Here is a 69684-nt window from a genome sequence, read left to right as displayed (position 1 = left end):
TTTTCCTCCATTATGAGTGACATCGTCTAAGGAACATTGGGAAAGGTGTGTCTATGGGCCGGAAGATTGGCTGACTCGTTATAAATCCAACCAAAATGGACGATAAGAGTCCCGAATTGCCCCCCCCCCCGAATTGGTTCTTTCCTCAAATGCTAAGGATGTGGGTGTAATCCTGGCTCCAAAACTAAATTGAAAATTGAACATATGATATAATTGTGGGTTAGCCTGTATAGCAAGAGGATCTTTGCCATTAAATGGAAGCCGGGGATGTAAGGGCGAACACCTTGGAAAACCTGGGTATTTCCCACTGACCGCGCCACACGCAAGCTGAACTTCTCGAGAAACTTTGAGGTGGACTTTCCAAACAAAGCAGAGTGGAAGACCGGCGGGGTGTTGCAAGGCTATAGTGCAGTATTCTCCACTGACAGATCAAAGATGGTCTGTATATTCGGTCTGAAAGTTTTCTCGAATATACACGGTGCATCCGAGTCGTATGGTCGTCCAGGTTTCGCCAGTGTTATTCCAAGCAGAATTACTGGCGATACTAAAAGCTTGTTAATGGCTGGGGCACTATTCGAGCCCCAAATTTAACACAGCCATTCTGAGCGATATCCTTCATGCTGGTGGGGTAGTGCAGATGCGTTATGCAGCTTGGGCAGCACGCTGAAAGTCACTCTCTTACCGGTCATAGGAAGATAGAGGGGAATGAAAGGCCTCACGGACTAGTAGTCCCTCGGTGCCGGGTTCGCGACTGTCAGGGGTGGTGTGCCAAATCAAGGAGGAATTTCTTGTGAGCCCCGCGGAGTTGAAAAACAACCAGGAGAATTTAACATTCTTCAGTAATCATGAACTCGACATGAGGCCGAGCTTTAGCTTTAGCATGGCCCACCAGCCTCGACATAGGGGGTATGCCGAATAGGGTTTTCTTAGCTTTCTTCAACGTATTAGACCAGACTGGAGCCGTCGGCTACGAGGTTTCTATAGAGTCTTTAAAAAAATTACATTTTGTTGCGAAATTGTCTTCTACCAATTGAGACATTAATAGACGAAAATTGCTGATGCGTTTAGCTTAATTCACAGACATTACCTGACCTGGGCACTGCGTTATCAGTAAAAAAGTTGATAAGCCCGAAGAGGAGTTCTTTTATAAAAGCCATCGAAGATGATAATATTTTCACAGTCACTACAAAAGTTTCAACAAGTTCACTCGCGTTTATTTGTAACAAATCCCGCATCAAAGGCAAGGTCAAGTAAAGAGTGATAACGAAGCGTAAACCTTTTCTGGTTAATCAAGCCAGGTTGCGAAGCATTCTCAAGATAGTAAAACGGGTCACATTTTGATAGTGTCAAGAAACGCTGCCAAGAAGTTGTCAGTCCTTATCAGCCTCAACGTGCAATATTTTCGTGTTACTTGAATTTTGTCATTGCAAACTAAAAAGTAATTTAGTGCTGGTGTCAGGTTGGGGCTTAAAATTGACGTGGTGATGGCTTTTTTGGTGTTACTCGTGGGACTGTTAACGGCGGCTCTAATGCTAGTTCTTTGGATGCAGAAAAAACTTGTGTACTGGAAAAACTTGGGCGTCCCATATGCTGAGCCCGACTTTCTCTACGGGAACCTCAAAGGTGTCAGTGAATTTCACCACGAAGGCCTATTGACCCAGAAGTTCTATAAAGAATATAAAGGGAAAGGCCCCTTCGTCGGGGTTTATTTTTTCCTAAAGCCAGTCGCAATCCCCACCGACATTGAACTTGTCAAGAACATTCTGATCAAGGACTTCAACTTTTTCCACGATCGCGGTTTGTTCTATAATGAGAGGGATGACCCTTTGTCAGCGAGTTTGTTCAATTTACCCGGTTTTGAGTGGAAACAAATGCGAAATAAACTGTCACCAACAATGGCAAGTGGAAAATTGAAAATGATGCTCCCAGCTATGCTCGAGATTGCAACCAAATTTGAAAGGAAAATTGACGAAATTTGTGGAGGCGGAGTAGAACTGGACATAAAAAATCTGATGGCTCGGTTTACGCTGGATATTATTGGGACTTGCGCTTTTGGACTGGAAACAAATAGCCTAGACGATGACACTAATGATTTTTTTCGGATTGGAATAAGCGTCTTTAACAACCCAAAATACGGAGCTAAATTCATGTTCCTTTTGCATGGTTTCCGGAAATATGGGCGAATACTCCGTCTTAAAACTTTCCGGGACGAAGTTATAAAATTCTACACAGACATTGTTCGAAAAATCGTCGACTATCGCTTGACTAATCGTATTGAAAGGAACGATTTCATGCAGCTCCTGATAAAGCTCCATACAAGTGATGGTGAGGACAATTTATCCTTCAACGATCTTTTGGCGCAAGCTTTTTCATTCCACGCCGCTGGATTTGAGACTTCCTCAACGACCCTGCAGTTCTGTTTCTACGAACTTGCTTGTAACCCCGAAATTCAAGATAAGACCAGAAATCATATCAACGAAGTCCTGGAGAAACATAACGGAGAGTTATCCTATGAAGCTTTTCTGGATATGAAGTATCTTGATCAGGTCATCAATGGTAGGCTGCTGACCAGAAATTGAATTACCAACACTAAATCCACCTCCAATCTATTTCAGAAACTTTGCGAAAGCATCCACCGGTCGGGGCATTACTTCGAGAAACTAGCAAGGACTACAAAATTCCTGATACCCAGTTCACTATTGAGAAAGATACAACCGTCTTTATTCCAATCTACGCCATCCACCACGATCCCGAGTTCTATCCGAACCCCTCAAAATTTAATCCAGATAACTTTATCGAGGAAAGCATCCGGAGTCGACCATCAGTAGCGTTCCTACCATTTGGAGAAGGACCACGGATTTGTATAGGCGCTCGGTTTGGGATGATGCAAGTGAAAATCGGCCTGATAGCGGGACTACGGAAATTTAGATATACTCTTTCGCCGAGGACTAAGCAACCTTTGAAACTCTTAACTAAATTCTTTATTACCCACGCTGAAGGTGGCATTTGGTTGAATGTTGATCCTCTGAGTTAAGTTATGGTTGGTAAATGTTTCGTAGTAAAATACTTTTATAATTATGTAAACTTGGATCTTATTTACAGCCAGACTGCAACGTTTGACTTCAGTAGAATATCAGGAACTGCTATTAGGTCCTAACGTTTGAAGTCACTGAAATTGTAGGGTATTTTCAGCTCAACTTGAAATTTCCCTTATCTACAAGTGGGAGTTTCTTCAAAACTAATGCTGATCCAGATCCGCAGGAGCGTGAGATTTGTTGTGCCGCTGTCGGTTCCCTGAAGGTGTTTCAGCTCTCTTCAGACCTTCTTTCCTTCCTTCCTTCCTTTCTGAATTCCTCCTCTACTCTTCTAAGTCGTATCTATCTAAAATAACCCATTGGTCAGAAACTTTACGGTAACTCCACTTTTCGCTTCGCCATGTCCTTTTTAAAAGTGAGACCTAACCACCCCTACATAATCAAAGCTTCTACCGACACCTGGTCCACAGCTCGACGTAGTTCTTCGCTCGACGTTCTCTCGGACCAAAGTATCCCCAGTACAGGTTACTGTCCTTGTGTTGCACCATTTCTCTCCAAATCCAGAACTATTTGACCGGCGCGAGCGCGAGCAGATATCGTCGGTGAAGTTGAGGTGTTTGCGGTCCATTGAACCTTCACGTCTGGAAATGGCAGCATCGATTACGCCACCGGTAACAGGACAGAATAGTATCGGCCGCAGAAGGCAACTTTGCTTGACTCCGCCTTGAACTTCAAATTATTCCAGGGTTTTTCCTCGATGCAGAACTCATATCATCATCATCATCATCAACGGCGGAACAACCGGTATCCGGTTTAGGCCTGCCTTAATAAGGCACTCCAGACATCCCGGTTTTGCGCCAAGGTCCACCAATTCGATATCCCTAAAAGCTGTCTGGCGTCCTGACCTACGCCATCGCTCCATCTTAGGCAGGGTCTGTCTCGTCTTCTTTTCATACCATAGATATTGCCCTTATAGACTTTCCGGGCTGGATCATCCTCATCCATACGGATCAAGTGACCCACCCACCGTAACCTATTGAGCCGGATTTTATCCACAACCTGATAGTCGTAGTATCGCTTATAGATTTCGTCGTTATGTAGGCTACGGAATCGTCCAGCCTCATGTAGGGGACCACAAATTCTTGGGAGGATTCTTCTCTCGAATTAGGGCCAAGAGTTCGCAATTTTCTTGCTAAGAACCCAAGTTTCCGAGGAATACATGAGGACTGGTAAGATCATAGTCTTGTACAGTAAGAGCTTTGACCATATGGTGGGACGTTTCGAGCGGAACAGTCTTTGTAAGCTGAAATAGGCTCTGTTGGCTGACAACAACCGTGCGCGGCTTTTCGACCCTAGACAGGAGAAATTGTCAACGGTCTCAAAATTGTATTCTCCTCTCTTTATTCTTCCCGTTTGACCAGTGCGGTTTGATGTTGTTGGTTGATTGGTTTTAGGTGCTGACGTTGCCACCATGTATTTCGTTTTGCCTTCATTGATGTGCAGCCCAAGATCTCGCGCCGCCTGCTAGATCTAGATGAAGCCAGTTTGTACGTCTCGGGTGGTTCTTCCCATGATGTCGATATCGTCAGCATAGGCCAGTAGTTGGGTGGACTTAAAGAGGATCGTACCTCTTGCATTTACCTCAGCATCACGGATCACTTTCTCGAGGGCCAGGTTAAAGAGGACGCATGATAGGGCATCCCCTTATCGTAGACCATTGTTGATGTCGAATGGTATTGAGAGTGATCTTGCTGCTTTTATCTGGCCTCGCACAATGGTAAGGATCAGCCTGGTTAGTCTTATTAATTTCGTCGGGATACCGAATTCTCTCATGGCCGTGTACAGTTTTACCCTGGCTATGCTATCATTGGCGCTTTAAAGTCGATGAATAGATGGTGCAACTTGTCCATATTCCAACAGTTTTTCTATCGCTTGCCGCAGAGAGAAAATCTGATCCGCCTGGAATGAAGTTTCTTTGGTATGGGCCAATGATGTTCTGGGCGTATGGGGCTATCCGGCCAAGCAAGATAGCAGAACTCATATCCGGTAATTAAAGCAACGATGAGTCATAAGTTCTAGTTGGTTAGGCATTCGACAAGGGATTCTACCAGCGGAGGCTGAGATTGTATCTAAGTATCTTGCTCAATTTGAAAGTTAAACGGGATAGTTTCTTGAAAATATCATATTAACAAAGGATTTTCAAATCTCGACGAAGGTACTGAACAATCTGAAAACCGATCTTGTCGAGTCTCGCGCGTCCGGCGACAATACTTCAAAGTTCTGCGTGAACTTCTTTCAAAAGTTTATAATAATATCGACGGCCTAGAAAACAGCTACGACAATATCATCATAAAAGCGGGTAATACCCTCACAAAAATGAACAGACCTCCAGCAGTTATGGCTGAAAAAGTTTCCCCACATCAAGCTCCCACAGTTTCAGTTCTTATCTAACGTCTGGTAGACCATTTGAAAGGGCACTTCTTGGCCGATCTCCAACTATTCCTGGAAATAACCTGTTCTCTACCTCCTGCGAACCTATCTCGTGGTATTTCATTTCGACCCTGCCGTCGACTACCGCAAAACCAAATTCGGCGCCCTTTTGACTTAAGATGAATGGAATACTCGAATTAGTAGGATTTTATGGGCAAGTGAGGCATCAAGAAACCCAAAATCTAATAAGAAAGAAAGAAAGAAAGAAAGTCTTCGGACTGCTATCTGAAAGACGCTTCTATTTTTGCAATCAACACCTGGTTCCGTGGAACTCTGAAAAAGGACCTATATATAGCCGACTGTATGTGCGAAGCTGTTCCCTCTAGTTCTCGAACGAGGAACAGGAGGTAGGGAGGCATCAGTGGCCTCTCCAAGGAGCGCAATTAGCGCTGTGGTGCGCCGTTTTGATGTCACAAACTCTAAGCTTCAAGACCATGACTGCTGAAATAGAAGCAAGGAGGCAGAGTCCAGCCGACTCAGATCTTCAGAGGCCGCCCGTAGTATTCACGAAAAAAATCAACTCTCCCACGCTGTAGCTACAGATCTCTCTGAGTTCCTCAAAGAATGGTTTAGCTAGTGTCCATAGTCTGAATCTAACTAGAACTGGCAATCGCAAAGGAAGTGTCTGAGCATTTGTCTTCTTCTACGCAGCTTTGACAATTCAAATTGTAGAGTATGTCAAGTCTGGTGGTATGGTCCCTTATAGGCCAGTGCTCTGTACAGACTGCCGTAAGCGTTCCTACATTTGCATGCATCTGGCACAAGAGTTCTTGGGATGGGGCTTTGATATAAGCCGACTTTGACTTAGTACAGGTGGTCACCCTCCGCCATGTGTAATCACATTCCGCCCTTGACAGTCGCTAGCGGTACACAGACTGTACCCGTCGAAGAACCGCCAAAAGTAGAGCCCCGCTTGGTCATTCCACTACCCCAATCATTCAACTTTATGTTCCTATGATCGGGAACCCAAGGAAGTGTGACCTTGCGAGTGCTGCCCAGATTGTTCAGCGCCTTTCTGTTCCGCCCCGTCAGTCTGGATGGTGTCACCACTGAGTATAAGGCCTTAATGATCGCTTTACTGTCAGTCAGAATAACTATGTTATGCTCGGCACTCGGATCATACCCGAGCCATTGACAGGCGTCCTGTATCGCCAGTACTTCTGCTTGGAATACACTAGCGAAACTTTGGAGACCATACCACTTGGAAACACTGAGTATTTTCAAGAAAACTCCCACGCCGACTGTAAAGAACATTTTTGATCTGTCAGTGTTGTAGCCTTGCTTCATCTAGGATGTTACTATGGCCATTGGGCTTCGCTGTCAAAAAAAAGAAGGCGAAGAAGAATGAAAGAAAACAACTGACCATGCCGCTAGAGACTCGTCTGTCCAAAGACAAGGACGCTACAAACCAAAAGTCAGTAGTAGAAAAAACGAGGAAACGAGGAAGGACTAGACTAGACATTTTCGGAAATCCTTAGTGAAATCTACTACAGGATGAAACCCGAAGACAACGTAGCAAAGGTGTCTTCCATGCGGAAAGTGAAGAGTGACGGAGTCCTCATCGAACTGGGCCCAAAGACGACTAACAAAAGTACGTTCTGCGAAGCGGTCAAGGGGTTATTGGGGGAGAAGGCTCTGGTTTCTAGCCTAGAACCTATGTACTCTCTAGAAATCAGGAATCTTGACCGCCTTACAGGAAAGGTCGAAGTGGAGGAGGCGATAAAACGTGAATGCTCAGAGGTAATCAATGCACGGACAGGTATCACGTTTGTAAATACTCGAGGCCAAAAACTCGCCGTGGTGGAAGTCCTCGAGCAATATCCGAGGAAACTACTTAGTAGCGGTAAAATGAAAATTGAATGGTAGTATACAGGTGTTTGTACTATGGACACACGTCAGCAACTTGAAAGGGATCGGATAGGAGGACAGCAAACTGGAGATGCCAGTAGGTCGGTCACGAAGCGAAAACCTGCATTGAAAGCGAAAGTTGTGTCATCTGCAAGGATCATGACGTGTATACTGAGAGCGTCGTATACACTGCGGGCTCGGGATGGTGTCCAACATTTGGAGCGGATTTGAAAAGGGCTAAGTTGCGAATGGCATGAGCCGCATTTTGCAAATTAACATGCACCGGAGTGCAATCGCTCACCAGTTGCTAGCGCAATTCCGTGCGGAGGTAAATGCTGATCTGGTGCTAATCAGCAAGCAATACCGAAACAAGGACCCGGCTCCGCATCTCGCCTATCGTGCATCGTCGCCATCTGCGTTCGAGACGACGTTCGATTTCGTGTTCTTTCCGAAGGCCGAGGGAATGGGTTTGTCTGGATTCGGTGTTTAGGGATTAAATTTTTTAGCGTTTATCTGACGCCGAATGAGACGATGCCGGACTTTCGGCGGCGGCTTGATGCTCCGGAAAACGCCGTTTCAGACATGGGGGGACGAATCCTGGTAGGCGGTGATTTTAATGCTAGGACCCTTGAATGGGGCACGCCTCAGCCGAACTCCAGATGAAAACAGATTCTGGAAATGGCGGCGAGAACCGGGGTCGTAGTTTTAAACACCGGTTCCACGCCAACGTTTCGACACCCCATCCCCTCCTCCTCCCCCCCCCCGCTGTGAAGGAAGATTTCCTGACATAACTTTTGCGTTGGAATTTCTGGCATCATCAGTGGACAGGAGGTGAGTCCAAGAAGACGCCTAGGCAAGTGACCGCCAATACATCGCGTTCGAATTGTTTGACGGTACTTGCCCGCGAGCACCAACGCGATACTTCCCCTGCCTATTGAATGTCGCGAGGGTGAACACCGGGAAGTTCATTGAAGCTCTTGGAGCAAGCAGGGCCGCGCTGGAGGACGCTCCGGAGGGTGATTGCGTCGCAGCTGACACCGTCGTAAATTCAGTGATGAACTTGATAACGACAGCGGGGGAGTTTTTCATGCCCCGGAGGAGCCCAACGGTGACAAGCCTTCCATGCACTGGTGGACGACATAAATTGCCGACCTACGAAGGCAATGTCATAAGCTCCGCAATTTGATACAACGTTTACACGCCAACGAGGAGGTATGCGCCATAAAGGCACAGTATAGATCAGCAAAAAAGAGGCTTCGTAGCGCGAATAAACGCGGCTGGCAGAACCTGGTCAACGAGGTGAATGAGGACCCGTGTGGACTTGGCTATAAATTTGTCTCCCGGGGCTCCGCGGAAGCCCTGCATACTAAATACCGCCCTGCATACTAAATACCGTCCGCGTCCGAGACATCCTGTACGGGTTGATGTCAATAGCGCGGAAAGGGTCGAGGATTGCCCCCTTTTCACAATGAGAGAGCTCGAAGAAGCGGTTATCACTATGGAAAATACGAAAGCACCAGGTTTTGATGGTATTCCGGCGGAAGTTTACAAGCTGCTGTTCCGCCAATAGTCAAACTTGTTGCTTGGGGCATTCAATGATTGCTTAAAGGAGGGCATTTTTCCCTGTCGCTGGAAGGTGGGCAGACTCACGCTGATCAGCAAGAGTAAAGGAACCTGACACGGCTGGAAAAGTGCTCGAGAAACTCATCAGGAGTAGACTCACTGGAGCGATCCGCACTGCCGGGACTTATCCCCAAAGCAGTTCGGGTTCAGAACAGGAAGATCCACAGTCGATGCTATTATGGAGGTCGTAAATGCGGTTCTTCGAGTCAAGGCATACAGTCGCCGGTCGCGACGGAAAGTGCTCTTCATTTCACGTTCCAAGTTCCCTCTTGCGGATATGGTGGGATTATCTGAAAGACCGCTCCCTGTTCTATGAGACACTAGTGGGCTAGAAGAGGATGGAAATCACGTCGGAAGTAGCGCAGGGATCCATCTTAGGGCCGAACTTCGGGAACGCTTGATGCGATAGTTTGCTGAACTCGATTTGCCCGAAAAGCTGCGCCTGGTCTGTTATGCAGACAAAGTTGCGACACTTACTGCAGGACGCACGATTAAACAAGCGCAAAGCAGGCTTGGCATATTGATGCGACAGGTAAGCGGATGGGTGACTGCTCATGGTTTGAGCCTTGCGTTGGAAAAAGCCGAAGTACTCGTAGTCATCTTGACCAGAAGGAGAATCCCGACCCTGCCTCCCATATTGATCCACATCGGCTAGTCGATAATCGACTCAAAACCAATGGTTAAGTACTTTGGACAGAGGCTCGACTCAAAGATGAGGGTTTTCGAGGAAATTGAAGGAGTAGTAGATAGTGGGATGGTGAAGATTAAGGAAATGATTTCCGTTGCTTTTCCTGCTAAGGAGCGGAAAGTCATATATAAGCGCAATGGACAGGAGCCAAGGAAGGATGGCTGGCAACTCTTTTGGAAAAATGAGACTTGAGGCAGATGGACTGCGCAGTTCATTGGCAATTGAGGTGCGTGTCTGAATCGGAAGTCTGGTGAGACTGACTCCTCGACTATTAAGTGCCCGAAGATTTTCAGTTTTACCTGTACAAGATAGGCAAGGCAAGATTTCCTGTGTATATGTTTAGCAATGGGGTTGTGGATGATGCAAATCACACCTTGTTTCTTGTGGAAAACGGTAGAGGATTCGTCAAAACACTGTTTAAACACAGGCGAGTTATCTCCAGACAACATTGCAGGGGAGATGCCGAGGAGCGCTGATAGGGGAAGCCGTGTTGCCCATTACATTGGGGTCCTTCTCGTTGCAAAGAAAGATAGAGTTCCACCGGTGAAGGAGTCGGATGGGGATTCCTTGAAACTCTCAGCATAGATGGATATCTCGGAAGCTTAATCAAGAGCAAAAAGTATGGCTTTTTCTCTGCATCGTCCATTATCGACCCCATTAACACCTTTTTCATACTAGTGGAACGGTGTTCGGGGTCAAGATCCCCGTTTCACCTACTTCTCATCGACTTCTAGGAACCTTTCAACGACGTCAGTAGGGGAAGTATTTGAAGTGTTCTATTTAGGAGAGGTCCTTCGGGGAAACTAATAGCTATTATCCGAGCAGGATATGGCGGTGCTATGCTCTGTACCGCAACCAAATTTAAGAGAGAGATTTGGGGTCATAAAGCGAGTTCGACAAGGGAATATTCTAGAAGCGACACTTTTTCTAACGACCATCTGTAATCCCTTATTTTCGAGACAGGTTTAAGCAGTTTCTAACCTAACTTATTGCTTGCCATACGTAGTCATAAAATACTGCATAGATTAACTACTTGTAAACAATGGACGAAGATAGCACCATAAAAGATAAATCAGTCGCAATTGACTTGAGAGCTTATCTGAAAGATTGAAATGAGGTCGTATATGAATTACGATAATTATCCACTTTTGAATGGGAATGCAACGCCTTTTTGTTGTATCAACAGTTTCAGTGCTGCAAACGAGTAATACCTAGAGAGTTCTCAACCCCGACTCAATGTAGAATTCAGATTGAGTTTAATTTTGTCAAAGAATGGATTTTCTCGTGGTCCTTGTAAGTATCTTAACAGTCGCTCTTGTATTTGTCCTTTGGATTCGAAAGAAGCATGCATTTTGGAGAGAATTAGGTGTACCGTATGTGGAACCCCACTTTTTTTACGGGAACTTTAAGGATGTCGACCAGTATCAGCACGATGGTCAATTTATCCAACGCTTTTACCAGAAATACAAAGGAAGATCCCCTCTCATTGGAATGTACACCTTCCTCAAACCAGTCGCTGTTGCCATTGACATTGAACTCGTGAAAAACATCTTAATTAAGGACTTCAACTCTTTCCACGATCACGGTACATACTACAACGAAAAGGACGATCCACTATCAGCGAATTTATTTAATTTGCCTGGAACAAAGTGGAGGCAGCTACGCCACAAACTTAAGACAGCCTTCACAACTGGAAAGGTGGAGATGATGTTCGGAACAATGTGGGGGGTTGCCAAAAAGTTTGAATCAAAAATTGGTGAAGCCTGTGAAACAGGAGGAGAGTTCCATAACAGGAAACTCATGACTCGGTTTACTATCGACGTTATTGGGTCATGCGTGTTTGGCGTGGAAACGAACAGCCTGGAAGATGAAAATAATGGTTTTTTCCAAGTGGGGATGAGTATATTCCACAATCCTAGACACGGAATGAGGTTCATATTCCTCCTAAATGTTTTCCGGGACTATGCGCGGAAACTGCGCTTCAAACTTTTCCGTGACGAAGTTATTGAGTTTTACACCCGCATCGTCCGGGAGACAGTTGACTATCGTCTGGCAAACCATGTAGAGAGGAACGATTTTATGCAACTCTTGATCAAGCTATATACGAGCAAGGGCGAAGATAAGTTATCCTTCAATGAGCTCTTAGCACAGGCTTTTGTATTCCATATGGCAGGGTTTGAGACCGCCTCCACAACTCTTCAGTTTTGCTTTTACGAACTCGCTTGTAACCCTGAGATCCAGGATAGGGTCAGAAACCATATCAAGGAAGTATTGGAAAACCACAACGGGCAACTGACGTATGAAGCTTTAATGGATATGAAATATCTCGAGCAAGTCCTACATGGTAAGTATTTTTCCTGGAAATACATTTTATAGCACTTTACCTCCAAACAATTATTCTGATTTCAGAAACTCTCCGGAAGTATCCTCCAATTGGATTGCTGCCCCGAGAAGCTAGTCAGGACTACAAAATCCCCAATACTAAATTCGTCCTTAAAAAAGGCATCAACGTGATCATACCCGCCTATGCGATACATCATGATCCTGAATTCTATCCAAACCCATCAATATTCAATCCAGATAATTTCTCTGAGGAAGCGGTAAAAAATAGACCATTAGTTGCTTTTCTACCATTTGGCGAGGGACCACGAATTTGCATTGGAGCTCGGGTCGGCATGATGCAGACGAAAATGGGAGTGATAGCGGGTTTACGCAAATTTAGATACACACTATCACCAAGGACTAAGCAACCTTTAAAACTTTTATCAAAATTTAATGTTATATATCCTGAGGAAGATGTTTGGTTAAATGTTGAACGGATAGGTTGAATTGCTGAGTTGACAGTTTTAACCGTATTTTGACAGTGGTTTGCCAAATTTAGTTCAATGTATTCTTCCAAGCATTCCCATACAGATGTATCTGTAATTTACACTGTAACACTGTTTGAATTATTAAAGAAAAAGGAGACCAGGGAGTCAGTTGTTTCTCCCATCATTCTCTGGTGTCACTATTTTTGTGATCCTGGCCAAGCAAAATTTTAAAAGCGATGTGACCAGTATTTCAATCGCCTTAAGATTCCTAATCTCATTTTATTCAGCTACTCATTCACACACATTTTCCGACTTCCGGCCTACGCCAAAAATCCCTCTGGGGGTTTTGAAACTTCGACTTCCATTGAGACTACTTCACGCGCTATTGCCTCATTATTCCAAAAAATGTCCTTTTCTAGGATAAACTTACCTGAGGAAGGTAAAATTTTACATTCGCCGAGGAATAGTTGCCCTAGAACGGTCTACTTAGATAATATCCGATGATTGGTTCTAACTGGAGCTCGGCAAACCCTGCAATTTCGGCCATAAGAATTATAAAGTTTGCCTTCGTCAGCATTGCACCCTGGTAACTGGGTCATAATCTTTCGTGTCCAGGTTTTGCCGCAGAAACGTCAAAGTTTCACCGGCTTAATATTGCCAGCAAGTGTCAACAAATGCCAAACAGTGCGGCAAGTTTCGGCATTTCGGGCGTATACGGTATCCGCAGAGAGGCAATCAAAAGTGAGACCTCTTCTCACCAATTCAGGGGGAAACCTAGCGATTAGACTATTTAGTTTGTCCATCCACTGAGTCACCTGCATGGAAATGTATCAACTGCTTCTAAAGCTTTTATTGCGGCTTGAATGCTAGCTTTCCAATTCAATGGAAAGCTAACCAGAAAGGAAAATACGGCAATTCTTAGCTTGGGAGAAACAGAAAATCCGGCTACGGCCGACGTCTCTGCGATATTACAGCTCAAATTTACCCGTAAGCAGAAGAGAAAGGTTTGGCAGAAAGCAACTTCAGCTACTCAAGAGAGAAGACCGCAGGCTGAGTGCTGCTTGTCAGAACCTTCCCCTTTACCCTTACCAGGGAGGGTGGTAGAAAGGACACCGTGAATCTGGGAGAACTCCAAGTCGGCGGTAGAAGAAGGCACTTCAAAGAGAAGGTGAAACACCTTGCGAATGAGGACATCGACGTAGCTGCCCCACTAGGTGCGGTTATATCCAAAGAAATCGGACTCAAGGAAGAAGGATCTTCGGCGGAAAGTGGGGAAAAATTTGGAGACCCATAATGGATGCACCAGACTCTTCTATCAGGGGTAATTCGCACAAAAAGCGTAAAACCAACACATCTTGCAGATTAAGACCGGTGTGCCGGGAAGTGATCGCTGCTCGCGCTAGTTTCCTCGAAGGATGGCAAAATCCACCCCTCCCCCTCAGGGGCCCTCAACGATCCTTAACGGGTCGCTTACGATACGGGGAGTGGCGTCCACTAGGTGGCCAAGCAAGTACTTCTGACCCCCTAGCTGGCGTAATACCTGCGTCCCAGGTAGTAGCCTCGAGAAAGTTTCTCGGTGAAGAGCGAACTGCTAATGACTGATACAAGTTGGGACACACTGGGAGTCCCCGGAGGGTGATGTGAGCCTAACCCTGCCAAGGTGGTAGTTCTGCCGTGTATCAGGAGCCTGCCCCTTCGGAACCCTGGTCGGGTAGTGTGCACTGAACCGGTATTAGTAGACAGCGTTGCCCCGATCAAGCCCTGATCCGTCCGTCAGTTCCGGGATCAGCTAATTGTAGGTTAGGTAGGTATACCCGTTCCCGACTATTGCTGCAACTAACCAAATGGTTTCGAATATAAACCGAGTGGAAGGCTGTCTACTACTCAGGCGCAAGTTGAAGAGGAAAGCCTTATTAAGAAATGCGCGGCAGTTGTGAAGAGCATGCGATCTGCGATGTTCCTCCAGAAAAACGCCAGCAAAGGGGGTGAAAAACGGGCTAGTGGAATTGGTGGAGCTCCTGGACAGGATTGAATATTATAGGCGGAAGGTTACAAAATCAAACCCGAAGATAACGGAGCAGAAGTGTTTTCCATTCGTAAAACGAAGGGTGGTGGAATCCTAGTGGAACTGGGCGTGAGGACAACAAATATAGTTACGTTCTATGAAGCAGTCAAGTGGCTTCTGGGAGAAAAAGTTTTGGTTTACAGCCTGGATCCCACATGTTCTCTGGAAATCCGAGACCTTAACTGCCTCACAGAAAAGAACGAGGTAGAAGAAGCCATCAAACGCGAATGTCCGGAGGCAATCAATGCCGGATTGGTATCACCTCTGCGAGCTCCCAGGGCTAAAAAATCACTGTGGTGGAAGTTGCCGAGCAATACGCGAGGAAGCTTCTAAGCAGTGGGAAAATAAGCATTAGTTGGGTAGGATGTAAGATACGAATCCGGTTCGCCCCAAGCAAATGTTACAGATGTTTGGATTATGAGTGCACATCTATAACCTGTCGGGGACCTGACAGAAGGGCAACGTGCCAGTCAGGCCATAAAACGAACATCTGCAATGAAAAATAAAGCTGCTTCCTATGGAGGTACCGTGGCGCGACTGATGAGAACATTGCGCACCCTGCGCACTCGGGATGGTGCCCAGTTTTCAGAGCAGCATTGGAAAGAGCTAGGATGCTGTCAGCATGATTCGCATCCTACAAATTAATATGCACCGAAGTGCAACCGCTCAGGAGTTGCTAGCGCAGTTCTCTGCAGAAACCAAAGCTGATTTAGTACTCATCAGTGAGCAGTATCAAAACAAGGACCCAGTTTCATGGCACCCTGACATATCGGATATGGCTGCCATCTGGGTTCGAGAGGGCACCCTTTTTAGGGTTCTTGCTCATGGCCGAAGGGACGGCTTTGTCTGGATTCGGTGTATAGGGATAATGTTTTTTAGTGTGTATTTTACACCGAATGAGACGATGCTTCCAATGTAGGCTTCATGCTTTGGAGAACGTTATCTCAGGCCAGATGGGCGGATCCTGGTCAGGGGTGACTTCAATGCTTGGGCACATGAATGGCTCACATACACTTCAGAAGGAAACGAATTCTTTAAATGACGGCGAGAACAGGACTGGTAGTTCTAAACACCCAACGTTCCGGGGCCTGGGCTGCGAGGGAAGCATTCCAGGCGCAACCTTCGCATCGAAGTCACTGATGTCGATGGTGGACGGGTAGCGAGGGGGAGGGGCGACGACGGCATGCGGGGCCTCCATGCTCAGGAGGGCATCGAGACGTGGCAAATCTTCTATGTATTGGTGCACAGTGGAAATCGCAGAGCTCCGGAAGGAGTGTCACTGGCTCCGCCGCTTAACACAACGGCTAAGCAACCAAGATGAGGCATGTTCCATAGTGACGGAGTACAAATCAGCCAAAAGAAGAGTCCGCAGCTCAAGAAAAAACAGCAAAACTCGGTACTGACAGGATCTGGCCGACGAGGTGAATGGGGACTTGTGGGGCTCGGTTACTAGTTACCCGAATAATCTCTGCGAAAACTCTGTTCGCTTAAGGCCGAGCAGATGGACCGCGTTGTACGGGCACTATTCCCTGCGCAACCCGTATTGGATGATGACGTCGGCTTGGAGAGCACATATTACTGTCCACACTTCGCTATAAAAAAATTGGAACAGGCAGTCCTCTCTACGAAAGCCAAAAAGGCGCCAGGACCCGATGGTATTCCAGCAGAGGTATACAAACTGGTATTAGAACACCGGGCAGACCAATTGCCCGGCGTATTCAACGCTTGCCCGAAAGAGGGCACTTTCCCTGCTTGTTGGAAGGTAGCGAAGCTTGTGCTGATCCACAAACGGAAAGGCGACCCCGAGTTGCTGTCTTCGTTCCGCCCATTATGTATGCTTGACACTGCTGGAAAAGTGCTCGAAAAGCTCATCAGAAGTAGACTCGCTGAAGCAATACGCGGAGGCGGAGATTTATCTCTACGGTGGTTTGGTTTTAGAGCTGGGAGATCTTCAGTTGATGCTGTCATACAAGTCGTGGATTCCGTTCGACGAGCGGAGGCACATAGCCGCCGAATTCGACGAGTGGTAGGTTTAATTCCGTAAGATGGAAAGACATAATAGGCACACTAGACAATACTTTCCACGTGCCGAACTATCTCTTAAGGATATTGACGGACAATGTGAGGAACCGCTCCCTGCTCTATAAAACACTAGAGGATCCGAGAAAGATGGAGGTCACGTCGGGGGAAGCACAGGGATCCATGGTGGGGCCGGACTGAGTTTAAGTAGATTATGGCTGTCTACAATAATCTACTCGACATGCCAGAAGAGTGGTGCCTGGTCGGTTATGCAAATGATGTCGCGGCGCTTGTTGTCGGACGCACTGTCTAACAGGCACAAAGCAGACTCTGCATATTGTAGCGACGGGTAAGCGGATGGATGACTACTCATGGTTTCAACCTTACACTGGAAAAAACCGAAGTAGTTATCCTGACTAAAAAGAGAATTCCAACCCTGCGTCCCTTATCGTTGGACGAGTCGATAATCGAGTCAAAATCAGCGGTAAAGTACCTCGGGTTGACACTTGACTCAAAGATGAGCTTTTTTGAGCAAATCAAAACCGCAAACAAGGCTGCAGATGGAGTTTCGGCGTTAAGTATGCTAATGCATATTTGCATATTGGGGGTCTTACGTCTAGTAGACGACGTCTCCTGATGAGTTCAACGTAGTCTGTTCTGCTCTACGGCGAAGAGATATGGACTGACGCTCTTGATAAGGACGTATGTCGTAAGCATCTCGCGCAGGAACAGAGACGGGGAGCTTCGCGGCTGCCGCCTGCGTACCGCACTGTCTCTGAACCGACCGTAATGGTCATCACGGAAGTGATCCCCGTTTGCCTTTCTTGCTAAGAAGCGTAAAACTATATACAATCCTAAGGGAGAAGAGTGAAGGGAGGCGGTTGCTCGTGAAGAACGGCAAGGAACCCTACATGAGTGTCAAATCTCTTGGGAAAAGGAAACTAGAGGGAGTTTATTGGCAACCGGCAACTGCGTGAGTGAATCGGAAGCATCGTTAGAGTGACTATTTTCTTACCCAGTTCTTAAGTTTCCATGGAGGTTTTCAGTCTTACCTGCACAAGATTGGAAAGGCGCGATCTCCGGAGTGTGGTTTGCAATGGAGTTGTGGACGACGCCCATTACACTTTTTTTGTGGAAGGTGAAATTTGATTCGTCAGCAGTTCTATTTAAACATAGGGGATCTACCTCCAGATAACATTGTCGAAGGGATGCTTAGGAGTGCTGACAGGTGGAGCCGGGTTGCCCATTACGTTCGAGACCTTCTCATTGCTAAGAAGATAGAGCTCGAGCGGTGGAGGAGCCGGATGGCAGGGGGTTCCTTGAACTGACAATTCCCTTCCTCCCCCCATCCCCTCCAACGCCGAAGAGTTCGGAAACTAGCCCGAAGTAATGTGACAAACGGTTCCAGGCTAACTCTCTGACGATCGGGAGGTGTTTAGTTGGTAATCCGACGACGTAACGAACCGGGAGTCCAACACTGTGTGCGTAAAGGTATTTACCTATCCTACCCCAAAAAAAAACGTAAGAAACCTCAACATCGACTTCATAGACATCTTTATATACATGTGGGTCGAAGGACACCAATAAGATTGCCGAGGATTGTTTAGGATAGTGAGAGATCCTAAGTCCACATCCACTTGATGTTGGACCGAACCAAATAATGTAGCTTTAGTCTAGCTTAGGCTCAAACTATTGCCGGTTTCACTTAGATATAATTCGCACCCTTGGCGTATTTTTTCGAATATGTAAAGGAGCGTTTTCCATCTGTTGCCACTTATGGTCACGCTGCTCCCATGGCAGAGGTGAGGCAGCGCCTGGTGAGTTGCCTCTACCCTGGACGAAACCGGTAGTCCCTATTTTTAAATGTTTAGGTGCCATGCTCCAAATGGGGGATCCGTGGACCTAAAAACGTGAGAGTAAGTTGCTCTCCATTTGGTCCGGTTGAACATCAAGTGGATGTGGACTTAGGATCCCTCACTATCCCAAACAATACATTATTCCACAGTTGCAGCTTGCGGAACTACAGATGTTGTTCGCTGCCAACAGGGTGAATCGTGCTTCGGGGCACTACTCTCGTCGCATGAAAGTCTTATCCACTAATAAAAGGTGCCGAGGAGTTCTGGTTACTAAAGCGGAATAATATTCACAGCATCGTAGTCAAGAAATTTGGAACAGGTCAAATCCGGCTCCTTGTAAGTGCTACAGTATATACTGTAGACTAGCACGGATGAAGGCGTAGTATTCAATATTGCGAGATTACAGTTTCAAATCAAAAGTCAAAGAGTCACTGATTACAAAATCTTAAGGTAATTGGAAAATTCACAGAGGAACCTCGAGCGATGTCATGACGGAATAAGCCTTTGTAGAGTGGCCACCAAATCTACCATTCGTAATATACGTCGCAACTATAACCTTGGCAGAGCTACGCTCACATCACGCCATCGATGTCGACAGAGAGCTTTCAACAGCTCCGGAGATTCCTAGTGTGTCCCGATGTGTACCGGCTATTCGCGGTTCGCTCGTCACCGAGAAGTTTTCTTGAGGCTACTACCTGCCAACTAGGGAGTCAGAACTACTTACTCGGGCACCCCGGGAACGTCACACTCCGTATCGTAAACGACCCGTTAAAGTTCGTTGAAGACCCTTGAGGGGACTTACTAAGTATGGATCAGGTGGAGGGTCTAGAACCGCTTCCGGTCAAAAAAGGGTTAGATGAGAGTATATCAGCTAAGTGGCAGCTTAGATGGAACGAATGTGGGAAAGGTTGGGTCACGTATGAGTATGGCAGTAGTATGGAAGTTCCGTTGTGGACTTCCGGCTTGAGATAGGCTTCCTCCTGACGGGGCATGGTAGCTTGAATGAGTTTCTCTCCTCGCGAAACCTTGCCTCCAGTCAGGGTTATGTTGTGTGTGGGTTAGCCTCAGAGGACTGATTCCATGTCCAATGGAGAATTGCATGACGAAATCGCTAGATGAAGTGACTTTCCACAACCTGTGTTCTTCTGATCGACGCATTAATGAATGTTTCAAATCTAAAATTTACCGCAATGTCGTCCGTTCTGTGGCCCTCTATAGTTCTGAGTGTTGGCTAGCTATGAAAGATAATGAACGGCGTCTTGCAGTAATGGAGACGAAAATGGTATGTTGGACTAGTGGCGTGACGTGTTTTGATCACATCCGAACTGAGGATATTCGCGATCGATATGGGGCATCTTTGATGGTATGGTCACGTAATTCACGCTGAGGAGAATTCACTTGCCAAGATTGGTCAGAACATTGAAGTCGATGGAAAAGGTCCAAAGGCCGACCAAAATAATGGTGGCTCGATACGCTGGATGGGAATTTAAAGGTCTCGCGATTGCATCCAGAGCAGGCATTTGATAGCACCAAATGGCGAAACCGATCACAGGGAGCTTACCCCGCTTATGAATGGGATAAAGGCTGAAGAAAAACAAGAATGCTCATTTCCTTGGAAAAAACCTGATTAATTTTAATTGCTGAAAGTCACAAATCAACTTATTGGTTCAATATTTAACCAAATAACATCATCCGGACGCAAAACGAAAAATTTTGATATAAGTTTCAAAGGTTGCTTAGTCCTTGGCGATAGTGTGTATTTAAATTTACGCAGCCCAGCGATCACTCCCATCTTTGTCTGCAACAAACCAAATCGAGCTCCAATACAAATTCGTGGTCCTTCGCCAAATGGTAGAAAAGCAACTGATGGTCTATTTTTGACCGCCTCCTCGGAAAAATTATCTGGATTGAATTTTGATGGATTTGGATAGAACTCAGGATCATGGTGTATGGCGTAAGATGGTATAAACAGGCTGATGCCTTTCTCAAGAACAAAGTCACTATTGGGGATTTTATAGTCCTGACTTGCTTCTCGTTGTAGTACCCCAACTGGAGGATATTTCCGAAGAGTTTCTGAAATGAGGGGTGAATTTTGTATTGGTTACTTTCTCGCAATAATGGGGAGGTTACTTACCATTTATAACCTGGTCAATGTACTTCATGTCCATCACAGCTTCATACGTCAGTTGCCCGTTGTGTTTCTCTAAGACTTCGTTAATGTGGTTTCTCACCCTGTCCTGGATCTCAGGGTTACAAGCGAGTTCGTAGAAACAAAATTGAAGGGTTGTGGAGGAAGTCTCAAATCCAGCCATATGGAATACAAAAGCCTGCGCTAAGAGTTCGTTGAAAGACAATTTGTCCTCGCCATTGGTCGTATATAACCTGATCAGGAGCTGCAAAAAATCGTTCCTCTCTACATGGTTTGCCAGGCGATAGTCAACCGTCTCCCGGACGATGCGAGTATAAAACTTTATAACTTCGTCTCGGAAAAGCTTGAAGCGTAGTTTCCGCCCATACTCTCCAAAAACATTTAGCAGAAACGCGAATCTCGTCCCATGTTTTGGGTTTTCAAAAATACTCATTCCAACTTGAAAGAATTCATTGTTTTCACTGTCCAGACTGTTTGTTTCCAAGCCAAAAGCGCATGTCCCGATAACATCCATAGTAAACCGGGCCATGAATTTTCTGATATGCAAGTCTTCTCCGCTTTTGCAGACTTCATCAATTTTTGATTCAAACTTTTTGGCAACATCCCACATAGTTGTGAACATCATCTTCATCTTTCCACTTGTGAAGGTTGGCGAAAGTTTGTTGCGCAGTTGCTTCCATTTAAGGCCGGTTTCGTTGAACAAATTTGCTGACAGAGGATCATCTTTTTCATTGTAAAATGTCCCGTGATCGTGGAAAAAGTTGAAGTCCTTGATTAGAATGTTTTTGACGAGTCCAATATCAGTGGGGACAGCGACCGGTTTGAAGAAAGTGTAGATTCCAACGAGTGGGGATTTCCCTTTGTATTTCCGGTAGAACTCTTGGATCAATTGACCATCGTGCTGATACCGATCGACGTTCTTAAAGTTCCCATAGAGAAAATGGGGCTCCTCGTACGGAACACCCAACTTTTTCCAATACGTATAGCTCCTTCGAATCCACAGGACTAGCACTAAAGCTATCTTCAGCACACTTATTAGGATCACCAGAAGCACCATTACTAACCAAGCTATATTCCTCCAGTTCCATTCGAATACTGAATAAGATTGACACTGACTACGTCTAATAACCACTCGTTTGGTTAGAAGTTGTTGACGCAATAAGAAGCATAAGATTAGAAAGCATTGTCATTGTCAAATTGATAAGAGCCAGCCAGAAATCATAGAACCAGCAGCAACCTTTCGGATAGATAGCGACTGACTTGTCCCTCCTTATCTCAACTCACTGTTTACCCATGCACCCTCATTTGAATATTCGGCGCACAGTAAACCAAAGATACAAAAAAACTCTTCATTCGGAATCGTAGTCATGCTTTGTGGCAGTTTTTGATTAGGAATTTGTTTAGTCACAATGATGAAAAAGTTTTAGCAAATTTTGGGGCGATTCAGTGACGTTTAGGTCATTTTTTCGATAACATCCTGTTTAAGAGTTTCTAGTAATCGTAAGGGATGGGTATGACCAACGTCAGCGGTCCCATTGATTGTAGCTGTTGGAACTAAAAAACCAAACCCAATATCTATTTTTTAAAGCATGACCCATCCAAAACACCTACCGGTATCTGGCCTATACGTTGAAGGGTTTCCAATGACATCTTCGCATTTCTTGATTGTTGTTCCCCTAGCAGAGTTGACAGAACAGCCTAAAATGAATAAACTCACTCTCGCAAGAGCAGACTCCTCACGATCGGAGTCGACGGTGTCCTCAAAGCAATCTGGGAGGCCAAAAAGACGGAAAGCACTAGATCAATTAGCGAAGTAGACCCCCTACCCAGTGAAGAACGGAACCTGGACGACCTAGAGCTTAGGGTGGACACCGATAGGTGATACTCAAAATGCGGAGAAGGGATAAACCTCCAACATGTGAAATGTTCGAATGAGCTGGCGTCCTACCTTTTTATTAATCTTATTAAAATCGGTTTAATGTCTGTCTGTCTGTCTGTCTTTTTTTTTTTTTTAAGGAGGTGGAAATCTTCAAAAGACTCTGGCCTGGGCACGCCAGAGTGTGGGATAACACTAAAACCACCCCCGACTCCATGAAACCACCTCAGGGTATTACATCACTGGGCGGAGTTAGCTTACTTTAGCCAGGTCTCCTTCCATCTTCCCGCGGGGTCCGTAACCGCGCCTTCCTCACTTCTTCTGCTTTTCGCAGTTTTTACTGGATTACTGCGATCATGGAATTAATCGCATCCCAGTCTTCCTGGCAAGCTACCATTCTCCGGACAAAATTTTCCGGTGGTAGCACTTCACCTAGAGTTTCCTCTAGGTTCCTTCTTTTTTCCACGAACCTAGGACATTGGAAGAATACGTGCGCTGGGACCTCTGGGACTCCGTCCCAGTTTGGACAATTAGAAGAGGTGTCCAATTTAAACCTGTACAGGTATTGACGGTATCCTCCATGGCCGGTGAGAAACTGGATGAGATTATAATTGATCTCCCCATGCTTTTTCTCCAGCCACTCCCTGATGGAAGGGATCAACCTGTAAGTCCAACCACGCTCTTCTGACTGGTCCCATCGCTGTTGGCATCTGCTTGTGGATCTCTCTCTTTCGGCTTTTTTCACCTTGTGATACGGGAGGGATCTACCTGGTGTTATAAATGTTCATCATTTCGGTTGCCAGGATGTCAGTCGGCATCATTCCCGAGATGACGAACGCCGCATCATCTGAGACGGTCCTGAAGGCAGAACACACCCTTAAGGCTATTCTTCTGTAAACCGTACTCAGTTTATATGCATTGCCTAAAACCTGTAGCGTGTTTCCCCAAACTCGGACTGCATACAGCATCCCTCAGGGATCGTCAACGATCCTTCATGGGTCGTTTACGATACGGGTAGTGGCGTCCCCGAGGTGCCCGAGCAAGTAGTTCTGACCCCCTAGCTGGCATAATACTTGCGTCCTAGGTAGTAGCCTCGAGAAAGTTTCTCGGTGAAGAGCGAACTGCTAATGACCGATACACGCCGGGACACACTGGGAGTCCCCGGAGCCGTGGACAACTCCCTGTCGACGTCGATGGCGTGATGTGAGCCTAGCTCTGCCAAGGTGGTAGTTGTGGCGTGTATCAGGAGCCAGCCCCTTCGGGACCCTGGTCGAGTAGTGTGCATTGAACCGGTGTTAGTAGACCGCGTTGCCCCGAGCGAGCGCTGATCCGTCCGTGAATTCCGGGATCAGCTAAGCGTAGGTCAGGCCTCAGGGAACTGGGGTAGGGGCTGTGTCCCCGAGGGTATACCCGTTCCTGACTATTGCCGCCCGCTCCCTTGCACACGATGCGCTGGTAAACAACTCAAATGGAGAAAAAAAACGAACAAAACGAGGAGATAGTGGAAATGGAGAGTGAGCTGACTGCGTTTATTCGCAGCACGAAAATGCGCCGTTCACCCCAGCGCCCAGCGAAGGACGCAACAAGGGCTGAAATACCCGACGAGACATCGGGACGCGCAGACGGAGAAAAAGGCTCGGAAAGTGATGCAGCACCTGCAACACAGATAGGAGGAACCCAGACCATACAGCACAGTGCTGTAATTGGGGAAAGAGGCACCGTGGAACTGCCGAAACTAATAAAATGGTTTCGAATATAAGCCGAGTGGGAGGACTGTCGATTACTCTGACACAAGCGGAAGGGAAAAGACTTATTAAAAAATGCACGGCAGTTGTGAAGCACATGCGATCTTCGACGTTCCTGCAGAAAAACGTCGGTAAGGGGGTGAAAAACGGGCTAATGGAACTGGAAGAGCTCCTGGAGAGGATTTCATACTATAGGCGAACATGGAAAGTAAGACAAAATCCGCAGGAAGCAGAAACAACCGCGCTTCCCGAGGAGAACACCACGAGTACCAAACGGATCGCTGACAGCCCATTGCAGAGCGAACTTGGTAAAAAACGAAAGGAGGAAGGGACATCTGAAGGAGACTTCACTCAGGTACTCTCCAGGGCTGAAAAGAAGAAGACGAAGAGGATCAAAAGACAACAACCCGTCGCGCCATCAGAAAAACCTCTGCCTAAAACTAAGGCGGACACGAAGGACGGAGTGCCAAAAGAAAAGGTGGGGAGACGAAGGAGGACTAGACCGCCAGCTTTGCTTATTAAGCCGACGGGAGGCAAGATTTTTGCGGAAATCCTCAGTGAAATCCGTTACAAAATCAAACCCGAAGACAACGGAGCGGAGGTGTCTTCCATACGTAAAACGAAGGGTGGTGGAGTCTTAGTCGAACTAGGCCCGAAGACTATAAATAAAGTCACGTTCTGTGAGGCAGTCAAGGGGAAAAAGCTTTGGTTTCTAGCCTGGAACCCACGTTTGCTTTAGAAATCCGAGACCTTGACTGTCTCACGGAAAAGAACGAGGTAGAAGAGGCCATCAAACGCGAATGCCCGGAGGTAACCAATGTCCGGATTGGTATCACCTCCGCAAACTCCCGAGGCCAAAAACTCGCTGTGGTGGAAGTTGCCGAGCAATACGCGAGGAAGCTTCTAAACAGCGGGAAAATAAGAATTGGTTGGGTAGTGTGTAGGATACGAATTCTGGCCGCCCCAAGCAAATGTTACAGATGTTTGGATTATGGGCACACATCTGCAAACTGTCGGGGACCTGACAGAAGGCCAACATGCCGTAAATGCGGTCAGGCAGGCCATAAAGCGAACAGCTGCAATGAAAAGGAAAGCTGCGTCCTATGCAGGGACCGTGGCGCGACTGATGAGAGCATTGTGCACACTGCGGGATCGGGGCGGTGTCCAGTTTTCAGAGCAGAACTGGTAAGAGCTAGGATACGGTCAACATGATTCGCATCCTACAAATCATTATGCACCGGAGTGCAACCGCTCACGAGTTGCTAGCGCAGTTCGCTGCGGAGACCAAAGCTGATTTAGTACTCATCAGTGAGCAGTACCGAAACAAGGGCCCAGTTTCATGGCACCCAGACATATCAGGTACCGCTGCCATCTGGGTTCGGAACGGCACCCTCCTGGGGGTTCTTGCCCAAGGCCGAGGGGACGGCTTTGTCTGGATTCGGTGTTCAGGGATAACGTTTTTTAGTGTCTATCTTACGCCGAATGAGACGATGCCGGACTTTCGTCGGAGGCTTGAGGCTTCGGAGGACGCTATCTTAAGCACGGATGGGCGGATCCTAGTCGGAGGTGACTTCAATGCTAAGGCACTTGAATGGGGCATGCCTCACACAGATTCCAGAGGGAAACGAATTCTGGAAATGGCGGCGAGAACAGGACTGGTAGTTCTAAACACCGGATCCACCCCAACGTTCCGGCGCCCGGGCTGCGAAGGAAGCATTCCAGACGTAACCTTCGCATCGGAATCACTGGTGTAGCTGGTGGACGGGTGGCGAGTTCTGGAAGATTTTTCGGCAAGTGACCACCAATACATTGCTTTCGAAGTGGTGGACACAAACTCTCGGTGTGCGCCACCCCAGCGATCTTTCTGTGTATGGAACGTCGCGAATGTGAACACCGGGAAGTTTGTCGAAACTCTGGGAACAGGTGGGGCCACGCTAAAGAGTACTCCTGGGGGCGGTGGCGCCGCTGCTGACACTGTCGTAAATTCAGTTATGAACCTGATAACGACGGTCTGCGGAGTCTCCATGCCCAGGAAGACATCGAGGCGCGGCAAACCTTCCATGTATTGGTGGACGGTGGAAATCGCAGAGCTCCGGAAGGAATGTCACAGACTCCGCCGCTTAACACAACGTCTAGGCGACCGGGAGGAGGCATGTACCACAATGATGGAGTACAAATCAGCCAAAAGGAGACTCCGCAGCGCAATAAACAAAAGCAAAGCTCGCTGCTGGCAAGACCTGATCGACGAGGTGAATGGGGATCCGTGGGGACTCGGTTACAAAATTGTAACCCGAAAAATCGGGACTCTGCGGAAACCCTGTTCACTTAAGGCCGAGCAGATGGACCGCATTGTGAGGGCACTCTTCCCTGCACACCCCGTATGGGATGGTGACGTCGGCGCGGAGAGCGCAGAGGACTGTCCACTTTTCTCTGTAAAAGAGTTGGAACAGGCAGTCCTCTCTATGAAAAACAAGAAGGCGCCAGGACCCGATGGTATTCCAGCAGAGGTGTACAAACTGGTATTCCAACACCGGCCAGACCTTCTGCTCGGCGCATTCAACGCTTGTCTGAAAGAGGGCATTTTCCCTGCTCGTTGGAAAGTTGCGAGGCTTGCGCTGATCCCTAAAGGGAAAGGCGATCCCGAACTGCCGTCTTCATACCGCCCACTATGTATGCTTGATACTGCTGGGAAAGTGCTCGAAAAGTTCATCAGGGGTAGACTCGCTGAAGCGATACGCGCTGCCGGAGATTTATCTCCCCGGCAGTTTGGTTTTAGGGCAGGGAGATCGACAATTGATGCTGTCATGCAGGTCGTGGACGCCGTTCGACGAGCAGAGGCACATAGCCGCCGAACTCGACGGGTGGTGCTCCTCGTAACGCTTGACGTCAGAAACGCCTTCAATTCCGTAAGATGGAAAGACATTCTAGGCACACTAGAGAATACCTTCAACGTGCCGAACTATCTCTTACGGATTTTGAGGGACTATCTGAGGAACCGCTTCCTGCTCTATGAAACATTAGAGGGTCAAAGGTGGATGGAGGTCACATCGGGGGTAGCACAGGGATCCATCCTAGGGCCGGACCTCTGGAACGCTACCTATGACAGTCTGCTTAAACTCGACATGCCAGAAGAGTCGTGCCTGGTCGGCTACGCAGATGATGTCGCAGCGCTTGTTGCTGGACGCACTGTCGGACAGGCGCAAAGCAGACTCGGCATATTGATGCGACGGGTAAGCGGATGGATGACTACTCATGGTTTTAACCTTGCACTGGAAAAAACCGAAGTAGTCATCCTGACTAAGAAGAGAATTCCCACCCTGCGTCCAATATCGTTCGGCGAGTTGATAATCGAGTCAAAATCGGCGGTAAAGTACCTCGGGTTGACTCTTGACTCAAAGATGAGTTTTTCTGAGCAAATCCAAGCAGCAGAGAACAAGGCTGCGGCTGGAGTTTCGGCGTTAAGTAGGCTAATGGCAAACATTGGGGGTCCTACGTCTAGTAGGCGACGTCTCCTGATGAGCTCAACGCAGTCTGCCCTGCTCTACGGCGCAGAGGTATGGGCTGGCGCTCTTAACAAGGAGGTATATTGTAGACGCCTCGCGCAAGTACAGAGACGGGGAGCTTTACGGGTGGCGTCTGCGTACCGCACAGTCTCTGAACCGGCCGTGATGGTGATCGCGGGAGTTATCCCCGTTGCCCTTCTTGCTGGGGAGCGTCAGGCCATATACAAGCGCAAGGGAGATGAGCCAAGGGAGGTGGTTGCTCGCGAAGAACGGCAACACACTCTAGACGAGTGGCAGCTCTCTTGGCAAAATGAAACTAGAAGCAGATGGACTGCGCGGCTCATCGGCAACTTAGGTGCGTGGCTGAATCGGAAGCATGGTGAGACTGACTATTTCCTTACCCAATTTTTAAGTGGGCATGGAAGTTTTCAGTCTTATCTGCACAAGAAAAGGCGAAAAGGGAAAGGCGCATTCTCCGGATTGTGTGTTTTGCAATGGAGTTGTGGACGATGCCCACGACACTTTTGTTTCTTGTGGAAGGTGGGATGGGGTTCGTCAGCAGCTCTATTTAAACACAGGTGATCTCTCTCCAGACAACATTGTGGAAGAGATGCTGAGGACTGCTGATAGCTGGAACCGTGTTGCCCATTACTTTCGGGCCCTTCTCGTTGCTAAGAAGATAGAACTCGACCGGTGGAGGAGCCGGATGGCAGGGGGTTCCTTGAACTGACAGTTCCCTTCCTCCTCTCCTCTCCCGTTGGTGAAAGGAATTCCCTGATTTGAAGGCTCCGCAAAGCGGGAGAGTTCGGGGGCTGGCCCGAAGTAATGTGACAAACGGTTCCAGGCTAGCCCTCTGACGATGGGGAGGTGTTTAGTTGGTAGTCCGATGATGTACCAAATCGGGAGTCCAACACTGTGTGCGTAAATGCATTCACCTACCCTACCCCAAAAAAAAAAAAAAAAAACAGCATGATAGAACTTACCACCCTTGCTATGAGCAGCCTGCAAGTATGCCGCGGTCCTCCTACGTTCGGCATCATCCTTGCGAGAGCCATACTCGTGGTGTATGCTTTTTTTGCAATTATGCTTTATGTGCTGCTTAAAATTAAGTTTTCCGTCTATCATCAACCCCAAGTATTTCATGATCGGCTTGATGGTACGATTCCCGATTCTAATGCAGGCGTAATTTCTTTTGCGGTGCTTAGTGATGAGGACCGCTTCCGTCTTTTCGTCAGCGAGTGCCAGTCCAAGTCTTAACAACACCGATTGCTTCGCTTGGGTACAACTTAGCATGCTCGAGATCCTTTGCGACCACAACCAGTGCTATATCATCAGCGTAACCAACCACCGTGGCCTCCGCCGGAACCGGAAGGTTAAGCACATCATTATACATGATGTTCTACAGTAGTGGGCCCAGTACAGAGCCCTGTGGGACACCCGTGGAGACAACGTACTCCTTGGGTCCATCATCGGTATTATACGAGAGTGTTCGCTCATGCAAATAGCTATCTATTATAGCGGCGAGGTAGGTGGGAACATCAATCGTCGCCAGAGGCTTTCGTATAAGGTTCCAATTGGCCGAGTTGAATGCATTCCTCACATCCAGGGTGACCACCACGCAATATTTGCTGGTACAAACCCTTCCGTGAATTGCATTTACGGCCAAGCCAGTAACCATTTTGATAGCGTCAATGGTTGATCTGGCTTTACGGAACCCATACTGCCTATCTGAAAGGCCACCTTGGCTCTCGACGAATGGGAGTAGTTTATTATAAATGACCCGCTCCAACATTTTCCCCATAGTGTCTAGAAGACATATGGGTCTATAGGAGGATGGTTCCCCTGGCGGTTTGCCAGCCTTAGGCAGCAGCACCAGCTTCTGCCGCTTCCACGGTGCTGGAAAAATACCCTCGGACATGCACGTTTCAAACAGCTCCGCGAACATATCTGGTCTACATTTAACGGCAAGTTTGAGGGCCTTATTCGGTATGCCATCCAGACCCGGGGTTTTGCTGTCGCGTATTCGACTGCAGATCTCCATCAGCTCGTCCCTGGTGATTGGTGGAATCGGCATCATATTCAGGGGACGCTGGAAAGTGTCAGTACCCCGCTCTTGCGGGGCAAATAACCCCCGGATTATTTTCAACAAGAGCATAGGGCACGTGATCTGCGGAGATGATCGACCTCTGAATCATCCTGTCACGATTTTATAGGCGCTACCCCACGGATTTATGTCGGCTTCCGAACAGAGCCCCTTAAAACATTCCCTCTCACTCCGCTTGAGGTTTTTGCGAGCTTACCTATAGGCATGTACCTTTTGCCCTTGATCGATCCTACCTATTGCCCTCTGAGCCATTTGTTTGGCTCTGTGGTAAATCGATCGAAGGCTGGCAAGTTCACTATTCCACCAATAATTGGGTCTTCTGGAGAATGAGTATCTCCTAGGCATCGACGCGTCACATGCCTTAGAGATGCCTTGTGCAACATGGAGAGCTCTATCCGTGGAGGTACCTTCTTTGCTAGGCAGGTCTAGCCACACTTCCATGAATTTTTGCTCATCCATCGCTTTTGCAGACCATCCTCGTATTCTTTTGGATTTCGGCTTCCGGGGTGCGGGCATCCTGCGTTGTGGCTCCGTCCTTAGTTCAAAGGTGGTGCCTGGTGATCGCTGTACGTGAAGTCCTCACTAACTTGCCAGGACATGTCACGTGCCAGCGCAAAGCTGACAAAAGTCAGATCTACAATTGAACCAGTTCCCCCTTTCCGATAAGTGTTTACATCGTCTTCGTTGGCCTCCGTCTGTCTGTCTGTCTATCACATGCCCTTTTCTCAGAAACGACTGAACTGATTGACGCGACATTTGGTGAGAATTGAGTCGACTTGATGAGTAGGGTCCCGCTGGTGTTGGTGTCCATTGCTCGGATAGCGTATTCCAGTGCTAGGTTAAAGAGCATCGGCGCTCATCCTGCTTCAAACCAGTACGTGTTTCAAAAGAATCAGTCAACCTGTTCTGGATCCTGACCTGTGAGATGAAAGTGGTCATAGCCATCTTTGTCAGTCGTAATAGTTGAGCTAGTACCAGTAGCCAAATTAAAGCATTAGGTAGTACAGTACCCAACGATCTTTATTGCCGTATGCCTGCTTGAAGTCGACGATGATTTGGTACACATCAACATTATATTCCTAACACTTTGGTAGGATTAGTTTAACGGTAAAAAGCTGGTCGGTTGATGGGCGAGCCTACCTGAAACCGCCTTGGTACTTGCTAATAAGTCGTTCGAAGTATGGCCTTATTCTATTCTCGGGAATTTTCGTCAGTATTTTATAGGACGAACAGATTAATGAGATGCCTCTGTAGTTTTTAAAATGGAATCTATCTCTCTGTCTTACTCCATCTGTCGGAGGTGTGCAGTGGGGCCAGGATCACCAATTTCGCCATCGATTTGGGTCACCTTTATTGGGGCGCCAGGTGTCGGCTTCGGAAGCTCTTCAAAATAGGATGCCCAGCGTTTGTTGTCGGCATCACGGGTGATGTTTCCATCTTTGTCCTTGAAGGGGATAGTCCTAACCGTTCTTAATTGTATTCACTAGTCTATATGCTTGTCTGGTGTTTCTATTAGCCAGGTTTTCACAAATGTTCAGCAACTGCTCGTCAAAATATTTCCATTTCTTACGTCTAATTATTCTATTCGCTGTAGCTCGCCATGATTTTCTCTTTTGGCTCTGGTTGCACATTGGATATTTTTTCTGAATATTTTGCATTCATTGCCAAACCAGTGAATTCGTGCTCGCCGGGAGTTGTATCTCACGACCTTCTCTGTGACTTCCTTGATGGTGCCTTTTAGTTCTCCGCAAAACCCGTGAAAATCTATTTTGCTGATGCTGTGTAGCATAGGTGATAGTTTTTCCTGCAGGGTGGGGGTATATGCCTGCGGGGTTGCGTCGCTCATGAGTTTATTAGCCGTGAAGATTGTCGTGGGGCTGATTCCGCCCCCGCACTTTCTGCACCGATATGTTGCCTTCACCAAGTGATGTTCTGAACCGCAGTTTGCTCCTCGATAGGATCGCTCATCCAACACCCTAGACACCCATCTTATACTAATGACGGTGTTGTCAAATTGGTTGACCGTATATTCGTCTGGTGATTTGCAGATCTGTTTAATTTTTTGGAAATGAGTCAAACAGCGTCTCCAGACGTGCATAAAACTTGTCTTTCATTGCATCTTCCTTGACTTCAGCCGGGGCGTGGTTAATGAACCAAAAACGAGTCCTTATGCGAATTTCAGGCAACCTCTCGTTGATAGGTTTGAAGTCGATGACACGAGGCTTAAGCTGTTTGCTCACTATAAACGCAACTCCAAACTCCTTGTGTCCCAATGGTATACCACTTTTAAAAATTGAGTTCCAACTCATATTGCATATTTCGCTACCAATCCAACTTGTTTCTTGGACTGCAATCATGCTCAATTTGTAAATCTCGACCTGTTGAAGGTCGGCCTTGACAGGCCCTAGTTTGTTCAGGGAGCGTAAATTCCACCATCCGAAAGAATAGTCCGTTAAACGTTTGCTTGGTCGTCGTCGGTCATCCGTCTAATTTGAGGCAAATATTGCAGGTTTCGCGACATGGAGTAGTTTTAACATCGCAAAACCCTATTCAGGAGTGACCTCGGTGCCACCTGCTTCAAGTGATTGGAAACGCTCCAGAGTTCAAACAACTATGTTGCATGTCTGGCCACGTAGTTTGTGACACCCTACCCACTAGAGAAACTTAGGTGTAACTCAGCTATTCAGGCCACAGCTATCTTTCTTGCCTCCTTTCTCAACCATGGCCTGGGACAGGCTACGGCGGAATTCGATGGCATCTTGCTTGTCGTGAAGGCTCTCTTCCATTCCGAAAGCTTCCTTTCCTACTTCTCTCTCTCCCCAACGCAAATCCATATAATTCCCATCTCTTTGCTCCTATCACCTCTTCTTCTTATATATATTTGCCTGAACTTCTCTGTTACCTTCATGAATTCCACAACTCCTTAGAGCAATCTCACCAGAAAGCATCTGAACTCCACTCTTGATCTTTCCCTCACCAACCTGGCTATGTATTGCTTTTCCCATTTTTCAGATACTCCTCCTGATTGTTGAGCTTGATGTTCATTATCCTAATCTTGAACTCGATGGATGAATTGATTTTTTCAACACCCATGTCGCGCACTAGCTTGTTAAGCCAATTTCAAATGTCAGACTTCAGCTGCACCAATTATTGACTCCGGTTTTGCCCTTACCCTTTTAACATGTGACAACGCCATCGATTGAAATAATAAAAAACTTGTTGTTTCCTTTTCGTTGGTGTGGACATTTATTCTTGCAAATACCGATATTTCGGGAACCACTCGTACCCTTCATCAGTGCTAACAAGTTTGCTCATCTGTAGACATTAAGGTTCTATCGCCATCGACTCCTTTTGTAGCATTCTATCTAACCTGCTTCCGTGGTGCGTCAACCTCATCAAACTTCCGGAAGTCATACTTATTTCATTGCTTTTAAAACAATCCAGACCTTAGTGAAGTCACTAAAAACTGAGTTCATGAAGGATGTAATGACTTATGTGGATTTGGCCGACGGTGAAAAGACCATATTCGTTGGTTGAAGTCCACCAGGAAGGAACAGTGTGAACAGAATCACATTCGATATCATTCCACGTTGTGTTTTGCGAATTACATAAAGGACCGTATGAAGCCAGCGAGCCGCTTTGGTTATGCCGCTCCCAGGGAAGAGGTAAAGCAGCGTCTCATCAATTGCTTCTGCCCTGGTACAAAACATTAAACCGTCTTTGTCCCTCTTTTAATTTTTGAACTTTGGGTGTTAAGCCTAAAAAGGGGAGTCCGTGGACCAAAAAGTTGGGAGTAAGTTCATCATCATCAACGGCGCAACAACCGGTATCCGGTCTAAGCCTGCCTTAATAAGGAACTCCAGACATCCCGGTTTCAAGCCGAGGTCCACCAATTCGATATCCCTAAAAGCTGTCTGGCGTCCTGACCCACGCCATCGCTCCATCTTAGGCAGGGTCTGCCTCGTCTTCTTTTTCTACCATTGATATTGCCCTTATAGACTTTCCGGGCGAGATCATCCTCATCCATACGGATTAAGTGATCCGCCTACCGTAACCTATTGAGCCGGATTTTATCCACAACCGGACGGTCATGGTATCGCTCTCTGGCTTCTCTTCAGTGTCGAATAAATCTTTCACTTTCCCTTAACAAATGGTATCGCTCATAGATTTCGTCATTGTGTAGGCTACGGAATCGTCCATCCTCATGTAGGGGGCCAAAAATTCTTCGGAGGATTCTTCTCTCGAATGCGGCCAAGAGTTCGCAATTTTTCTTGCTAAGAACCCAAGTTTCCGAGGAATACATGAGGACTGGCAAGATCATAGTCATGTACAGTAAGAGCTTTGACCCTATGGTGAGACGTTTCGAGCGGAACAGTCTTTGTAAGCTGAAATAGGCTCTGTTGGCTGACAACAACCGTGCGCGGATTTCATCATCGTAGTTGTTATCGGTTGTGATTTTTGACCCTAGATAGGAGAAATTGTCAACGGTCTCATTTGAAAATCCGTCCTGTCCGAGGCTCCTGTTGTGGCTTCGTAACGAGTTGTTTTCCGTGTAGGGTTGTCAGCCCTACCCAACCCCCAACCTGGAGGACCAGTTGGTACAATTTGTCCCGTTTTTAGGCGCGGGAGACTCGCCTTCATCCTTCTCCGTCTGCAGCTTTTCGTTAAGAAAGAGCTCCCCGCGGTCACCACGTGGAGGTGGAGATAGGGTTTGGTAGTTGAGCTGTTGGTGTTGGTTCAGCAGGCATTTCCCAGGTTTTATGCTCCATCGTGGGTACCAATCCACGTTTCGCCCTGGGACCTATACTACCCTTTGACCACCATGGGAGTAAATTGCTTTTCATTTAGTTCGGTCCGACATCAAATGGATCCGCATCCATTAAAACTTCTCAATTCTTAAACATAAATTGCCTAGCTAGTCGGGGGTAATAGTCAATCCCACCAGAGGGAGGACTGGCGGAACCCTCCCTTTGGTCAGAACGATTACTTCGATTTTTGTTCAGAGTAAGGGAGAATCCATGCTCAGCCGTCTATCTGCTGACTTGCCCCATCATTCACAGTGTGTGATGAGCTTGTTTGATTGTACGAGCGGTGACCAGCCCCACACGCAATTCGCCAGGTATCTCGAGTCACAATAGATTATCGTATGAGGCGTTCTAAAAGCTGGACAAATGTCATATTTCTGGGCAGCCCTCGATGCGACCCTCTTTCTACGATGTCCTTTCTAGATCTCGTAGAGCAGGAAGTGCCCCTCACACAGGACGCCTTGGGTATATCGCCCCACCTCGCAGAATTCTCTTCTTGCATTAAGCGTCACAAGAATCACGGTGAAACTGTGCCTCAGTCAGTTTTGTCGCTTGGGCCACTTCCTCAATCGCATCGTTGTGAATCATCCCCTCAAAATCCGTATTGTTTCTGTAAGAAGTTTCCCGCAGCTGGTACTGTGTCAGCCAACCTTGGCTTCATGAGCTCTCCAAGGGGTTTTCCCCTGTGTTCCGTGCTCAACATACTGAGATGTTGGTACACTAGCGGAGCCTCAGGGGTCACTCTTGCCTTGGTTTATCAGTACGAGACAAACACTCCAATATCAAACATGTGCTCAGCACGTTGAGTAGCAAGTCCTGCTTTTGCGTGAATACAAGCTTCAGAGCTTTACTCGGAATACTATCCCGTCACGGTGCTATTTGTCCTTCATGGTCCAAACCGCCTCTTCTAGTTCCATTAAAGTCAGGAGTACTGAGATTGACATTTGTCAGTACTCCCTGTAACACCGACAAAGTTAGTTCAGATACCTTAAAGTACCTGCACGATTCCTTCCACTGCTTCCATAGAACTATGTGATCGATGAGTGCTAAATTTTTCAACTTATTCTCGAAGCTCCTTGAGACTTTATTATTCCCCTTGGCTAGCTCCAGCTGGGAGCATGCTTTTTGCCTACCAATTTCATGCTGAAGTTCGTTTTCTTTGTATGCGTATCTGCGTATTTGAGGTTTACCTCATCATGACCTCTGGGTCGCTGTGTAATCCGGCGTAGACTTGCAATATCAGCTGTCTATCACCAGTCAGCTTTCCGTGACAGAGTCTCCTTTTGAGCACCGATGCATTGCAAGCTGAAGGGATAAGGCCCATTGTTGAGTTCACTGTTGATTAAGCCGCAGTTCTTTTGTCCGCGTCCGGGCTTCGTGGTCCTGTCACTTCGTTTCAGAGATATCCCGCGAATTTTCCGACGTCAATTTTCCCGATGTTATACCTGGTAGGTGTTTGCTGGATTTCAGAACATTGATAGGGGCCACTTTTCACTTTGGAGGAGATGTACTGGTGGTCTCTGGCCATGAAATCTTCCAGTTCCTACCATCCTTGCACCGCTGACAATAAGTACGTCAGGAATAGTGCCCTCGCGCATTGAAGAGTGCTGGTCTTAAACGTTCCTGAGAAACCCTTCCTACTGTATTCCGTATCTTGTAGTCAGAAACACCGAGCTCATTACGAAAACCGAACACAGATTGGTTTCGCCGTGAGACAAACGCACATTTGCACTACGACCGTTGTCCCACACTCATATGTTGACGATAGCCTCAACCAAATGGCAACAGCACCAGGTATACCAAGGTATAATAAAAGCTTACCATCGTAGTATTCCGACTACTAACTCCTATCTCGATGCAGCTCTCGGAAGGATAACAAGGCCACTTTTATCCAGCACCATCTCATCGTGAACGGTCGCATCCCCAAGCATGTACGCTTGCAGAATGTGGTTCATTTTGCCTAACTTTCGGTTTTTTGCGACTTTTCTTTCAAGATTTGGCACACCCCGGAATCGACATCATGGGCCATGTATCATCTTCACAGACAGTGATCGTAACAAAGGACAAGATATTTTTTTAACGTGCAAGTTTTCACTTCGTACCAGCGTTAATCGCATTTGTATCAAAAAGTGGGATCTGTCTTGTCTTTTTCAAACTGGTTTGCCCAGCACCCGAAGCAGTAGTTGGGAACTGTCATTCTTTTTTTTTCCGCAGTAAAAAAGTTGGCTGACAGTTTTAACAGGAACGGTGTCGTCCGTGGTTCACAGATTTGGCTTACACCTTGAGGCTGCTCACATCTGGATAATCCGTTTTTATCGGCTCCTCAGCCTTTTCTTTGTTCGACAGGCAGTCCTCATCTTTTATTTTTAGAATTCAAACGGGTTTTAGACGTGAAACCACCATTTTTTTATTTGCTCTTTGTTGTTTTGCTGAAGATATTCTCTTTGTCAGTCTTCGACCTAAGTTCGACAAATATACTGCGTCGGTGCAAGTCGGCTGGATAGATTTGACGTCTTCCCTAGTATCGTTTTTTGCACATCTAGACGGGTACTCAGAGGTGGCGGTGAGGAACTCTGTCGACCAAACCAAACCCAAGTGGCCGAGAAGAATGTCCATAGTGGTGCCACTGGGAGACTCAGTATCACTTTGGTTTAGTGGCCGTAGTAGACGAATGCTCCAAAGCCTTTAGGGCGATCAGACCCGAGTCTACACAGGGACTCATCTCATTACCATAAAACCTTACCAGAGGTATAATGGTACCATGGGATCCAGGATAACCGATGAATTCACTTGTTTCAGAAGTATTCCTGTTTCATGTGCGCTTGGCTTTTGAGGTTGGCTCCGTGCTGGGAGCTCCATATTGTTGCATTCAAGCGACGTTCGAGGCTCCGACGTAGTGTTGCGTTTCAACACGGGTGCCGTGCCCCATAGTTCGGTAGAGAACTAGGTAGGTCTTGCATCCACTAGTATGAATTCCCACACGTTCACTCAGTGTAGACTGACACCGTTGTACTTGTCTCAGCGGGGCTCTGATAGGGGCCAGTCTTTTAGGAATTTCGCCAGTGTGTGATAAGGTCCAGGAATTCCCCCGTCTTGCATATGCTTTTTTTGCCCTCCAAGGAATCCTTTGCTAGACGATGGTAGTAGCTTTCTTTTTTCGAAACACCACCCAGCATTTTTAGGTAATTTTTCTTCCACCGCGCATGCCTTTTTGGATGAGGTTCAAATTCTCCAGTGAGATGACTCACGTTTCTGTCCGGATGGTGAGTTTGTTAATGGTTCTTTCCGGTAAAGAGAGTGTTGCACAGTTTGGAGCTAGGAACGTCTTCTTTGACTTTTTGTCCTACCTCGATCTCGATGGCATCTCCTCTTCCACGATGCTACTTCCTCCCGCTCAATTGGTCCCTTTCTTCGCTAAGACAATGGTTTTTTCGTCCTTTCTAGTAAGGAACTTGTAATTTTAAGTTTCTTGTAAAGGGTTTCCTAATAGAATCCACCATTTAGTTGCAAAAAGAGCCTCAGGTGAGGGTCCCCCGTATTAGAATAGCATTTTCATTCCTTGCTTTGCTGCATCGTGCAGAGGTATTGGACTACACCCCACTTCGGGCGGTTAACAAAAGCCTTTGCTCTCTATTCGAAATGAGCTTTGCTGGTGCCGATTATCCTACCCTTTATCTACAACCGCGATGAGAACTCAATAACCAAGATTGGTCTGAACATCGGAGTCGATAAGAAACGACCGAAAGGCCGATCGAAACAACAATGACTTGATGAGCTGCATATTGATTTAACTGCCTCGCAACTCCATCCAGTCCAGGTCCTTGATAGAGCGAAATGGTGGAACCGATCAAGACAAGCCAACCTCACATCTGAACGGGACAAAGGCTGAACCAGAAAAGGAAGAAGAAGATAGTTTCAAATGTTTCTTTTTTCTGGAACAGTTTGGGGATTACAACGGTCCAGGATTTTATGAATTCGGTTAAGTTCGCCATCCCCTTCTGAATCAGAGAACCGGAAGTTCCCATGCAGCTACTAATGATTGTAGGGTGTACTATAGCCAAAGAAACCTGAATACTAAAAAGGATAAAATTTATTTTTTTCTATAAAATATTAAATTCCCTGAAAACTGCCTCATCGGTTACTTCGGCTTTGAAAGGCTTCGCCCGCAAGATGTCACCAGTTTTCCTTTGGATCACTGACCATCTTTCAATCAACTGACTCAATATTCAACCAGATACCTCCTTCAGGTTGTGCAACGAAAAATTTTGATTGAAGCTTTATCGGTTGTCTAGTCTTTGGCGATAAGGTGTACTTGAATTTTCGCAGTCCAGCAATAACCCCTAGTTTCACGTGCATCACACCGAATCGAACCCCTATACAAGCCCTGGGTCCTGCGCCAAATGGGAGAAAGGCAATTGGGTGTCTATTCTTCACAGCTTCCTCAGAGAAATTGTCTGGATTGAACTTTGATGGATTTGGATAAAATTCAGGATCATGGTGTATGGCGTAGATTGGTATATGCAGGCTAGTGCCTTTTTCAAGGATGCAATCCGTGCCGGGAATTTTATAGTTTAAAGTGGTTTCTCGGGATAACATTCCGAAAGGTGGATTCTTCCGAAGAGTTTCTGGAAATATTCAAAACAATTTATGATTTGAATCCTTTTTCAACCAAAGTTTCCAATTTAGAGTCAAGTAAACCACTTACCGTTTACTATCTGATCGAGATACTTCATATCCATTATCGCTTCATACGTCACTTCTCCGTCATATTTTCTCAATACCTGGTTGATATGATGCCTCAACCGATTCTGGATGTCAGGGTTACAAGCAAGCTCGTAGAAGCAAAACTGAAGGATCGAGGCGGAAGCCTCAAAACCAGCGATGTGAAATACAAAAGTTTGGCCTACGACCTCATTGAAGGATAACTTATCCTCTCTTTTGCTCGTATGCAACTGGATCAATATTTGCATAAAATCATTCCTTTCTTCCTTGTTCTTCAGCCGATAGTCAATCGTGTTTCGTACAAAATCCGTGTAGAACTTTATAACTTCATCCCGAAAAAGTTTGAGTCGTAGCTTCCGCGCATATCCTCGGAAAGCTTGGAGAACAAATGTGGATCTTGTGGAATACCCAGGATTATCGAAAACGCTAATCCCCATCCGGAAGAATTCATTATTTTCGTCCTCCAAACTGTTTGTCTCGAAGCCAAAGGCGCAACCCCCCATCCCAATAACATCCATCGTAAACAAGGACATCACCTTTTTTAAAGTCAAGCTCTTTTCCACTCTTGCAAACTTGGTCAATTTTCTTTTCATTTCAACCTCCATCATTGTCGAGAACATCGTCTTCATCTTTAGACTTGTGAAGGTTGGTGAGCATGTGCTTGGCAGTTGTTTCCATTTATCTCCGGGCAAGCTAATCAAATGGGTTGACAAGGGATCATCTCGTTCATTGTAGTAGATACCCCGGTCGTGAAAAGATGCAAAATCCTTAATAAGATTGATGTCAATGAAAATTGCAACTGGCTTAATGGAATAGTAGACCCCAACAATAGGGCTCCTTCCCTTAAGCTTTTTATAAAACTTCTGGGTCAAAAGACCATCGTGGTCATATTGCCCAACGCCTTTAAGGTTTCCGATAAGTCGGGATGCCATGAGGCCGGGTCCTTGTTTCGGTATTGCTTGCTAATTAGCAAGCAGAACGTGCTCTTGCTAGTCGTCTTTGCGCCCAGTTTGACGGGAACTCCGCCACTCCTCGTCTTCCGTATGGAAGACACCTCTGCTCTGATGTGTTCGTGTTTCATCCTGAAGTGGATTTCACTAAGGACTTCCGCAAATGTTTGGCCTTCCGTCGGCTTAATGAGCAGAGTCAAAAGCCCCTGGCTTTTCTTTGGCAGCCTCCTTGTCTTTGGACAGACATGTCTCTGGCGGCGTAGTCAGTTATTTCCTTTTTTCCTTCTTCATCTTCTTCTTTTGGACCCTGTTTCTGCTCTCCAATCGTATTTCGCTGCTCCCCACGTTCGTCTATAGAAGGAGATGTGGTCCAATAGTTCCTCCAGTTCCATCAGCTGTTTTTTGAAGATTTGTTGACGTTCCTCTGGAGGAACCACCATTGCTGCGCATTTCTTCATGAGCGTTACCTCTTCGGCTCTAGCTAGGATGGTCGACTGCACTGGCACTCGGTTTGTGTCTGAATCCATCTGTTTAGGACTAGCGACTCTGGCTGAGCTTTCTTACGGAACAGGGGCCACGACAAGGTATTGGAGTTGCCATCACCGCACGGTCAGTTGCACCGCTTGATAAGGCTTCCTCTTTATTTGGGTGCCCCGGTGTAACATGAGGTATGTCAGCCGTTGCTGCTCCTTTTGCTGATCGCTGCGGTGAACGATGTATTTTTATGCTACGCTCAAACGCAAGAGCTGTGTTTCGTCGATTTTATTTTATTAATTTGTGTGTATTCTCTATGGAAAACTAACCAACGGATCGTGTGCAAGGCAGCAGGCTACAATAGTCAGGAACGGGTGTACCCTCAGGGACATAGCTCCTATCTCAGTTCCCTGACTTACGCTTAGCTGATCCCGAAATTCATGGAAGAATCAGCACTCGCTCGGGACAACGCGGTAACTAACACCGCTTTTATGCACACCACCCGACCAAGGTCCCGAAGGGGCTGGCTCCTGATACACGTCCCAACTACCACCTTGGCAGAGCTAGCCTCACATCACCCCTTCGACGTGTCCCGACGTGTACCGGTCATTCGTGGTTCGCTCTTCACCGATAAGGTTTCTTGAGGCTACTACATAGGACGCAGGTATATTGCCAGCTTGGGGGTCAGAACTACTTACTCGGGCACCTCGGGGACGTCACACTCCGTATCGTAAGCGACCTGTTAGAGTTCGCTGAAGACCCTTGAGGGGACTTACTAAGTGTGCATCAGGTGGAGCGTCTAGCACCGCTTGCCGTCAAAAGAGGGTTAGATGAGAGTACCTTCTGTTCAAAATTGAACCGGACTGTATCATTTAAATTAACCGTTGTTGACGTATTGTTTAAATTTTTTTTTATGAAGAGATCTAAGACTGCAATGATTTTAGTTGTCAATTTTTAGTGTGATCCGCAACGTCATTTCTTTGTAATCGTTTAGCAAAAAGTAGGCGGCGAAATATTTTTGCGAATTTCATTATGGATAAAAAACTTGAACAGAAAGTGTATTTGAAAAATTGTTTTATAAACGGAATGTCTTGTCCAGACGCATTAAAAATGCTGCAAAATACCTATGGTGGATCTGCTCTATCGCGTACGCAGGTATTTAGCTGGTATAAATCGATTAGAGAGGGCCGTACATCTATTGAGAACTTGACCCATGCTTCCCGTCCAGCGACATCGGTAAATGACGAAAACATCGAAAAAGTAAAGAAAATTGTATCCGAAAATCTTCGAGTGACCGTAAGGGAAATAGCTAGTGAACTTGGCATATCGATTGGATCGGCGTACAGCATTTTACATGATGTTTTGGGGATGCGTTGGGTTACCGCGCGGCTTGTGCCAAAATTGCTGGATTCTCTTCAAAAACAACGTCGGAAAACTGTGGCTGAAGAGATGCTTTCTATGGATGATAGGGACATTCAGCACATCATTACTGGTGACGAGACTTGGGTGTACGAGTATGATGTTGAAACTACTCAACAATCTTCGGAGTGGCACTATCCAGATGAGCCGAAACCCAAGAGACCACGCCAAAGTCGGTCGAAGGTTAAAGTGATGTTAACTGTTTTTTTCGATAGTCAAGGTGTCTTGCACTCGGAGTTTCTTCCCGAAGGTCAATCAGTAAATGCACAATATTATTTGAGTGTTCTGAAGCGTTTACGGGAAAATATTCGCCGAAAGAGGCCAGAATTATGGAAGGACCATTCGTGGTTTCTGCATCACGACAATGCACCGGCCCACACATCAGCGCTTGTATGTGACTATTTGAAAAAAAATAACGTCAATGTCGTCCCACAAGCACCATACTCGCCCGATATGGCTCCTTGCGACTTTTTCCTATTTCCCAAACTTAAATTGGCGCTTCGTGGAAAACATTTTGAGACAGTTGAAGTTATAAAAGAAAATTCGCAGAGGGAGCTAAAGGCCATTACAAAATCAGCATACAAAAAGTGTTTTGAAGATTGGAAAAGACGTTGGAAAATGTGTATTAATTCCGATGGTGATTATTTTGAAGGGGATAAAATAAATATTGAAGAATAATTAATTGTTGTCGTTTTATTTGCACAGTCCGGTTCAATTTTGAACAGAAGGTATATCAGTTAAGTGGCAGCTTAGATGGGACGAACGTGGGAAAGGTTGGGTCACGTATGAGTATGCCAGAGGAAGTTCCGTCGTGGACTTCCGGCTTGAGATGGGCTTACTTCTGACGGGGCATGGTAGTATGAATGAGTTTCTCTACTCGCGAAACCTTACCTCCAGTCGGGGTTGTGTTTTGTGTGGGGCAGACTCAGAGGACTGATTCCATGTTCAATGGAGAACTGCGTGATGAAATCGCTGGATGAAGTGACTTTCCACAACCGGTGTTCTTTGCGATCCGCGCATTAACGAATGTTTCAAATCTAAAATTTACTGCAATGTCATCCGTTCTGTGGCCCTCTACAGTTCTGAGTGTTGGCTAGCTATGAAAGACAATGAACGGCGTCTTGCAGTAATGGAGACGAAAATGGTATGTTGGACTAGTGGCGTGACGTGTTTTGACCACATCCGAAATGAGGATATTCGCGATCGATATGGGGTATCTTTGATGGTATGGTCACGTAATTCACGCTGAAGAGAATTCACTTGCCAAGATTGATCAGAACATTGAAGTCGATGGAAAACGTCTAAAAGGCCGGCCGAAATAATGGTGGCTCGATGCGCTGGATTTAAAGATCTCGCGGTTGCATCCAGAGCAGGCATTTGATAGAACCAAATGGCGAAACCGATCACGGGGAGCTTGCCCCGCTTATGAACGGGATAAAGGCTGAAGAAATAAAAGAATGCTCATTTCCTTGGAAAAAAAGCTGATTAAGTTTAATTCCTGAAAGTCACAAATCAACTTATTGGCTCAATATTTAACCAAATAACATCATCCGGACGCAAAACGAAGAATTTTGATATAAGTTTCAAAGGTTGTTTAGTCCTTGGCGATAGTGAGTATCTAAATTTACGCAGCCCAGCGATCACTCCCATCTTTGTCTGCAACAAGCCAAACCGAGCTCCAATACAAATTCGTGGTCCTTCGCCAAATGGTAGAAAAGCAACTGATGGTCTATTTTTGACCGCCTCCTCGGAAAAATTATCTGGATTGAATTTTGATGGATTTGGATAGAACTCAGGATCATGGTGTATGGCGTAAGATGGTATAAACAGGCTGATGCCTTTCTCAAGAACAAAGTCACTATTGGGGATTTTATAGTCCTGACTTGCTTCTCGTTGTAGTACCCCAACTGGAGGATATTTCCGAAGAGTTTCTGAAATGAGGGGTGAATTTTGTATTGGTTACTTTCTCGCAATAATGGGGAGGTTACTTACCATTTATAACCTGGTCAATGTACTTCATGTCCATCACAGCTTCATACGTCAGTTGCCCGTTGTGTTTCTCTAAGACTTCGTTAATGTGGTTTCTCACCCTGTCCTGGATCTCAGGGTTACAAGCGAGTTCGTAGAAACAAAATTGAAGGGTTGTGGAGGAAGTCTCAAATCCAGCCATATGGAATACAAAAGCCTGCGCTAAGAGTTCGTTGAAAGACAATTTGTCCTCGCCATTGGTCGTATATAACCTGATCAGGAGCTGCAAAAAATCGCTCCTCTCTACATGGTTTGCCAGGCGATAGTCAACCGTCTCCCGGACGATGCGAGTATAAAACTTTATAACTTCGTCCCGGAAAAGCTTGAAGCGTAGTTTCCGCCCATACTCTCCAAAAACATTTAGCAGAAACGCGAATCTCGTCCCATGTTTTGGATTTTCAAAAATACTCATTCCAACTTGAAAGAATTCATTGTTTTCACTGTCCAGACTGTTTGTTTCCAAGCCAAAAGCGCATGTCCCGATAACATCCATAGTAAACCGGGCCATGAATTTTCTGATATGCAAGTCTTCTCCGCTTTTGCAGACTTCATCAATTTTTGATTCAAACTTTTTGGCAACATCCCACATAGTTGTGAACATCATCTTCATCTTTCCACTTGTGAAGGTTGGCGAAAGTTTGTTGCGCAGTTGCTTCCATTTAAGGCCGGTTTCGTTGAACAAATTCGCTGACAGAGGATCATCTTTTTCGTTGTAAAATGTCCCGCGATCGTGGAAAAAGTTGAAGTCCTTGATTAGAATGTTTTTGACGAGTCCAATATCAGTGGGAACAGCGACCGGTTTGAAGAAAGTGTAGATTCCAACGGGTGGGGATTTCCCTTTGTATTTCCGGTAGAACTCTTGGATCAATTGACCATCGTGTTGATACCGATCGACGTTCTTAAAGTTTCCATATAGAAAATGGGGCTCCTCGTACGGAACCCCCAACCTTTTCCAATACGCATAGTTCCTTCGAATCCACAGGACTAGCATTAAAGCTATCTTTAGCACACTTATTAGGATCACCAGAAGCACCATTACTAAGCAAACTATATTCCTCCAGTTCCATTCGAACACTGAATAAGATTGACACTGACCACGTCTAATGACCACTCGTTTGGTTAGAAGTTGTTGACGCAATAAGAAGCATAAGATTAGAAAGCATTGTCATTGTCAAATTGATAAGAGCCAGCCAGAAATCATAGAACCAGCAGCAACCTTTCAGATAGATAGCGACTGACTTGTCCCTCCTAATCTCAACTCACTGTTTACCCATGCACCCTCATTTGAATATTCGGCGCACAGTAAGCCAAAGATACAAAAACTCTTCATTCGGAATCGCAGTCATGCTTTGTGGCAGTTTTTGATTAGGAATTCGTTTAGTCACGATGATGAAAAGGTCATCAAATTTCAGTTTGATTCATCATCGTGACTGAACCTGAAATTTTGGGGCGATTCAGTGACTTTTAGGTCATTTTTTGTATGACAAAAGTCAGTGGTCCCATTGATTGTAGCTGTTGGAACTAAAAAACCAAACCCAATATCCATTTTTTAAAGCATGACCCATCCAACACACCTACCGGTATCAGGCCTATACGTTGAAGGGTTTCCAATGACATCTTCGCATTTCTTGATTGTTGTTCCCCTATCAGAGTCGACAGAACAGCCTAAAATGAATAAACCTTGAAATGAAATGAGGAGAGAGTCACTCTCGCAAGAGCAGACTCCTCAAGATCGGGGTGGACGGTGTCCTCAAAGCAATCTGGAAGGCCAAAAAGACGGAAAGCGCTAGATCAATTAGCGAAGTAGACCCCCTGCCCAGTGAAGAACGGAACCTGGACGACCTAGAGCTTAGGGTGGACCCCGAAGGTGATACTGCAAATGTAGAGAAGGGCTTCAAACAATAACCGAACCAAAAGCCAGCAATGCAATAGTCCAGATAAACCTCCAACATGTGAAATGTTCGAATGAGCTGACGTCCTATCTTTTTGATAAATTCGTTCGATGTCTGACTGCCTGTTCGTCTGTCTGTCTTTTTTTTTTTAAGGAGGAGGAAATCTTCAAAAGACTCTGGCCTGGGCACGCCAGAGTCTGGGATAACACTAAAACCACCCCCGACTCCATGAAACCACCTCAAGGTATTACATCGCGGGTCGGAGTTAGCTTACTTTAGCCAGGTCTCCTTCCATCTTCCCGCGGGGTCGGTAACCGCGCCTTCCTCACTTCTTCTGCTTTTCGCAGTTTTTACTGGATTACTGCGATCATGGAATTAATCGCATCCCAGTCTTCCTGGCAAGCTACCATTCTCTGGACAAAATTTTCCGGTGATAGCACTTCACCTAGAGTTTCCGCTAGGTTCCTTCTTTTTTCCACGAACCTAGGAGATTGGAAGAATACGTGCGCTGGGTCCTCTGGGACCCCGTCGCAGTTTGGACAATTAGGAGAGGTGTCCAATTTAAACCTGTACAGTCAGAAACTGGATAAAATTATAATTGTTCTCCCCATGCTTACTCTCCAGCCACTCCCTGATGAAAGGGATCAACCTGTAAGTCCAACGACCCTTTTCTGACTGGCCCCATCGCTGTTGCCATCCATTATGGATCCCTCTCTTTGGGCTTTTTTCACCTGCGATAAGGGAGAGATGGAGCTGGTGTTATAAATGTTCATCATTTCGGTTGCCAGGATGTCAGTCGGCATCATTCCCGAGATGACGAACGCTGCATCGTCTGAGACGGTCCTAAAGGCAGAGCCAAAAGCTCGCCGTGGTGGAAGTCCCCGAGCAATATGCGAGGAAACTCCTTAACAGCGGGAGAATCAAAATCGGATGGGTAGTATGCAGGGTACGAATGCGGATAGTCCCCACCAAGTGCTACAGGTGTCTGGACTATGGATACACGACAGCAGCTTGCAAGGGTCCGAACAGGAAGACAGCATGCCGGAGATGCGGCCAAGTGGGTCATCAAGCGAAGACTTGCAAGGAAAGTGAGAGTTGCGTTCTCTGCAGGGATCATGGCGCGTCTGGCGAAAGCGTCGCACACACTGCGGGCTCGGGCCGGTGTCCGATCTTCAGGGCGGAATTGGAGAGGGCTAGGGTGCAAACGCCATGATCCGCATTTTGCAAATTAACATGCACCGGAGTGCAACCGCTTACCAGTTGCTAGCACAGTTCGCTGCGGAAGTAAATGCTGATCTAGTGCTGATTAGCGAGCAATACCGAAACAAGGACCGGTCCTCATGGCATCTCGACTTATCGGACACCGCTGCCATCTGGGTTCGGGACGACGTTCGACTTCGTGTTCTTGCCGGAGGCCGGGGGGACGGATTTGTCTGGATCCGGTGTTTAGGGATAACGTTTTTTAGCGTTTACCTGACGCCGAATGAGTCGATTCCGGACTTTCGGCGCCGGCTTGATGCTCTGGAGGACGCCGTTTCGAGCACGGACGGACGAATCCTGGTTGGCGGTGATTTTAATGCTAGGACTCTTGAATGGGGCATGCCCCAGTCAGACTCCAGAGGGAAACGGATTCTGGAAATGGCGGCGAGAACCGGGCTCGTAATTTTAAACACCGCCTTGGTACTTACCAATAAGCCGTTCGACGTATGGTCTTATTCTATTCTCCAGAATTTTCGACAGTATTTTCTAGGACGAACAGGCTAGTGAGATGGCTCTGTTGTTTTTAAAATGGAATCTATCTCCCTTTTTGCGGATGGGACAGATGATGTTCCTGCGCCAGTTGTCTCGGGTCTCCTCGTCCTCCCAGATTCGGAGCAGTAACTGTATATCGCATTTAGTAGAGCTGTTCCACCGGATTCTAACAGCTTGGCTGGAATCTCGTCTTTTGTTTGATTTCAGTGACCGCATGGCGAAATCATCTTCTTCTGCTATGGGAGGATCTGTAGTGGGGTCAGGATCACTAATACTGGGGCTGAGCTACTTGTCTGGGGGCACTCAAAAATCTTTCTCATCCCCCAGAATGCCATATTTCTGAGCTGCCCTCGATGCGACCCTCTTTCTACGATGTCCTTTCTAGATCTCGTAGAGCAGGAAGTGCCCCTCACACGGGACGCCTTGGGTATATCGCCCCACCACGCAGAATTCTCTTCTTGCATTAAGCGTCATAAGAATCCCGGTGGAACTGTGCCTCAGCCAGTTTTGTCGCTTGAACCACTTCCTCAATCGCATCGTTGTGAATCATCCCCTCAAAATCCGTATTGTTTCTGTAAGAAGTTTCCCGCAGCAGGTAATGTGTCAGCCAACCTTGGCTTCATGAGCTCTCCAAGGGGTTTTCCCCTGTGTTCCGTGCTCAACATACTGAGATGTTGGTACACAAGCGGAGCCTCAGGGGTCACTCTTGCCTTGGTTTATCAGTACGAGACAAACACTCCCAATGTCAAACATGTGCTCAGCACGTTGAGTAGCAAGTCCTGCTTTTACGTGAATACAAGCTTCAGAGCTTTACTCGGAATACTATCCCGTCACGGTGCTATTTGTCCTTCATGGTCCAAACCGCCTCTTCCAGTTCCATTAAAGTCAAGAGTACTGAGATTGACATTTCTCAGTACTCCCTGTATCACCGACAAGGTTAGTTCAGATACCTTAAAGTACCTGCACGATTCCTTCCACTGCTTCCATTGAACTATGTGATCGATGAGTACTAAGTTTTTCGACTTATTCCCGAAGCTCCGTGAGACTTTATTAATGCCCTTGGTTAGCTCCAGCTGGGAGCATGCTTTTTGGCTATTAATTTCGTGCTGAAGTTCGTTTTCTTTGTATGCGTATCTGCGTATTTGAGGTTTACCTCATCATGACCTCTGGGTCGCTGTGTAATCCGGCGTAGACTTGCAATATCAGCTGTCTATCTCCAGACAGCTTTCCGTCACGGAGTCTCCTTTTGAGCACCGATGCATTGCAAGCTGAAGGAATAAGACCCATTGTTGAGTTCACTGTTGGTTAAGCCGCAGTTCTTTTTTCCGCGTCCGGGTTTCGTGGTCCTGTCACCTCTTTTCAGAGATTTCCGGCAAATTTTCCGACGTCGATTTTCCCGATGTTATACCTGGTAGGTGTTTGCTGGATTTCAGAACATTGATAGGGGCCACTTGTCACTTCGGAGGAGATGTACTGGTAGTCCCTGGCCAGGAAATCTTCCAGTTCCTGCCATCCTTGTACCGCTGACAATAAGTGCGTCCATAATAATGCCCTCGCGACCAGTGTGTCAGAATGTCATAGTGCTATCGATATTGAAGACAATAAGTCCCGTCTTGGTAGCCATCTTAAAAATTTGTCTTCCCTAGGAATCTGGTTGAACCATGTTTCATTCAAGAGTTATGGTCTTAAGCGTTCCTGAGAAACTCTCCCTACTGTATTCCGTATCTTGTACTCAGAAACACCGAGCTCATTACGAAAACCGAACACAGATTCGTTTCGCCGTGAGACAAACGCACATCTGCACTACGACCGTTATCCCACACTCGTATGTTGACGATAGCGCCAACCAAACGGCAACAGTACCAGGTATATCGAGGTAGAAGCTTACCATCTCATTGTGAACGGTCGCATCCCCATGCATATACGCTTGCAGAATGTGGATCATTTTGCTTGACTTTCGATTTTTCGCTATTTTTCTTTTAAGACTTGGCGCCCCCCGGAATCGACAGCATGAGCCATGTTTCATCTTCACAGACCGTGATCGTAACAAAGGACAAGACATTTTTCCAACGCGCAAGTTTTCACTTCGTGTCCGCGTTAACCGCATTTTTAACAGAAAGTGGGATTTGTCTTGTCTTTTTCAAACTGGTTTGCCCAGCACCTGAAGCAGTAGTTAGGAACTGTCATTCTTTTTTTCCCGCAGTAAAAAAGTTGGCTGGCAGTTTTAACAGGAACGGTGACTGTGGCAATATTTTGTCGTCCGTGGTTCACAGATTTGGCTTACACCTTGAGGCTGCTCACATCTGGGTAATCCATTTTTATCGGCTCCTCAGCCTTTTCTTTGTTCGACAAGCAGTCCTCATCTTTTATTTCTAGAGTTCAAACGGGTTTTAGGTGTGAAACCACCATTTTTTTATTTGCTCTTTGTTGTTTTGCTGAACATATTCTCTTTGTCAGTCTTCGACCTAAGTTTGACAAATATACTGCGTCGGTGCAAGTCGGCTGGATAGATTTGACGTCTTCCCTAGTATCGTTTTTTGCACATCTAGACGGGTACTCAGAGGTGGCGGTGAGGAACTCTGTCGACCAAACGAAAACCAAGTGGCCGAGGAGAATGTCCATAGTGGTGCCACTGAGAGACTCAGTATCACTTTGGTTTGCTGGCCGTAGTAGACGAATGCTCCAAAGCGTTTAGGGCGATCAGACCCGAGTCTGCACAGGGACTCATCTCATTACCATAAAACTTTACCAGAGGTATAATGGTACCATGGGAACAGGGATAACCGATGAATTCACTTGTTTCAGAAGTATTCCTGTTTCATGTGCGCTTGGCTTTTGAGGTTGGCTCCGTGCTGGGAGCTCCATATTGTTGCATTCAAGCGACGTTCGAGGCTCCAACGTAGTGTTGCGTTTCAACACGGGTGTCGTGCCCCATAGTTCGGTGGAGAATTAGGTAGGTCTTGCATCCACTAGTATGAATTCCGAGACGTTCACTCAGTGTAGACTTACACCGTTGTACTTGCCTCAGCGGGGCTCTGATAGGGGCCACTAGATCAGTTCGTGTCTTAAAAAGACTGTGGGATTAAGCAGAAACGTAACTGCGCGTCTAGGGGCTGCACGCGCGATTTTTTTTATCAGCTCCACTTTTTCAATCTTTCAGGAGCTTCGCTGGTGTGTGATAAGTTCCAGGAGTTCTCCCGTCTTGCATATGCTATTTTTGCCCTCCAAGGAATCCTTTGCTAGACGATGGTAGCAGCTTTCATTTTTCGAAGCACCACCCTGCATTTTTAGATAAACTTTCTTCCTTTATGCATGTCTTTTTGGATGAGGTTCAAATTCGCCCATAAGATGACGAGATCACTCGCGTTTCCATCCGGATGGTGAGTTCGTTAATGGTTCTTTCCCGTAAAGAGAGTGTCGCACAGCTTGAAGTTAGGAACATCTTGTGTGACTTTTTGTCCCACCTAGTTCTCGATGGCATCTCCTCTTCCACGATGCTATTTCCGTCCGCTCAATTGGTCCCTTTCTTCGTTAAGACAGTGGTATTTTCGTCCTTTCCAGTAGGCAACTCCTGCGGTCTTACGTTTCTTGTAAAGGAGTTCCTAGTAGAATCCACCATTTAGTTGCAAAAAGAGCCTCAGGTTAGGGCCCCCGTATTTGAATAGCATTTTCATTCCTTGCTTTGTTGCATCGTGCAGAGGTATTGGACTATGCCTCAATTGGGGCGGTAAAAAAAGCCTTTGCTCTCTATTTGAAATGAGCTTTTCTGGTGAGAATTATCCTACCCTTTATCTACAACTTCGATGAGAACTCAATAAACAAGATTGGTCTGAACATCGGAGTCGATAAGAAACGACCGAAAGGCCGATCGAAACCACAATGACTTGATGAGCTGCATATTGATTTAACTGCCTCGCAACTCCATCCAGTCCAGGTCCTTGATAGAGCGAAATGGTGGAACTGATCAAGATAAGCCGGCCTCACATATTAACGGGACAAAGGAAGAAGAAGAAAAGTAAGGAAAGGAAGAGGAAGATAATTTCAAATGTTTCTTTTATCTGGAAGAGTTTCGGGATTACAACGGTCCAGGATTTTATGGATTAGGTTGAGTTCGCCATCCCCTTCTGAATCAGAGAACCGGAAGTTCCCATGCAGCTACTAATGATTGTAGGGTTAACTATAGCCAAAGAAACCTGAATACTAAAAAGGATAAAATTTATTTTTTTTCTATAAAATATTAAATTCCCAGAAAACTGCCTCATCTTCGGCTTTAAAAGGCTCCGCCGGCAAGATATCAGCAGTTTTCCTTTGGATCACTGACCATCTTTCAATCAACTGACTCAATATTCAACCAGATACCTCCTTCAGGTTGTGCAACAAAAAATTTTGATTGAAGCTTTATCGGTTGTCTAGTCTTTGGCGACAAGGTGTACTTGAATTTTCGCAGTCCGATAATAACCCCTAGTTTCACTTGCATCATACCGAATCGAACCCCTATACAAGCCCTGTGTCCTGCGCCAAATGGGAGGAAGGCAATTGGATGTCTATTCTTCACAGCTTCCTCAGAGAAATTGTCTGGATTGAACTTTGATGGATTTGGATAAAATTCAGGATCATGGTGTATGGCGTAGATTGGTATATGCAGACTAGTGCCTTTTTCAAGGATGCAATCCGTGCCGGGAATTTTATAGTTTAAAGTGGTTTCTCGGGATAACATTCCGAAAGGTGGATTCTTCCGAAGAGTTTCTGGAAATTGTTAAAAGAATTTCTAATTTGAGTCCTTTTTCAACCAAAGTTTCCAATTTAGAGTCAAGTAAACCACTTACCGTTTACTACCTGATCGAGATATTTCATATCCATTATCGCTTCATACGTCATTTTTCCGTCATGTTTCCTCAATACCTGGTTGATATGATGCCTCAACCGATTCTGGATATCAGGGTCACAAGAATACATTCCGGCCACATTTCGCAAGGAAGGGTCCCACGCAGTTCACGACTTGGCGCATCCCGGCATCAGGGCAACAAACCGGTTAGTCACCGGAAAATACTTCTGGCCCTCCATGAACAAGGATATCAATTCCTGGGCCAGAGAGTGCATCGCATGCCAGAAGTGTAAAGTCTCCAGGCATGTAAGGAAAGAAGTGGGCTCATTCCCCCGCACTACCAAGCGTTTCCACACGATACACCTCGACATAATAGGGCCCTTGCGAGACTCGCACGGTTACAAGTATTGCCTCACAATCATCGACAGGTTCACGCGGTGGCCTGAGGCAATACCTCTGAAAGACATTACGGCGCAATCTTGTGCCGAAGCCCTCTGTCGAGAGTGGATACCTCACTTTGGCGTCCCTGCAGATGATGATGACCATCACTGACCAGGGAATGCAATTTGAATCCACCCTTTTTTCGGAGTTAGGCAAACTCCTGGGTTTTAAACGCCAGCGGACTACGGCATACCACCCGCAATCTAATGGGATGCTGGAACGTTGGCACCGGACGCTGAAAGCCGCCATTATGGCACGCGACGACCCGTCCTGGACTCAAGTCTTGCCCCTCGTCCTACTCGGCCTTCGTACAACCCGCCGAGAGGAATTTGCTGCCAACCCCGCGGAGCTGGTATACGGGGAGAACCCAAGACTCCCAAGCGATCCGGTCTTCGACAAGAGATCGGGTCTCACGGAGTCGGGGTTGATGCGTCTGCTGAGGGACAATCTCCGACGCATCAAGGCGCCACCACCCACTCGACACGCGTCCATACCTGCTTGTTCGCCCAAGGAACTGGACACATGCACGCACGTGCTTATCAGGACGGATGCCGTCCGGAAGCCGCTGCAGCCTCCATATGAGGGCCCGTACCGCGTTCTCGAGAGGGGAGAACATTTCTTCCAGCTCGAGATCGGTGGTCACAAAAAGGCGGTCTCTTTGTCCAGGCTGAAACCCGTGTGCGCCCCGAAGCAGCGTCGTGTCCGCTTTGTGGATTAACGGCGAACGAAGTTCCGGGATCCGTCGCCGAAGCCCCCTAGGTTTCGTCTGGGGGCGGAGTGATGTGGCGCGGCAGGATCTGCAGCATTCGAAATTTATTTCGGATGTTGCGGATGCGGACGGGTAGATGGCGCGGAACTCTCCACTCACTCATTTTCGGAACGCACCAGGGGAGTGGAGAATTAGCGGTGGAAAAATGCCGTTGGTTGGGACAGTAAGGACCGCATGGAAATAAGCCGGTCTCTTCTGTTCCCAACTGCGGCGGCGTAAACATCACATTAAATTAAGTTAAATTTTTGTGTTCATTTTTGAATAGACTGTAGATTCTGATTCCTCTTCTCCGTTTTCTTCTTTTCAAAGAGAAAGGCCTAATAAAACAAAATATATCTCTACGATAAATTCCGAAGGTTCAATCAATCGATGAAGTTGTGATCAAATCAGAATAGGTCGCGCAGCCAGGAGGAGGAGCGGGAGATGAAAGTAGCCATAATATAAGCCTAGAAGTCGTTTCGAGGAGAGGTTACTTTGACTTGTCACAAAAAATCCAACGGAATTCTACTAATAGCAACAAAGAAATGCTTCCTGAAATCCTCGGAAAACACTGAGATCATCTCCTCCTAATTTTGCAACGACTTAGGGACTTTCAATATTCTCGGACCGCGAATATATAGATGAGAAAAAAAACTGAATGTTTTTGGGTTGTATACTGCGGCGGTAAGGAGAGGTTGCTTCGTTTATTGGTGAAGGCAACGTAGATGACTCTTTTCTCTCGGGTGGACGAACATGGTTCTTCGTCCAGGACCTCTTTAACGAATAAGCTCAGCCAAAAATCAGGCTAGCCTTCAAATATGAGCCGGAAGAGAAATCATACGTCAAATTGACCTATATTTTCGAATTATGGTTAATTTCCCATTTCTTCGACATTCTTGCAAAATCTTTATTCAGTTCAAGTTGAAGCTTTAAAAAGTCGTAAGTCTTCCAACAAAAATTTAATGAAAACCATTTAAACTCAGACATCCATCACATCTTACTCAACAGATCATTACCGTAGGGATTAGTTTCAGCCCACCTTTATTTGAACACCTGGTCACCCTTCAATTAATTGGGGTTATATTCAACCAGATACCACCCTCAGGTTGGGCAATAAAAAATTTCGTTAGTAGCTTTATCGGTTGTTTAGTCCTCGGCGACAGGGTGTATTTAAATCTGCGTAACGCGGTTATTACTCCAATTTTTACTTGGGTCGCACCAAATCGCGCTCCTATACAAGTTCTTGGTCCCGCGCCAAATGGGATGAAGGCAAATGAGTGCCTATTTTTCACAGCCTCTTCAGAAAAATTATCAGGGTTGAACTTTGACGGATTTGGATAGAATTCAGGATCATGGTGTATGGCGTAAATCGGTATGTACAAGCTGGTCCCTTTATGCAGGATACAATCAGTACCGGGAATTTTATAGTCCTGACTGGTTTCTCGGAATAACAAGCCGAAGGGTGGATATTTTCGAAGAGTTTCTGAAAATATTTAAAAGATTGCTGGATAGAATGTTCATTTGGTATCCAAGAATGATTTAGGTTTTATCAAACTTCCACTCCATTGCCAAACCTTAGCATCCCCTCCCCCCGCCTCCCTCCCCCAAGGGTTGGCAATGGAGTGGTATTTTATTGTTTGAAGTTTCCAATCTAGGCCCAAGTAAACCACTTACCATTTATAACTTGATCAAGATACTTCATGTCCATTACAGCTTCATAGGTCAGCTTCCCATCGTGCTTTTCCAATACCTCATTGATGTGATGTCTCAACTTATCCTGGATATCAGGGTTAGAAGCAAGCTCATAAAAGCAGAACTGAAGAGTCGCGGAGGAAGTCTCAAAACCAGCGATGTGAAAAACAAAAGCCTGCGCTACGATATCATTGAAGGGTAAATTATCCTTGCCCTTTTTCGTATGCAACTCAATCAAAAGTTGCATAAAATCATTTCTTTCTTCATTATTAGCCAGTCGATAGTCAATTGTTCTACGAACAATACTCGAGTAGAATTTTGTAACCTCATCCCGAAAAAGTTTGATGCGCAGCTTTCGTGCATATTCCCGGAAAACATGAAGGACAAACATGACTCTTGTTCCATGTCTAGGTTTATCGAAAACGCTGACTCCTATATGGAAAAATTCATTATTTTCATCTTCCAAACTGTTTGTTTTCAAGCCAAAGGCGCAACTCCCAATGACATCCACCGTAAATAGGGCCATCAACATTTTTATGTCCAATTCTTTTCCACTCCTGCAAACCTGATCTATTTTCTTTTCCAATTTCACTGCAACTTCCAACATTGTTGAGAACATCATTTTCATTTTTCCGCTTGAAAACGTTGGTGAAAATTTATTTCGAAGTTCTTTCCACTTATCTCCGGACAGGTTAACCAAATGCGCTGAGAGAGGGTCATCTCTTTCATTGTAAAAGATACCGCGGTCATGAAAAATTGGAAAATCTTTGATTAAGATGTCCTTGATAATATTAATATCAAGGAGTATTGCAACTGGTTTAAGGAAAAAGTAGACTCCAACAACTGGACCTTTTCCCTTATGTTTTTTATAAAACTTCTGGGTCAATAGACCATCGTGGTCATATTGCCCAACACCTTTGAGATTTCCGTAAAAAAAGTGCGGTTCTTCGTAGGGAATTCCCAATTTCCTCCAATAATCAAATTTTTTTTGCACCCACAAGATAGCAACTAGGATTATCGATAAGCCACTAGCTAGTATCACCACAGTATCCATCCCCAGGCAAACCTCTTGAACTTAACTTTGACACTAAATTTCTGAGAACGTCAATGCCTCGAACCACGTTGTAAACATACAACTATAAACTCAAATTAGATAATTTTATGATATAGTGAAATCCCTGGTTGATAAGAGATGATGTTTACACAAAAGTGCTTTACGTATTGTCAACACAATTAAATCATTTCAATCCACATGACAACAATTCAATTTAATGTCGCTGTTATTTGCTTGTTTATTTGACTAGGGCAAATATTGCTGAAAACATCCATTTTGACCTAAAACTAAGACCTGTCCCCGACTATAATAAATGAGACCTTGCATTTGATACCCCACACGGTTATATTCTGTGATGAAAAAGGTTGTCCTCAACCCCCTTCGGCTTAACATAGGACCATGTCATTCGCTGTCTCCATATGGGTTCACCGTGCCAACCTTCCTACCAAAATTTCGTATCAGTTGGTATCACCGAGAAGAGAGAGAAGAGAGAGAAGAAAGAGAAAAAAACTGCAGGTGGCAGATAGATAGAGGAACAAGCAGATAAACATCCAGCAAAAAAGACACGATCTACAAAGCGGATAACAAAGCCGAACCAGGGAGAGACTGACAGTCCAGCTCAAACACAAAAATGTCCAACGCAGGTGCCAATCTAACCCTAATTGAAGAGTTTACTAGATTTTTTTTTTTTTTTGGGGTAGGTTTGGTGAATGCATTTACGCACACAGTGTTGGACTCCCGATTCGGTACGTCGTCGGACTACCAACTAAACACCTCCCCATCGTCAGAGAGCTAGCCTGGAATCGTTTGTCACATTACTTCGGGCCAGCCCCCGAACTCTCCCGCCTTGCGGAGCCTTCAAATCAGGGAATTCATTTCACCAACGGGAGGGGAGAGGAGGAAGGGAACTGTCAGTTCAAGGAACCCCCTGCCATCCGGCTCCTTCACCGGTCGAGTTCTATCTTCTTAGCAACGAGAAGGGCCCGAACGTAATGGGCAACACGGTTCCACCTGTCAGCAGTCCTCAGCATCTCTTCGACAATGTTGTCTGCACAGAGATCCCCTGTGTTTAAATAGAGCTGCTGACGAACCCCATCCCACTTTCCACAAGAAAAAAAAGTGTGGTGGGCATCGTCCACAACTCCATTGCAAAACACACAATCCGGAGAACGCGCCTTTCCAATCTTGTGCAGGTAAGACTGAAAATTTCCATGCCCACTTAAAAATTGGGTAAGGAAATAGTCAGTCTCACCATGCTTCCGATTCAGCCACGCACCTAAGTTGCCGATGAGCCGCGCAGTCCATCTGCCTCTAGTTTCATTTTGCCAAGAGAGCTGCCACTCGTCTAGAGTGTGTTGCCGTTCTTCGCAAGCAACCACCTCCCTTGGCTCATCTCCCTTGCGCTTGTATATGGCCTGACGCTCCCTAGCAAGAAGAGCAACGGGGATAACTCCCGCGATCACCATCACGGCCGGTTCAGAGACTGTGCGGTACGCAGACGCCACCCGTAAAGCTCCCCGTCCCTGTACTTGCGCGAGGCGTCTACGATATACCTCCTTGTTAAGAGCGCCAGCCCATACCTCTGCACCGTAGAGCAGGGCAGACTGCGTTGAGCTCATCAGGAGACGTCGCCTACTAGTCGTAGGACCCCCAATGTTTGCCATTAGCCTACTTAACGCCGAAACTCCAGCCGCAGCCTTGTTCGATGCTGCTTGGATTTGCTCAGAAAAGCTCATCTTTGAGTCAAGAGTCAACCCGAGGTACTTCACCGCTGATTTTGACTCGATTATCGACTCTTCGAACGATATGGGACGCAGGGTCGCAATTCTCTTCGTAGTCAGGATGACTACTTCGGTTTTTTCCAGTGCAAGGTTAAAACCATGAGTAGTCATCCATCCGCTTACCCGTCGCATCAATGTGCCGAGTTTGCTTTGCGCCTGTTCGACAGTGCGTCCAGCAACAAGCGCTGCGACATCATCTGCGTAGCCGACCAGGCGCGACTCTTCTGGCAAGTCGAGTTTAAGCAGACTGTCATACGTAGCGTTCCAGAGGTCCGGCCCTAGGATGGATCCCTGTGCTACCCCCGACGTGACCTCCATCCACCTTTGACCCTCTAGTGTTTCATAGAGCAGGGAGCGGTTCCTCAGATAGTCCCTCAAAATCCGCAAGAGATTGTTCGGCAGTTGAAGGTATTGTCTAGTGTGCCTAGAATGTCTTTCCATCTTACGGTATTGAAGGCGTTTCTGACGTCAAGAGTCACGAGGAACACCACCCGTCGAGTTCGGCGGCTATGTGCCTCTGCTCGTCGAACGGCGTCCACGACCTGCATGACAGCATCAATTGTCGATCTACCTGCCCTAAAACCAAACTGCCGGGGAGATAAATCTCCGGCAGCGCGTATCGCTTCAGCGAGTCTACCTCTCATGAGCTTTTCGAGCACTTTCCCAGCAGTATCAAGCATACATAGTGGGCGGTATGAATACGGCAGTTCGGGATCGCCTTTTCCTTTAGGGATCAGCACAAGCCTCTCAACTTTCCAACGAGCAGGGAAAATGCCCTCTTTCAGACAAGCGTTGAATGCACCGAATAGTAGGTCTGGCCGGTGTTGGAAAACCAGTTTGTACACCTCTGCTGGAATACCATCGGGTCCTGGCGCCTTCTTGTTTTTCATAGAGAGGACTGCCTGTTCCAACTCTTTTACAGAGAAAAGTGGACAGTCCTCTGCGCTCTCCACGCCGACGTCACCATCCCATACGGGGTGTGTAGGGAAGAGTGCCCTCACAATGCGGTCCATCTGATCGGCCTTAAGTGAACAGGGTTTCCGCAGAACCCCGATTTTTCGGGTTACAAGTTTCAGATCAGATCTTGCCAGCAGCGAGCTTTGCTCTTGTTTATTGCGCTGCGGAGTCTCCTTTTGGCTGATTTGTACTCCATCATTATGGTACATGCCTCCTCCCGGTCGCCTAGACGTTGTGTTAAGCGGCGGAGCCTGTGACATTCCTTCCGGAGCTCTGCGATTTCCACTGTCCACCAATACATGGAAGGTTTGCCGCGCCACGATGTCTCCCTGGGCATGGAGGCTCCGCAGATCGTCGTTATCAGGTTCATAACTGAATTTACGACAGTGTCAGCTGCGGCGCCACCGCCCCCAGGAGTACCCTTCAGCGTGGCCCCACCTGTTCCCAGAGTTTCGACAAACTTCCCGGTGTTCACTTTCGCTACGTTTCATACACAGAAAGATCGCTGGGATGGCGCACACCGAGAGTTTGTGTCCACCACTTCGAAAGCAATGTATTGGTGGTCACTTGCCGAAAAGTCTTCCAGAACTCGCCACCCGTCTACCAGCGACACCAGTGATTCCGACGCGAAGGTTACGTCTGGAATGCTTCCTTCGCAGCCCGGGCGCCGGAACTTTGGGGTGGATCCGGTGTTTAGAACTACCAGTCCTGTTCTCGCCGCCATTTCCAAAATTCGTCTCCCTCTGGAATCTGTGTGCGGCATGCCCCATTCAAGTGCCCTAGCATTGAAGTCACCCCCGACAAGGATCCGCCCATCCGTGCTTAAGATAGCGTCCTCCAAAGCCTCAAGCCTCCGACGAAAGTCCGTCATCGTCTCATTCCGCGTTAGATAGACACTAAAAAACGTTATCCCTGAACACCGAATCCAGACAAAGCCGTCCCCTCGGCCTTGGGCAAGAACCCCCAGGAGGGTGCCGTCCCGAACCCAGATGGCAGCGGTACCTGATATGTCTGGGTGCCATGAAACTGGGCCCTTGTTTCGGTACTGCTCACTGATGAGTACAAAATCAGCTTTGGTCTCCGCAGCGAACTGCGCTAGCAACTCGTGAGCGGTTGCACTCCGGTGCATATTGATTTGTAGGATGCGAATCATGTTGACCGTATCCTAGCTTTTTCCAGTTCTGCTCTGAAAACTGGACACCGCCCCGATCCCGCAGTGTGCGCAATGCTCTCATCAGTCGCGCCACGGTCCCTGCATAGGACGCAGCTTTCCTTTTCATTGCAGCTGTTCGCTTTATGGCCTGCCTGACCGCATTTACGGCATGTTGCCCTTCTGTCAGATCCCCGACAGTTTGCAGATGTGTGCCCATAATCCAAACATCTGTAACATTTGGTTGGGGCGGCCCGAATTCGTATCCTACACACTACCCAACCAATTCTTATTTTCCCGTTGTTTAGAAGCTTCCTCGCGTATTGCTTGGCAACTTCCACCACAGCGAGTTTTTGGCCTCGGGAGTTTGCGGAGGTGATACCAATCCGGACATTGGTTACCTCCGGGCATTGGCGTTTGATGGCCTCTTCTACCTCGTTCTTTTCCATGAGACAGTCAAGGTCTCGGATTTCTAAAGCACACTTGGGTTCCAGGCTAGAAACCAAAGCTTTTTCTCCTAGAAGCCCCTTGACTGCTTCACAGAACGTGACTTTATTTATAGTCTTCGGGCCTAGTTCGACTAAGACTCCACCACCCTTCGTTTTACGTATGGAAGACACCTCCGCTCCGTTGTCTTCGGGTTTGATTTTGTAACGGATTTCGCTGAGGACTTCCGCAAAAGTCTTGCCTTCCGTCGGCTTAATAAGCAAAGGTGGCGGTCTAGTCCTCCTTCGTCTTCCCACCTTTTCTTTTGGCACTCCGTCCTTCGTGTCCGCCTTAGTTTTAGGCAGAGGTTTTTCTGATGGCGCGACGTGTTGTTGTCTTTTGATCCTCTTCGCCATCTCCTTTTCAGCCCTGGAGAGTACCTGAGTGAAGTCTCCTTCAGATGTCCCTTCCTCCTTTCGTTTTTTACCAAGTTCACTCTGCAATGGGCTGTCAGCGATCCGTTTGGTACTCGTGGTGTTCTCCTCGGGAAGCGCGGTTGTTTCTGCTTCCGGCGGATTTCGTCTTACTTTCCAGGTTTGCCTATAGTATGAAATCCTGTCCAGGAGCTCTTCCAGTTCCATTAGCCCGTTTTTCACCCCCTTACCGACGTTTTTCTGAAGGAACGTCGAAGATCGCATGTGCTTCACAACTGGCGTGCATTTTTTAATAAGTCTTTCCTCCTCCGCTTGCGCCAGAGTAATCGACAGTCCTCCCACTCGGCTTATAATCGAAACCATTTTATTAGTTTCGGCAGTTTCCACTGTGCCTCTTTCCCCAATTACAGCACTGTACGGTATGGTCTGGGTTCCTATCTGTGTTGCAGGTGCCGCATCACTTTCCGAGTCTTTCTCTCCATCTGCGCGTCCCGATGTCTCGTCGGGTATTTCAGCCCTTGTTGCGTCCTTTGCTGGGCGCTGGGGTGAACGGCGCATTTTCGTCCTGCGAATAAACGCAGCCAGCTCACTCTCCATTTCCACTATCTCCTCGTTTCGTTCGTTTTTATTCTCCATTTGAGTTGTTTACCAGCGCATCGTGTGCAAGGGAGCGGGTCGCAATAGTCAGGAACGGGTATACCCTCGGGGACACAGCTCCTACCCCAGTTCCCTGAGGCCTGACCTACGCTTAGCTGATCCCGGAATTCACGGACGGATCAGCGCTCGCTCGGGGCAACGCGGTCTACTAACACCGGTTCAATGCACACTTCCCGACCAGGGTCCCGAAGGGGCTGGCTCATGATACACGCCACAACTACCACCTTGGCAGAGCTAGGCTCACATCACCCCATCGACGTCGACAGGGAGTTGTCGACGGCTCCGGGGACTCCCAGTGTGTCCCGGCGTGTATCGGTCATTAGCAGTTCGCTCTTCACCGAGAAACTTTCTCGAGGCTACTACCTAGGACGCAAGTATTATGCCAGCTAGGGGGTCAGAACTACTTGCTCGGGCACCTCGAGGACGCCACTCCCCGTATTGTAAACGACCCATGAAGGATCGTTGACGATCCCTGACGGAACTAGATTACGTAGACTACAGCTATACATCATCATACCCTCAAAAATCATAAGCGAATCATCAGACCTTCCTACAGCAAAGGCCGCCAGGAATTTGGCAAGGGTTGTCCAATATTATCAAAGCAAACACTGACGGAGGAGGCAACTTAAACATCCCTAATATTACTATTTCGCAGAAGAGATCTGATTGAGACCCGCTCTTGCAAAGTTCTGTTACTGTCAAAACTAGCACCACAAAACCCTCTTAGAGGAGCCGTTGGTAACCCAACTTTGCATCAACAGACTTAAAACAAAAGCAAGTCGGAATTAAGTGCATTGTTTTCCCAACATCAGGAAACTACCTTCCCGAGGGAACCATCAAACGAGAAAGACATCTCTTCGGTTCTTGGAACTGCAAAAAGAGTGCGGAGTAACAAAAGGTTGAACAACAAAAGGTTGGCTACTGCGTTGGCAAAGCCGATAGTCAAAGAGATCCAAGCCGAAGTTGGACTCTGAATCTTCGACACGAACTCATCTGGTATGCTCTACGACAACACCTAGTGCCAGAAGAATTCGAGCGCTGGGTCGTCCGTCCTGTCGCCCGCTATGGTTTTGAGTGTTGGCTGACTATAAAAGCCAATAAACGGCGTCTTATGGTAATGGAGACGAATATGTTGCGTTGGACTAGTGGCGTGACAAGTTTTGATCACATCCGAAATGAGGATATCCCCGATTAAAATGGAGTTGCACAGATCGTGCAAGAGAGGCGTCTTCGATGGTAGGGTCACGCAATTCGTGCTAACGAGAATTCACTTGCCAAGATTGGTCTGAACATCGAAGTCGATGATAAACTACCAAAAGGTCGACCAAGACAACGGTGGCTTGATACGTTTCATGGGGATTTAAAAGCCACGAGATTGCATCCGGATCAGGCGTTTGATAGAGCCATATGGGGAAACCGATCAGGACGAGCCGACTCCGCTTGCGAATGGGACAAAAGGTGAAGAAAAAGTAAAGACAGGTGCAAACCTAATCCAAATTGAGTAGTTAACTAGGTTGAAACTTCCTACAATAAAACCTGCGAGAACGTGGCAAAGGTCATCCAACACTAGCAGAGCAAACACAGACGGGCAGAGCAACCGAACATTCCGAGTACCACTGCTTCTCTCTTACAGAGATGGTTGGACCCACTCTCACGGAATTTTGTTACTGCCAAGGCCATGTAAAACGACAATAGGGTCCCAAAGAAGCCTTTGGCGATTCAACTTTGCTTTGCTTTCAACAGACTTACACGAAAAGCAAGTTGGAATCCGGAAGTACATTGTTTCGACAATATCAGGAAACTAGCTTTCTAATGGTATCAATAAGTGGCGAAGACATCTCTCTAGTAACCCAAGTTGAAGTTCTCAGCGCAACTAAAAGAATCCGAGGTAAGAAGCGAAAAGAGTATGAGTTAGCCCCCCCTTTAAAAAAGGGATCAGCTTCCCAAAGGTTGACCAATTTTTGTGTCGATGAAATCGACAGCCAAAAGGATCCAAACCCAAGTTGGATTCTAGTAGAGGCGAAAGGGACAGGGGAATTTCACAACGAACCGTCAAATAAGTATTTCAAATAATAGTAAAAGAGAGAATATCTTATGCCGATATCATACGTAGAAGACTGTGTTAAAGGAGCTGAGCAATAAAACCGAGCCGAGCATCGAGGCATCAACCATAGAGTTAGCTCCAGTCCCCATGAGCCGTCCACTCAATGCAGTGGACTGTAAACCCGTTGACGAAGCCAACACCAGGGAAGAAATTTTCACAGCTCTCAAGGATCAAGTAAAACTAAAGAACGTTCAGAACATGTATATATCACTGACATCTCGGTGAGTACATCTGACATTACCCAGCAGGTCACAACTCCCAAGGAGCGATAAAAGCCCAGCAGTGGACTGACATATCGGTCTGCCGCAAAGGCAACAGTTAGAGATTAACAAGACCATATCCGAAGTTAACATATAAGACGTCAGCGGTAGGATATAAATGATATCTATGCTACCTAGAGGATGTCTGGAAACGGAATGGGCCCTCATGAAAGGATCACGAGAGAGGGGAATGCTCAGGAGAAAGTCATAGGTAGGCCAGGAAATGGCGGGCTAGTCATGGTAGCGGCCAGACGAACCGGTGGTAGCTAGGCTACCTCTGTTAAGAATTGTCTACTTTCCTCAATATCCAGATCATTTTTGGAGGTAATACACATTCGTAAAGAACAAGAAATCATCGAAGGCAATCCTGCAGCAGATGTTTAAGGGCTGGAGTGCCAAGCTTGTGTTCAATAGCATGCGTTTCAATCAAGTCTGATCCTCATAGACTGCAAGATGGAAGAGACAATAGAATCTTCCTTCCAAAAGCCGCAACAATGGAAAAAGAGGAGCCTCCAAATCTCGTAATTGCACAGGATAAACGTCTGAATACCAGGTTAGGAAGAGTGTCCAAAAGCAAAGCCGGGGGCGAAAACAAACTACAAATCCTTCCATTAGACTGCTGGTGTTACTACAAGAGTTCAAGAAGAAATTGCCACCTATCTTTTCCGCTACGGTCCCAACGCACACAATGAGATTTGGACAAGAAACCTGAGTATCATTTGAATAAAGCAGTGCATAGGGTCCGGAGGTTAGATGTTACGTGCCTCACTGTCTATAATAAGAACTTCGAGGAGTTGTGAGAGGGCAATGAACACCCGCGGAGATACCCGACACACTTCAAACTTCACACACTAGTGCACAAGTTTCTGTGCAACTAGGCGCTCCTGCAGAGCATACCAGATTATTTGTTTGACACGTGATCAACCGCCTCCTCTTGATTCAGAAAAGCAGTATAAAAAGGGCAATGGGTAGGTAGGTAAGTATCATTGGCCGCTCCAAGGAATCCAATTAGCGCTGTGGTGCGCCGTTTTGATGCCACTAACGCCTAACATCGTGACTACTGTTCTGAGAATGAGGAGGCAGAGACCAGCCGACGCAGATCTTCAAAGCCAGCCAGTAACATTCACGAAAGAAAGCAACTCTCCAACCCTGCAGCTAGAAATCTCTCTGAGGTCCCCAAACAATGGTCTACCCATTGTCCTTAGCCTGACTCTGGCTAGAGCTGGGCAATCGGAGAGGAAGTGCCTGAGGTTTTCCGCCCCTTCTCCGGAATTTCGGCAATGCGAATGGTAGGGTATCCCAAGCCAGGCCGGATGCGCACCGTCGTAATCTAGCATGCATTTGCACGGGTCTGGCATAAGAGCTCTCGTGATCGGGCTATGCTATAAGCGGGCCAAATCCTCCTTGGCTTGGCACAGGTGGCAAGCCTTCGCCACCTCAAGCCCGCGGCTGCTCATTCTCCTCTATGTTCCTATGCCCGGGAACCCAGAGGAGGGTGACCTTGAGCATCAAAGTTTCTGTAGAAATTCGGTTTCCGAGTGGCTTAATCCGTGGGAAATACCCAGATATCCCGAGGTACTTCATCTAGGATATTACCATCAACGCTGGGCTTTGCTGTCCAGCATCCCGACTCATGTGGTCTGACTGCACTGCACGTTGCAACATATTTAATGTAGACGTCTAGGTAGAGGAGGAGTAGGAGTACACTGAGAGTATTTGCCGGACAGGACTGCGGAGCCCCGGTAGCACCTACGGTAGTGCACATCCAGAGAACCACCCGGAAACACAATTTTTGGCAAAGGTTCTTTTGCAGAGACAGAAGGCCTTCTTAACTCCCAGTTCTTTGTTCAATATACAATTTAACTACGGATCCTGGATTATACCCAGGTACTTTACATAGAAGGAAGGAATCAATCTTTGTTAATTCAGCCGAAATAGTGGGTTTCTGATACCCTTACTTTGGTGATGAATAGCATCAGATCCGGAGAGCGGTTCCTGTGGAATTGCCTTTGAGGTAGGCATGCTGGAAAAAGGCGTTCTCCCCATAATTGCCCTTAAGTGGATGTCCAGTGGATGGTTCACTGATACCTGGTCGCTTCAGTGAGTAAGCACGACTTAACCACGCTACGGAGTCATTCCAGCGGAATTCCTAACCCTCATACTCGTGGGAATCAAAGAAGTAAATTAAAAAGTAAACACCAAATAAGCAGACCCAATGTTGAACAAAAACTGGCCGCCAGGAGGAGGCACATATCCGTAATACTGATAACCAAAAAGGGATTAATTGGAAATCAAGTAAAGGGTCAAGCTCGCTTATCTACACTACGACTAACTAAAATCTTTGACCAGAAGGCAGGAAGGAAGAAGGATATCACGAAGAGGGCATACCTCAACCTCCCAGGAACTAAATGGTATCTAAGTTCATTTTGGAAAAAAATGGGAGGGGCAGATAATATACCACAAGAGGGGATTGCTCCCATGAAGTCAAATCTAAACCCAAGAGGATGGAAATCTTCGGTAGATTTGGGCGAGCCAAGGGAAGGGTCCGAGTGGATATACTACCGAAATTATTTTCGGAACAACGTTGCCCATCTGCAGGCGGGTGGTGATACTAGCAGCGAAATAGAGAGGGGAGGAGTAGTGGAAGATGTTAATAGTATCGTCGTTGACACCAGCTGTCAGCCACGCCATCAACGGAACTTACCGGTTCTTACCTATAATGGGAAGAGGAGTCCGAAAACTCTTCAACTGGTCGAAATAAATTGGGATGGGGGGGGGGGAGGGACTGGCGACATATAGTAACGCGACCAGGGAATCAAAGCGAAACAGCTTGAGGAAGTTTTGTCAAGGTATTGGACACACCACAGAAGCATTAAAGCTATTGAATGCAAAGCTACGAAAGGTAGGCAAAATTCTCTATGCGTATAAATAAGAAAGATGTGACAGTCAGGGAGACTGACGGAGGGGTCCTATCCTACCACGGAAGACAGCAAAATTCTTCCTTGCACCCTAAAAATAGAAAGAGGAGGAAAGAAAATTGGAAACTAGTAAAAGAGGTGTACTTGGAGGCAACACAGTAGCAACCTTCAAAACACTGAAATTTCCGGTAGTAGATGACAATTTCCCAACATTACTTGGGAGGGGCGTAGAAATCGTCTTAAGACTTGAAGTCATCCGCATTTTGAAGGATTTGGATGGGGTTTGGGTGTGGGGTTGGTTTGGGTAGGTCCGCAGTGAAAAGGGAAAAGAGAGTAATGGAGGGGTAGGTAGGTATCAGTGGCCGCTCCGAGGAGCCCAATTAGCGCTTTGGTGCGCCGTTTTGATGCCACAAACTCCTAAGACCGTAACTGTTGTTATAGGAACAGGGAAGCGGAGTCCAGCTGGATCGGATCTTCAGAGCCAGCCCGTAGCATTCACAAAGGAAAGCAGCTCTCCGACCCTGCATCCAGAAATCTCACTGAGGTCCCCAAAGAATGGTTTACCCAGTGTCCGCAGCCTGACTCGAGCCAGAGCCGGGCAATCGCAGAGAAAGTGCATGAGGGTTTCCCTTTCTTCTCCGCAGCTTCGGCAATGCGAGTTGTAGGGTAAGCCGAGCCTAGCGGCATGGTCCCCTATGGGCCAGTGCCCCGTGCAGACTGCCGTAATCTTGAATGCATTTGCACGCGTCTGGCACAGGAGCTCTCGTGATCGGGCTATGTTATAAGCGGGCCAAATTCTCCTTGATTTGGCACAGCTTGTAAGCCTTCGCCATCTCAGGCCCGCGGCTGCTAGGTAGTGCGAGTAGACTCGGCCCCCGACAGCCGCCAGCGGAACACCGACTGTGTTCCCCGAGGGACTGCCAAGAGCAGAGCCTTGCCTGGCCAATCCATCAGCCCGCTCATTCCCCTCTATGTTCCTATGCCCGGGAACCCAGAGGAGAGTTATCTTGAGCGTGCCGCCCAGATGGTTGAGCGTGTTTCTGCACTGCCCCACCAACCGGGAAGATGTCGTCGTTGAGTACAAGGCCTTGATGGTCGCTTGGCTGTCGGTAAGAATGGCTATGTTACGCTTGGGGCTCGAATCACGCTCCAGCCATCGACAGACTTCCAATATCGCCAGTACTTCCGCCTGGAATACACTGGTGAAACCTGGGAGACCATACGACTTGGACACACCGTGTGTATTCGAGAAAACCCCCGCGCCGACTCCATAGGCCATCTTTGATCCGTCCGTAAAGAATACCGTGTCATAGTCTTGCAACACGCCGCCGGTCTTCCACTTTGCCCTGGTTGGAAGGTCCACAGCAAAGTTTCTCGTGAAGTTCAGCTTGCGTGCGACATAGTCCGTGGGGGATGCCCAGATTTCTCGAGGTATTTCATCTAGAATGTTGCTGTGGCCGTAGGACTTCGCTGCCCAGCATCCGGACTCACGTAGTCTGACGGCACTGCACGCTGCAACATATTTGATGTGGAGGTCAAGGGGGAGGAGATGCAGGAGTACATTGAGAGCATCTGCCGGGCAAGACTGCAGAGCCCCCGTAGCACCTGCACACGCGGTTCTTTGAATCCTATTAAGCTTCGTTCTATTGTATTTCTTCTTCAAAGCCTGCCACCATACAATAGATCCGTACGTCAGGATCGGACGCACTACAGCGGTGTACATCCAGAGAACCATCCTCGGCCGGAGACCCCATTTCTTGGCAAAGGTTCTCTTACAGGCATAGAAGGCTATACAGGCCTTCTTAACCCTCAGTTCTATGTTCAACCTCCAATTTAGCTTAGGATCCAGGATTACACCCAGACACTGTACATTAGAGGAAAGAACCAATCTTTGTTCATTCAGCCGTGGTAGATGGAATTCAGGTATCCTTGTCTTGGTGGTGAATAGCATCAGTTGCGTTTTGGTTGGGTTTATGCTGAGTCCGCATCTTGCGGCCCACAGGCACACCTTTCGCAACGCTCCTTCCATGATGTCGCTCATAATGGAAGGAAACATCCCAGATACTAGTATCACCAAGTCGTCGGCATACGCTACCACCTTCACCCCGCTGCTGTCTAATGTACGTAAAATTTTGTCCATTACTATTAACCAGAGCACCGGTGAGATAGCACCACCCTGGGGCGTGCCTCTGTTCACAGCTCTGGTCAAGTGGTTGCCTCCCAGATCAGATTGGATTATCCTGGTACTCAGCATGGATATAATCCAATGCGTGAGATACCCCTCCAATCCAACACCGGTCAAGGCTTCATTGATGGCGTTGGTACTGACGTTGTTGAAGGCTCCTTCTATATCCAAGAAGGCAGCAAGGTATACTGCTTGTACT

At 46.8% G+C, this 69684-nt stretch overlaps 6 protein-coding genes across 8 annotated transcripts; 2 read left to right on the top strand and 4 right to left on the bottom strand.

Moving 5' to 3' along the window:
- The first annotated feature begins 1169 nt into the window (after positions 1 to 1169).
- On the top strand, positions 1170 to 3084 carry LOC119652685 (probable cytochrome P450 6a23). The gene is made up of 2 exons (XM_038056958.1): positions 1170 to 2556; positions 2616 to 3084. Exons 1-2 carry the CDS (start codon positions 1485 to 1487, stop codon positions 3032 to 3034), a joined length of 1491 nt encoding a protein of 496 aa, XP_037912886.1. The 5' UTR covers positions 1170 to 1484; the 3' UTR covers positions 3035 to 3084.
- Positions 3085 to 10849: 7765 nt separating this feature from the next.
- LOC119651791 (probable cytochrome P450 6a13) lies at positions 10850 to 12658 on the top strand. 2 transcript variants are annotated; one of them, XM_038055558.1, is made up of 3 exons: positions 10852 to 10977; positions 11045 to 12028; positions 12094 to 12658. In XM_038055558.1, the coding sequence occupies exons 2-3, from the start codon at positions 11176 to 11178 to the stop codon at positions 12510 to 12512; spliced, it is 1272 nt and encodes a 423-aa protein (XP_037911486.1). In that variant the 5' UTR covers positions 10852 to 10977; positions 11045 to 11175; the 3' UTR covers positions 12513 to 12658. The 2 variants fall into 2 exon arrangements, with proteins under 2 accessions (XP_037911485.1, XP_037911486.1); XM_038055557.1 differs by having other exon boundaries at positions 10850 to 12028.
- A 7392-nt stretch (positions 12659 to 20050) lies between these two features.
- On the bottom strand, positions 20051 to 21695 carry LOC119653068 (probable cytochrome P450 6a23). Its single transcript, XM_038057547.1, has 2 exons — positions 20569 to 21695; positions 20051 to 20507 (listed from the first exon to the last, which is right to left on the bottom strand). The coding sequence occupies exons 1-2, from the start codon at positions 21638 to 21640 to the stop codon at positions 20089 to 20091; spliced, it is 1491 nt and encodes a 496-aa protein (XP_037913475.1). The 5' UTR covers positions 21641 to 21695; the 3' UTR covers positions 20051 to 20088.
- A 17127-nt stretch (positions 21696 to 38822) lies between these two features.
- Positions 38823 to 40270, bottom strand: LOC119650844 (probable cytochrome P450 6a14). The gene is made up of 2 exons (XM_038053988.1): positions 39322 to 40270; positions 38823 to 39241 (listed from the first exon to the last, which is right to left on the bottom strand). Exons 1-2 carry the CDS (start codon positions 40268 to 40270, stop codon positions 38823 to 38825), a joined length of 1368 nt encoding a protein of 455 aa, XP_037909916.1.
- A 3375-nt stretch (positions 40271 to 43645) lies between these two features.
- Positions 43646 to 45324, bottom strand: LOC119653044 (probable cytochrome P450 6a23). The gene is made up of 2 exons (XM_038057507.1): positions 44174 to 45324; positions 43646 to 44112 (listed from the first exon to the last, which is right to left on the bottom strand). The coding sequence occupies exons 1-2, from the start codon at positions 45243 to 45245 to the stop codon at positions 43694 to 43696; spliced, it is 1491 nt and encodes a 496-aa protein (XP_037913435.1). The 5' UTR covers positions 45246 to 45324; the 3' UTR covers positions 43646 to 43693.
- Positions 45325 to 52051: 6727 nt separating this feature from the next.
- On the bottom strand, positions 52052 to 56633 carry LOC119651857 (probable cytochrome P450 6a14). 2 transcript variants are annotated; one of them, XM_038055660.1, is made up of 2 exons: positions 55542 to 56633; positions 52052 to 52599 (listed from the first exon to the last, which is right to left on the bottom strand). In XM_038055660.1, exons 1-2 carry the CDS (start codon positions 56611 to 56613, stop codon positions 52181 to 52183), a joined length of 1491 nt encoding a protein of 496 aa, XP_037911588.1. In that variant the 5' UTR covers positions 56614 to 56633; the 3' UTR covers positions 52052 to 52180. The 2 variants fall into 2 exon arrangements, with proteins under 2 accessions (XP_037911588.1, XP_037911587.1); XM_038055659.1 differs by lacking the exon at positions 52052 to 52599 and adding an exon at positions 54897 to 55350.
- Positions 56634 to 69684: the final 13051 nt, after the last annotated feature.

This window comes from Hermetia illucens, chromosome 3, assembly GCF_905115235.1.
Source record: "Hermetia illucens chromosome 3, iHerIll2.2.curated.20191125, whole genome shotgun sequence".
In the NCBI taxonomy this organism is placed as follows: domain Eukaryota; kingdom Metazoa; phylum Arthropoda; class Insecta; order Diptera; family Stratiomyidae; genus Hermetia; species Hermetia illucens.
Note: the sequence above shows the minus strand (reverse complement) of the source record. Positions and strands in the feature narration are given on the sequence as shown.

What these genes read in the sequence shown, in the direction of transcription:
- LOC119652685 (XM_038056958.1), top strand. Translation starts at nt 1,485, where the DNA reads ATGGCTTTTTTGGTGTTACTCGTGGGACTGTTAACGGCGGCTCTAATG. An exon ending in TCTTGATCAGGTCATCAATG is followed by an intron (nt 2,557 to 2,615) that starts GTAGGCTGCTGA and finishes AATCTATTTCAG; the next exon opens with AAACTTTGCGAAAGCATCCA.
- LOC119651791 (XM_038055557.1), top strand. Translation starts at nt 10,957, where the DNA reads ATGGATTTTCTCGTGGTCCTTGTAAGTATCTTAACAGTCGCTCTTGTA. An exon ending in TCTCGAGCAAGTCCTACATG is followed by an intron (nt 12,029 to 12,093) that starts GTAAGTATTTTT and finishes TTCTGATTTCAG; the next exon opens with AAACTCTCCGGAAGTATCCT.
- LOC119653068 (XM_038057547.1), bottom strand. Translation starts at nt 21,640, where the DNA reads ATGGTGCTTCTGGTGATCCTAATAAGTGTGCTGAAGATAGCTTTAGTG. An exon ending in CATTGACCAGGTTATAAATG is followed by an intron (nt 20,508 to 20,568) that starts GTAAGTAACCTC and finishes CCCTCATTTCAG; the next exon opens with AAACTCTTCGGAAATATCCT.
- LOC119650844 (XM_038053988.1), bottom strand. Translation starts at nt 40,270, where the DNA reads ATGGCATCCCGACTTATCGGAAACCTTAAAGGCGTTGGGCAATATGAC. An exon ending in TCTCGATCAGATAGTAAACG is followed by an intron (nt 39,242 to 39,321) that starts GTAAGTGGTTTA and finishes GAATATTTCCAG; the next exon opens with AAACTCTTCGGAAGAATCCA.
- LOC119653044 (XM_038057507.1), bottom strand. Translation starts at nt 45,245, where the DNA reads ATGGTGCTTCTGGTGATCCTAATAAGTGTGCTAAAGATAGCTTTAATG. An exon ending in CATTGACCAGGTTATAAATG is followed by an intron (nt 44,113 to 44,173) that starts GTAAGTAACCTC and finishes CCCTCATTTCAG; the next exon opens with AAACTCTTCGGAAATATCCT.
- LOC119651857 (XM_038055660.1), bottom strand. Translation starts at nt 56,613, where the DNA reads ATGGATACTGTGGTGATACTAGCTAGTGGCTTATCGATAATCCTAGTT. An exon ending in TCTTGATCAAGTTATAAATG is followed by an intron (nt 52,600 to 55,541) that starts GTAAGTGGTTTA and finishes AACAATTTCCAG; the next exon opens with AAACTCTTCGGAAGAATCCA.